This window comes from Rana temporaria, chromosome 2 (assembly GCF_905171775.1).
Source record: "Rana temporaria chromosome 2, aRanTem1.1, whole genome shotgun sequence".
In the NCBI taxonomy this organism is placed as follows: domain Eukaryota; kingdom Metazoa; phylum Chordata; class Amphibia; order Anura; family Ranidae; genus Rana; species Rana temporaria.
Window position 1 is genome coordinate 272,501,482 of NC_053490.1, and position 72,089 is coordinate 272,573,570.

The 72,089-nt window shown below is 46.3% G+C and overlaps 2 protein-coding genes and 1 long non-coding RNA gene across 3 annotated transcripts in view; 1 reads left to right on the forward strand and 2 right to left on the reverse strand.

The window, feature by feature from the left end:
• Positions 1-9,275: 9,275 nt before the first annotated feature.
• On the reverse strand, positions 9,276-16,806 carry AZIN2 (antizyme inhibitor 2). The gene is made up of 10 exons (XM_040337011.1): positions 16,717-16,806; positions 13,873-14,036; positions 12,547-12,720; positions 12,260-12,432; positions 12,020-12,154; positions 11,601-11,766; positions 11,348-11,510; positions 10,968-11,080; positions 10,655-10,869; positions 9,276-9,577 (listed from the first exon to the last, which is right to left on the reverse strand). Exons 2-10 carry the CDS (start codon positions 13,969-13,971, stop codon positions 9,439-9,441), a joined length of 1,377 nt encoding a protein of 458 aa, XP_040192945.1. The 5' UTR covers positions 13,972-14,036; positions 16,717-16,806; the 3' UTR covers positions 9,276-9,438.
• Positions 16,807-16,815: 9 nt separating this feature from the next.
• LOC120926798 lies at positions 16,816-57,361 on the forward strand. Its single transcript, XR_005746991.1, has 3 exons — positions 16,816-16,902; positions 19,340-19,444; positions 57,111-57,361. It is a non-coding gene; the product is annotated as an uncharacterized LOC120926798 (long non-coding RNA).
• Positions 57,362-67,870: 10,509 nt separating this feature from the next.
• The window catches only part of LOC120928278 (lamina-associated polypeptide 2, isoforms alpha/zeta-like), a 5,902-nt gene continuing 1,683 nt past the window's right edge, over positions 67,871-72,089 (reverse strand). The window contains exon 2 of the mRNA XM_040339378.1: positions 67,871-68,634. Coding sequence (XP_040195312.1) covers positions 67,871-68,634 — 764 coding nt within the window. The remainder of the gene's footprint in view (positions 68,635-72,089) is intronic.

Here is a 72,089-nt window from a genome sequence, read left to right on the forward strand (position 1 = left end):
CAGGGCTGCAGAGCATCGCGCCTTTAGCTGCAGAGCATCATACCTTACCTGCAGAGCATCACACCTTTCTGCCAGGACTGCAGAGCATCGCGCCTTTCACTGCAGAGCATCGTACCTTACCTGCAGAGCATCACGCCTTTCTCCCAGGGCTGCAGAGCATTGCGCCTTTCACTGCAAAGCATCGTACCTTATCTGCAGAGCATCACGCCTTTCTCCCAGGGCTGCAGAGCATCGCACTATTTGCTGCAGTGCATCGCGCCTTTCCCTGCAAAACATTGCACCTTTCTCCCAGGGCTGCAGAGCATTGCGCCTTTCGCTGCAGAGCATCGCACTTTTCACTGCAGAGCATCGCGCCTTTCGCTGCAGAGCATCACACCTTACTGCAGAGCATCACACCTTTCTCCCAGGGCTGCAGAGCATCGCACCATTCGCTGCTGAGCATCGTGCCTTTCCCTGCAGAACATCGCATCTTTCTCCCAGGGCTGCAGAGCATTGCGCCTTATGCTGCAGAGCATCGCACCGTTCACTGCAGAGCATCGCGCCTTTCATTGCAGAACATCGCTCCTTTCACCCAGGACTGCAGAGCATCGTACCTTACCTGCAGAGCATCACACCTTTCTCCCAGGGCTGCAGAGCATCACACCTTTTTCCCAGGACTGCAGAGCATCGCACCATTTCTGCAGAGGATCGCATCTTTCCCTGTAGAACATCGCACCTTTCTCCCAGGGCTGCAGAGCATCGCGCTTTTCTCTGCAGAACATCGCTCCTTTCACCCAGGGCTGCAGAGCATTGCGCCTTTAGCTGCAGAGCATCATACCTTACCTGCAGAGTATCACGCCTTTCTTCCAGGACTGCAGAGCATTGCGCCTTTTGCTGCAGAGCATCGTACCTTACCTGTAGAGCATCACGCCTTTCTCCCAGGGTTGCAGAGCATTAAACTATTCGCTGCAGAGCATTGCGCCTTTCCCTGCAGAATATCACAGCTTTCTGCCAGGGGGCAGAGCATTGCACCTTTTGCTGCAGAGCATCGTACCTTACCTGCAGAGCATCACGCCTTTCTCCAAGGGCTGCAGAGCATCGCACCGTTCTCTGCAGAGCATCGCGCCTTTCCCTGCAAAACATTGCACCTTTCTCCCAGGGCTGCAGAGCATCACACCTTTCGCTGCAGAGCATCGCGCCTTTCCCTGCAGAACATCGCTCCTTTCACCCAGGGCTGCAGAGCATCGCGCCTTTCTCCCAGGGCTGCAGAGCATCGCACCGTTCTCTGCAGAGCATCGCGCCTTTCCCTGCAAAACATTGCACCTTTCTCCCAGGGCTGCAGAGCATCGCACCTTTCGCTGCAGAGCATCGCACCTTTCCCTGCAGAACATCGCTCCTTTCACCCAGGGCTGCAGAGCATTGCGCCTTTCGCTGCAGACCATTGCGCCTTTCGCTGCAGAGCATCGCGCCTTTCTCCCAGGGCTGCAGATCATCACACCATTCGCTGCAGTGCATCGCGCCTCGGCTGCAGAACATCGCACCTTTCTCCCAGGGCTGCAGAGCATTGCGTCTTTCACTGCAGAGCATCGCACCATTCGCTGCAGGGCATCACGCCTTACCCTGCAGAACATCGCATCTTTTACCCAGGGCTGCAGAGCATTGCGCCTTTCACTGCAGAGCATTGTACCTTACCTGCCGAGCATCACGCCTTTCTCCCAGGGCTGCAGAGCATCACGCCTTTCTCCCAGGGTTGCAGAGCATCGAACTATTCGCTGCAGAGTATCATGCATTTCCCTGCAGAACATTGCACCTTTCTCCCAGGGGGCAGAGCATCTCATCTTTCACTGCAGAGCATCGCGCCTTTCACTGCAGAGAATCGCGCCTTTCAATGCAGAACATTGCTCATTTCACCCAGGGCTGCAGAGCATCGCGCCTTTTGCTGCAGAGCATCGTACCTTATCTGCAGAGCATCACACCTTTCTCCCAGGGCTGCAGAGCATCACGCCTTTCACTGCAGAGCATCGTACCTTACCTGCAGAGCATCACGCCTTTTTTCAAGGGCTGCAGAGCATCGCACTGTTCTCTGCAGAGCATCGCGCCTTTCCCTGCAAAACATTGCTCCTTTCTCCCAGGGGGCAGAGCATCTCATCTTTCACTGCAGAGCATCGCGCCTTTCACTGCAGAGAATCGCGCCTTTCAATGCAGAACATCGCTCATTTCACCCAGGGCTGCAGAGCATCGCGCCTTTTGCTGCAGAGCATCGTACCTTATCTGCAGAGCATCACACCTTTCTCCCAGGGCTGCAGAGCATCACGCCTTTCACTGCAGAGCATCGTACCTTACCTGCAGAGCATCACGCCTTTTTTCAAGGGCTGCAGAGCATCGCACTGTTCTCTGCAGAGCATCGCGCCTTTCCCTGCAAAACATTGCACCTTTCTCCCAGGGCTGCAGAGCATCGCACCTTTCCCTGCAGAACATTGCTCCTTTCACCCAGGGCTGCAGAGCATTGCGCCTTTTGCTGCAGAGCATCGCACCTTTCCCTGCAGAACATCATTCCTTTTACCCAAGGCTGCAGAGCATCGCACCATTCGCTGCAGTGCATCACGCCTCGGCTGCAGAACATCTCACCTTTCTCCCAGGGCTGCAGAGCATTGCGTCTTTCACTGCAGAGCATCGCACCATTCGCTGCAGAGCATTGTGCCTTTTCCTGCAGAACATCGCACCTTTTACACAGGGCTGCAGAGCATTGCGCCTTTCACTGCAGAGCATCGTACCTTACCTGTAGAGCATCACGCCTTTCTTCCAGGGCTGCAGAGCATCGCGCCTTTCTCCCAGGGCTGAGAGCATTGCACCTTTTGCTGCAGAGCATCGCACCTTTCGCTGCGGAACATCGCTACTTTCACCCAGGGCTGCAGAGCATCGCGCCTTTCACTGCAGAGCATTGTACCTTACCTGCATAGCATCAAGCCTTTTGCTGCAGAGTATCGTACCTTACCTGCAGAGCATCGTGCCTTTTTCCCAGGGCTGCAGAGCATCGCACCATTCGCTGCAGAGCATCGTGCCTTTCCCTGCAGAACATCGCACCTTTCTCCCAGGGCTGCAGAGCACTGCGCTTTTTTCTGCAGAGCATCGCACCTTTTGCTGCAGAGCATCACGCCTTTCCCTGCAGAACATCGCTCCTTTTACCCAGGGCTGCAGAGCATCGCGCCTTTCACTGCAGAGCATCGTACCTTACCTGCAGAACATTGCACCTATCTTATTGGTAAACATATTGTACAGCGATGTTGTCACTGAAGGTGTACCCAGTGCCAGGACAAGGTCATCTAGAGCCCAGGTCGAAGATGCCAAACTGCGCCACCCTCAAGATAAAAATAAAATAAAATTGAACACCAATCTGCCTGCTTACCTCCTAAGCATAAATTCCCCCTCCTCCCAGTGCAAATCTGCCTCCCTGCTGGCATCCCCCCTCCCATAACAAATCTTTGCCCCCCATAACAAATGTCCCTCCCCCAAAAAAGTCATCCCTCCTAGCACAAATCCTCTACCACTCAGATTTCCCTTGTGAGTACACATCCTTTTTCATCTCCTGAATTTTCCCTCATAGCACAAATCCCTCCCCACGCAACAACAATTTCCCCTCCTTACCCCTTCACCATATCAACTCTTCTAGCACAAACTCCCCAAATCCTTCCTCCTGGCACAAATCCTCTTCCCCTATCCCCCTCCCAACACAAATCCCCCTAAATTACCACTCCTAGCAATTATTACCCCTTGTTGCGCCCCCCCCCTCCCAATGAAAATCCCCCCCCCCTTAATCTCCTTGCAGCGCCCCCCCCCCCAGCGTCACATGAAACCACAGTGCCTGGCTGTGTGTTGAGTTATTTTGAGCCAAAAGCAAATTTACACTGTTATACAATCTGTAAACATATGAGATCATCTCTCATTGCCGTTTTACACAGAGACAGCGGTGCTGTCTCTGGAGAGGAGACCGATCTGTGTCCCTTGTACATAGGGACATAGATCGGTCACCCCCCCTCCACCTACAGTTAGAACACAATGCAGGGAATACATTTAACCCCTTCCTCACCCCCTAGTGTTAACCCCTTCCCTGCCAGTCACATTTAAACTGTAATTAGTGCATATTTATAGCACTGATCGCAGTATAAATGTGAATGGCGCCAAAAATGTGTCAAAAGTGTCCGATGTGTCCGCCATAACGTCGCAGTCCCAATAAAAATCACAGATCGCCGCCATTTCTAGTAAAAAAAATAAAAAAATAATAAAAAATAATAATTCTGTCCCCTATTTTGTAGGCGCTATAACTTTTGCACAAACTAGTCGCTTATTGCGATTTTTTTTTACCAAAAATATGTAGAAGAATACGTATCGGCCTAAACTGAGAAAAAAAAATTGTTTTTTTTTTTTAATTGGGATATTTATTATAGCAACAAGTAAAAAATATTGTATTTTTTTCAAAATTGTTTTTTGTTTATAGCGCAAAAAATAAAAACCGCACACCGAAAGAAAACTCTATTTGTGGGGGAAAAAGGACGTAAATTTTGTTTGGGAGCCACGTCGCACGACCGTGCAATTGTTAGTTAAAGCGACTCAGTGCCGGAAGCTGAAATTTCACCTGGGCAGGAGGTACTTGCCCAGTAAGCAAGTGGTTAAACAAGCTTCAACATGCTGAACTCTGCAGGCAGCGTTATTTTTGCCTTGTGGTGGAGCAAGGCAATGCTAACGCTGCAGTGTGTATACCTCCATCCGCTCCCTATTTTAGCAAATTTGAGTGCCATTGATAGATGGTTTGGAAGCAGTAAAAAAAAAACCACACGATTCAAAAGTCTATTTTGAACACCTGTGTGAAAGGTAAATAATCAAAAAACAGTCCTTGAGCTCCGGCCACGGGACTTTTCCTGGACTGACATAATGCCATCAGTCTCCTGCACACAAGATTTCCTTGGTCTCCCCACACCAGTGATCACACTATATTTTTGTAACGCTGTAGAAAGTCGCGAGGAGAGAGGCTGATCTGTGTTACAAAATTTGTGCACACAACCAAGAACTTCACAGGCACCAGGAATTACATGATTGAGCATCTCAGCTTAGGAAGTGGATCCTGACCCTGGATAATGCTTGAACAAGGATGCTTCCGTCCTTCCAGGAAAAACTATGTTTCAAGATGGATGATTATTTCAACTATAAAACCACGTATTTGGGCCTTTACAGTAAGTGTTTATACGATGGTGTAATACAATATTGGGGAAAAACATTAGGAATACTGATTAAAATGCATGGATATGGGAGTGTTTTAGCTATGGTTTAGTGCCAGTGCCTATAGTTTCCATGATTAATCTCAAGTACCTAGATACGTAAAACATGGCAATATTTATTTATACCACTGGGGGTCATTGTTGAACTTGATGTCCTTCGTCCCTATGCCTTTCGCTCGAATCCGGAAGATGGAGCCTCTTATAGAGGTATATGGGTATTTACCTTTGAGCTTGTGATAGACCAATAAGTGTTGAATTGTATGCCCACTGGCCGTATGCGTTAAAAAAAAAAAAAAAAAAAAAAAAAAAAACACTCTGATATGGCATTATTTAGGAACTAGAGTAGGTAAGGGCTAACCATCTAGATAAGTCTGCTCATTGCTTGTTACTTCCTTTGGGTGGTAAGGAGGAGATTTTAGGTGTTTACCTTAACCACTTAAGCCCCGGACCATTATGCAGGTAAAGGACCTGGCCCCTTTTTGCGATTTGTCCAATTGTGTTTTTCCCCACAAATAGAGCTTTCTTTTGGTGGTATTTGATCACCTCTGCGGTTTTTATTTTTTGCGCTATAAACAAAAATAGAGCGACTATTTTGAAAAAAATTCTATATTTTTTACTATAATAAATATCCCAAAAAAAAGATATAAAAAAACGTTTTTTTTTCCTCAGTTTAGGCCGATACGTATTCTTCTACATATTTTTGGTAAAAAAAAAAAAAAACGCAATAAGCGTTTATTGATTGGTTTGCACAAAATGTATAGTGTCTACCAAATAGGGGATAGTTTTATTGCATTTTGAGTAATAATTTTTTTTTTCTAGTAGATTTTTATCGTGACTGCTACATTATGGCGGACACATCGGACACTTTTGACACTATTTTGGGACCATTGTCATTTATACAGCGATCAGTGCTTTAAAAATGCACTGGTTACTGTAAAAATGACACTGGCAGTGAAGGGGTTAACCAGGAGGGGGCGGAGTAGGGGTTAAGTGTGCCCTAAGGGAGTGATTCTTACTGTGGGGGGGCGTGTGACGTCACTGATCATAGTTCCCTCTGACAGGGAACAGACGATCAGTGACAGGCTCACTTGGAAGCACGGGGAGAGGTTTGTTTACACTTACCTCTCCCCGTTCTTCCTCTCTGTGACCCAATCGCAGGACACCGGCAGCGATTGGGTCCGCTGTTCACGCGGGGACGGTCAAGGACCCAAGGCTGGGACGTAAATGTACGCCCTTGTGCCCAGCCATGCCATTTTGCAGATGTATATCGTTGTGCGGCGGTCCTCAAGCAGTTAATACTATTTGATCTGACCAGTTTTTATTCTGATCCAAAATTATTTGAAATACTGGCAATTGTGGCATATTGGCTACCTTGCCAGTCTCCTGTATGGAGGATTAGGATCCACCACCTGAGACTCAGATCAAGGCGTGGTTTCCTTTGTACACTACAGAACACGATGAGTCAGTGCATCGCCCATGCCCCAGGACATCAAATTGTGACGAAACATGTTTCGGGAGGAGTGGCGTGCTGACGCCATGATCCTGAGAGGATAGCCGTTTGCAAGCCGACTTGCTTTTAACTTTCATGCTTTACTATTCACTTCCTATGTAAGCGCAACCTTTTATTTTAATAAACCAGTGTGATATGATTTACACTATGGTGAGCTTTTTTCTTTTTGGGTAATTTGCCTGGTCCATGATCACTGAATAACCGAGGCTTCCTGGTCAATTGGCAGGTGTCCTGCGCTTATCAATAAATGCCCTGGCTGGGTTGATAGCCGTGGTGGCACTCAGTGGGGAGGAGCACTGGCAGGGGTCCCAAAAGAAGAGGATCAGGGCTGCTCTGTGCAAAACCACTGCACAGAGCAGGCAACAGTTTGTTTGTGTTTTTTTTTTTTAAAGCACTTTAAGCTTTAAAAGTCATTTCAGCAAAAAAAAAATGTTTTTCCTTTAGTGACCCTTTAAGTTTATGCATATTTCCCTGGCCAGGAGCCACAGGTCAAAACCTTTTTTATATATATATACACACACACACACAGTATATTACATATATACATACACTGCTCAAACAACCTAAAGGAACACTTTGAAAACATATTAGAAACAGGCAAAAATCTCATGCTGGATATCTATACTGATATGGACTGGGTAATGTGTTAGGAATGAAAAGATGGCACATCATTTGATGGAAATGAAAATGATCCACCTACAGAGGGCTGAATTCAAAGACACCCTGAAAACCAAAGTGAAACAATTATGAAGCAAGCTCAAAATGGTCCTCAGTAGTTTGTATGGCCCCCAAGTGCTTGTATGCATGCCTGACAACATCAGAGCATGCTCCTAATGAGACAACGGATGGGGTCCTGGGGTATTTCCTCCCAGATCTAGACCAGAGCATCACTGAGCTCCTGAACAGACTAAGGTGCAACCTGGCGGCACCAGTGGCCTGCTGGAGAGCATTTTGTAGGGCTCTGGCGGTGCTCATCCTGTTCCTCCTTGCACAAAGGAGCAGATACCGGTCCTGCGGATGGGTTAAGGACCTTCTACGGCTCTGTCCAGTAACTGCCTGTCTCCTGGAATCTCCTCCATGCTCTTGAGACTGTGCTGGGAGACACGGCAAACCTTCTGGCAAATGACACGTATTGATGTGCCATCCTGGAGGAGTTGGACTGCCTGTGCAACCTTTATAGGGTCCAAGTATCGCCTTGTGCTACCAGTAGTGACACTGACCCTAGCCAAATGAAAAAAAGAAAAAAGTCAGAAAATAGGAGTAGGAAAAAAATAAAATAAAGACACCTTCACCTGAAAAAACATTCCTGTTGGAGGTCGTCTCATTGTTGCCCATCTAGTGCAACGGTTATGCATTTCAATTAACAGCAAAGCAGCTGAAACTGATTAACAACCCCCTCTGTATACACCCCTCCCCCTCTGCTACTTAACTGACCAGATCAATATCCTCAGGAGTTCTGATTCAAAAGGGTTACTTTAAATTAATTTTTTTTGAGCAGTATATATATATATATATAAAATAAATAAATGCTGATACTTGCATAATCCAGTTTTACCTTAGCATGCATATACCCACATACAATCATTAATGTCTAGGGGGTGTTTGTTGCTCTCAGGATAAGAAAAATAGTACACTTGAATATTAGGTTGTTCCTCCACAGGCAGCTGTGTGCATGAACCCAAACACTGGATTATTTCACATTGCCACACCTGCATTTAGCTTTTCCAAGTTATCTGGAAAGCATAAACTGTCTCCCAGTTCACCTTTTCCTTTGTGTGGCCCTAAATGGCAGCAGTACCACTTGATGTTCAGCCCTATCCATCTGCCATAGACTTTACCAGGCTGCCTGCGGCGAGGCTGGACCTTTCACTCCCGGGTTGCACAGCAGCTGTACATGTCTTAAAGCGGAGGTAAATATATAACACCCCTGCTTTTCAGAATACAGGCGTTTGTATAGATTCCCGCCCTCTCCCGCGGTCTTCTGGGAAGAACACAGGTCCCAGAAGACAGCAAGGACCCACGCATGCACAGTAGGGAACCGTGCAGTGAAGCAGCAACGTTTCACCAATGGTGGGGGCAGCCGAGAGACTTATTGGCTTTTGACATTGTGAGCACCCTGGACAGGTAAGTGTTCATTTAAACAAAAAAAAAAAAGTCAGCAGCTGCAGTATTTGTAGCTGCTGGCTTTGAATATAAAAAAAAAAGTTGGCGGAACTTGGCTTTAAAAGCAGGTTTAGTTGCATTTACAGTGTCCAATTTGATCCTGGTAGGTACAAAATTCAATTTTTCTTCCAAATGCAGCTACTGTAATGGCTAGGTTCATACTTTTGCAAGTGGTTGTGGGTATTGCACCTGTTCCTGCACCAAAATGCAGTTGTGAGGAATTCTCAGGCTGCAGATGATTGGTCTAGTACAGATGGCAGCTTCCTGGTGGACTCAGGTGTTATTGGATCCAGTCATAACCCACCGGAGCATATTACTACTCCCATTAAGAAATGCATTAAAAAAAATTACAAAATTAAATATTTATTATAAATTAAAAGCAGCACATGGTAACTTGAGAACATGATTTATGTTGCACATTTAAAATCAGAAAGGCTCAACTTTGGACCCACACGCTGGACATTTAAAAACAGAAGACAGCTTTAAAGCACTTGGTGGTTGGAATGTAGCAGCTTAGATGATACTTGGTTGTGCAAAAGCTGGAGTAAAGCAGAGAGAGTCCGAGATCTCCCAGCCACAGGACATCGGAGTGCAGACTTTTTCCTTCTCCTCAATTTTATATAATCCTTGCTTCAGTAGCTGAACTGCCTCCCTAAAAAGAAAAAGACAGATGTGTCACAACCATCAGCCAGGATAATTCTTAAGTAAAACATCCTTCACAAATTCAGGTTTTCAACCACGACATCTGTCAGATTCATAGACATTGAGATTGCATATGCAAAGACTTTTCCTGCCCTTGAGAACTCAATTATTGGAAAATTTCACCCCCCTTCATTATCAGGCCATTTTTTGCAATGAGTTACTGTACCCAAATAAATTGGATGTCCTCCCCTACAAATAGGGCGCTTTTGATCACCTCTGCAGGTTTTTTTTTTGTTTTTTTTAAATCATAAAGCCCTGGTTCACACTGGGCTGCGGGAGTGAAGCCGTGCGAGTTCAGCTGAACTCACACGATTTCACTCCCGATTTCAGCCTGAAATCACAAAAAGTAGTACAGGAACTACTTTTTGAAATCGATGCGGCGTCGCACCGATTAGGACAGCGTCATTGGCAGCAAATGCCGCCAATTTGAGATGCGATTTCACATGTGAAATCGCATCTCAAAATCGAAGGAAATCGTACCCAGTGTGAACCTGGGCAAAAAGTTAAGTCTTCATCAATTTAGGACGGTATGTATGCTGCTACATGTTTTTGGTCAAAGAGAAACAAGACAGTGTTCCTGCTTAGCAGAGAACACAAGATCGCCATCTTCCCCTCGCACACAACGGCAATCTGCTTTGTTTACATAGGCAGAACGGTGGTCTGCCTCTCGGAAATAATCTATGGGTGCCTGCGAACATTAGGTCTGTCGCTGTTTTCAGCAGAACGACCCAGACAAGAAGACAAACAGGCAAGCAATTTGGCGTTGAAGGGCTGCCTTGCTGTAGTAAATGTACGTGGAGCAGTTAGGCAGAGATCAAATAAATACAATCTACTCCTGGAGTAGCCATTTCAGTATAACCCCCAGCTTTTAATAAGCACCTTTGAATTTGCATGCAATACTTGGCCCAACGTGTGTATGCCGTAATTAAATACCAACAATTTAGAAGATAGGGGAACACCACACACCCCTCTGCATAGGGATAAGTAAATGTTAATCTAATTCACATCTCCATGGTGATATTCTTACCAGGAAGCACGAGGCATGGCGTAATGGATATCGGTTTTTTGAAAACCATTGAATGTGGATGAAGATGCCACTGTGTAGGCCCCCATGTTTTCAAATAGCAGCCAATCACCAACGTCTAGCTCAGGCAGCTGAAGACACTCAGCGATTTTATCCATACCATCACATGTTGGTCCCCATAAACTACTTGTGTACACTGGCTGGTCCGGGGAAGGTTTCTGATAGAAAAGAAACAGTGGATATGATTAGTAAAGATTACCAATTCTTTAAATAACACTCAATATGAAGGAAGGGGTTATTTTTATTTAACCTTTACCTTTTGAAGAATGGGTTTAGGATGGGCATGGTCAAAAAAGATGCAGTTGAAGGAACCATAAACACCATCATTAGCATAGTACATGATGTTTTTGTTGGGACCGATTTCTTCATCTAAAAATAAATAAAAAGTCTCGCATTAGGCTAGGTTCGCATTTTTTAGTCCATTTTCTTGCAAAGTATTTTTGGAGTTTGATGCATGCCATTTGAAATCCTATGGGCACAAAAACCACACCATTTTACACCAAGTGCTTGCACCCAAACTACCCCCCCCCATGCTGCATGAAAGGCTCTATAGACATCAATAAGCACCCAACTACACCGAGTCTATTGCAATAACATGTAATGCTGCTTTGTGTGATAACACTTCACTGAACTTACCATCTGATCCACAGTTGTCCAACTGCACCTCCTTCTTGGCGATGATGTTTACAGCCAATGAGAAAGCAGATGCTACATAATATCGTCCTGGCTCAGCGATTATCTCTACGCCAGAACCTTCTGGGAAGTACAAGTCCAGTGCTGGATTTATCACAGCTGCAATCTGTTGTAGAAAGACAAGCTGGTTATTTCCCCTTCCTTTTCAAAAGGATTTCAAATATATGTCAAGTGCTGTGAAAAATCTATTTGTTACCTCTTCGAAGCGAACTTTAACATCATCAGTCCCTGGAAATCCACCACCAATGTCCAACAGCCACAGTTTGTATCCAAATTCAGATGCCATTTCAAAGACTAGTCTAGCATCTGAAATAGACTGCACATATGCCTTGGAATCACAGCATCCACTGCCCACGTGAAAGCTAAAAAATAAAATAAAAAAAATAAGTGTATTATATGACCAAACATCAAAATTGGGTTTAAAAAAAGATATAGATATATCCATCTCTCAGGGAGGGGACCTGTATGTTTGGCAAGATATCTGCCCAATATTCAAGTTCTAACAATAAATAATTTGGTCACCTTTCCTTGATGGCATACCATTAAAATGAATATCAGTTTTACAAAACACACACACACACACACACACACGTAGGTTCCCACAATACAACTTACCTGACACCAATAACATCAACATTGAGGTTCTTGGCCATTTCAAGAAGGCGTCTACATGACTTTAGGGGAGCACCAAACTTTACACTAAGGCGTGTTGAAGACTTGGAGTCATCTGTAGCTATGCGCAATACCATCCTGTTGGTAATAAAATGCATGCATTAGCTTACTGGGTCACTTATTTTCATATAATAATCAAAACAGCAGTGCCAAATTAATTCTAATACCATGGCAAGTACATACTTGGCATTCTGGTGATTACGTGAAACCTTGGACAGCTCCACTTCATTGTCGAAGGTCATCATCTGGACACCGTTTTTAGCAGCATACTTAATTTGGGATATTTGCTTACAAGGATTGGCATAAATAATCTTTTCTGATGTCACACCAATGCTTTGGACTAGCTCAATCTCAGTCTGAAAAAAAAAAAATTAAAAAAAAATATATAAATGAACATTCGTGGCAAACAGTAATGTATCTTTATTGTTTGGTCACAAAAACAATGTAAATAAAAAAAGTCCATAATTTACCTTGCTGGCGCAATCAAATCCAGCACCCAGTTCAGCCAGAGTCTGCACCACACCTTTGCTGCTGTTGCATTTGACAGCGTAAAAAGGTTTTACACGAGGCAGGGCCTTCAGGAAACGGATATGTTTCTTCACTACATCTCCCAGATCTGCGACAAAGAATGCATCTCGGTCCTCCTGCAAATGGATAAATATGAATAAAATAGTAAATATCGAGGAGCAAAGGCCATTGAAATTTATTTGGTTTTCAATAACTTCACTGAATGACAAAATGACACATGTCGATGTGGTGCAATAATGTAAATGGATAGAAAATTATATTTTACACACACACACTCGTTTTAGCAGGGTTACACGGAGATATTTGGGGGGGGGGGGGATTATAACCAACCCCCCCACATATGGTTTGTCCAAATAAAATGCTGCAACTATTAGTTGTAGTTTAAAGCATGCATATTTTTGCAAATTTTTTGGTCCCTGTGGAAGTTGGAAATCACTGTAGCAGATCTTGCCATTACCGTGACCACCACTAGGTTTTGGGTCCCATGCCAAGCGGCCGGCCTGCTGCTTTCTGTACACAGAAGGTTGCTTGCTGGGCATAGGTGTGTACACACACACACAAAATGCAAAGTGTTCCGATTGGATGAAGCGGGGAGGCTAGGCATCACAATCTTTACCCCAGAGAACGCTTTGCAATTAAAAAAATTATACATCTAGGAGGTTATTGGTTTAAATAGGTCACTTAAAGCGGGAGTTCACCCATTTGTAAAAAAAAAAAAAAAAAAAAAAAAAAAAAAAAAAATTCTCCCCTTAGCTTCCTGCTTGTTTTTACTAGGGGAATCGGCTATTTATTTTAAAATATGAGCAGTACTTACCCGTTTTTGAGCTGCATCTTCTTCCGTCGCTTCCGGGTATGGGTCTTCGGGAGCGGGCGTTCCTTCTTGATTGACAGCCTTCCGACAGTCGCATCCATCGCGTCACTCGTAGCCGAAAGAAGCCGAACGTCGGTGCGGCTCTATACTGCGCCTGCGCACCGACGTTCGGCTTCTTTCGGAAAATCGTGACGCGATGGATGCGACCGTCGGAAGCCTGTCAATCAAGAAGGAACGCCCATTCCCGAAGCCCATACCCGGAAGCGACGGAGAGGATGCATCTCGTAAACGGGTAAGTACTGCACTTATTTTAAAATAAATAGCCGATTCCCCTAGTAAAAACGAGCAGGAATCTAAGGGGGAAAAGTGCCCTCTAAGGGTGAACCCCCGCTTTAAGAATGAGTGCAAAAAATAAAATAAAAAATGAAAGCAAGCAAATGCTTTACAGGATACTTACAGTCTGGGAGACCTCATTAATGATTTCCTCCATCAAATCTCTGGCAGCAAACCCTTCCTCCACCATGGTGAAATCGGATTCTTGGATGTGTTGGGCCATTCTGATGCTCAAATGGGAGTCTTACCGAACTCTTCTAAAAAGGTTGTTTGGAAGTATGCAACAGACTGCAAAAGAAGGATATTGCAGGTTAGACAATGCAACTACACCAGAAAAGGGAACTAAAGAGAAAACTAGATCTGGTGTGGACATGGTTGCAAGACCAAAACTGCAGGTCGTCTAGAGAAGAAAGATACTGGGACTGATCAGATACAGTTGCATGCATTACAAAGAAGGAAAAAAAAAAAAAAAAAAAAAAAAAAAACTGAAGTAATAAGTGCTGGAACTACAGCACAGGGGTTTTAATTTGCATTCTAGTATGGCCATACCACTGCCTATAAATGTTTCCCACAAGTTGCCTTGCCTTAGTGGTCAGCACATCTGCTTTGTGGCACTGAGGTCTTTGGTTTCAATCCAGACCAAGACATTATCCGCATGTTCTCCGGGCAGGGGCGGACTGACCATTCGGTGAGTCGGGCACTGCCTGAGGGCCCCGTGGTGGGAGGGTCCGGGCCGGCTCAATCCGCCCCTGGAGGTGCCCGCAGCTTATACACAAAATCAAAGAGAACTGTATCCCCAAGCAAGCAGTGCCATTGAACCATTGGCTGTGGCTGTGTGAGCAGCTCAGAGGTGTGAGCTGGCTGGGATGGATGGCTCAGAGGCGTGAGTTGATGTTCAGTCACAGGCGCTCCGGCCACCTCTCCCCTGGGGAATTCAGCTGAGGGGGCGGGGCCATAAGTCACTGCCATGGTGTACACTGTACAGTCTGAAGGAGCTGGAGCCTCGAGGCAGAGAGCACTGCACAGAGGAGCGGACTGAGACAGCTTGAATTTCCCAACAGAAACCACACTGACCTGCCTTGTGTGTAGCTGCAGGTCAGTGTGATAATGAAAGCACTGCAGTTACTGTGTCTGTTATAAGAGCCATGCCGAGTGTTACTTCCTGGTTCCTTCCTTCTTGCCGTGTGCCCATTTACCAGGTCAGGTGCTATTCACTAGTGCACACTGAATGCCACTCAATGTTTAGATATCAGTGTTACATAGGAATAGCACTTAGCCCTGGTTCACATTGAAACAATTTGCCCATTGAAATGCAGCGGCGCTTTGTGGGTTTATTTATCCCTTTTTTGGACACTAGCAGGGGTTAAAAGCACCCCACTAGTGGCTGAATACCTCCACAAAAATTACGTTGCTATGTCCCTTACATTGGTGATCAGTGGGAAGAATGTTTTAATTCCTATAATAAAAACATTTATATTGAACATTGTGTAGAGAAATTCTTTGAACGCATGCAATGTGGGCAGTGCAATATGTAGGTGGGACTTTGTGTGGATGTAGTTTTAACATGGACGGGGACACAGGGGCGGGGACACAGGGAGCCCCCCATGATCTCCTTTTGGCCGGGGGCCACATGAGCTGTCAGTCCGCCCCTGTCTCCGGGTTCACTCAAACACACTGGTAGGATATTCTACAGAGTCCCAGAGAAAAAAAAAAAAAAAAAAAAAAAAAAAAAAAAAAAGTACTTTGAGAGATCTGTACAGCAGTCCTCATCAATGCACCATTTACTGCTGGCATGTCTGCTATAAAAATAGACACACAAAGCCCAAAACATGATGCAATATGAGGATGCACAAAAACATGCACGCCCCTCCCAACTGCTTACGTGTCAGATTAGGAGCCTGAACCATCCAGCAATGCACCCAACAATTAGGCACAGTACGGTCTTAAAAGAAAAGTCTGGCCAAAGCTCCTTTGCCCCACCCTACTTCACCTGTGGATCATAAGAATGCATTTACCTCTGCACTCCTGTGACCCAGATTCAGCCGATGTCACTTAGCTGGTTCAGACTCTGAAGGGATGGCAACTTTAATGTTAGTATCCACCCATATGCATGACTGGCAGCTGGCTTAGCCCCATTTACACCTAGGCATTTGGAATCCCTGTAGTCCTGGGATTTCAAATTGCTTTACTTCCTAATGGCACCCCAATTGTGGTATGATTTTGCCACAAATCGCAGGATGCGCGTCACCCAAAAGTCCAGCAAGTTTGCTGCGATTTGTCACAGCATTAGGGTTCCATTAAGACATAATGGCATTGCAAACATGTCCCACAATTCCAAACTACTAAGTGTGAAAGGATCCCAAGCAAGCTGCTGGGAAACAGAGCCAGCCTCTCCCAACCACCTCCACAGCCCAGCACTCCAGGGACTGACAATCACAGGTTCACTGAAGACCAAAGGCTGAGCGATCGGGGGTCTTTGATCGCTCATTTCTCTGTCTTAAAAGGAGGGGGAGACAGATCCAGCATTGGACTGATGCTGCATCCTACTAGGGGAGTATAAAGGTTTTATTTTTTAAATCACACACCATCATTTTCATGTTGATTCAATGGAAAATTAAACATGCCGCCCCCCCCAATTTATATTATGGAGGCAAAAATCATATATACCAAGAGCCATCTGAAATCTGACCTTCCAGACATCAGGTCACCTCTGCTGGAAACAGCTCAAGTGTCAGACTAATGGTGGCCAAGATATATGATCGATTGCTTTTCCAATCGATCTCTTCTGATAGGAAGTGGGTTTTGATGAATTGTTATGAAGCAATCAAATCTGTTTCCCAGCATGGCATTTCATAATCTGATTGGACGGGGCTTTAAAAGCATCTATGTGCTGCCGACTGATGATTGGTTAGGACAGTATATTAACTAATATTGATGGAATCAGAGCATGAATTGAACGAAAGTTTACCTTCTATTGGTTGAATGTGAAGTCGCTGACCAGTTAGCGATGTCAGAGGACCCAGGGAGGCTCTGCAATGAATTCGGAAGACTTGAAGGAGCCCGGGCTAGCGATGTCGCCGCAGCTGGCGTCCTGTGTTCTCTGCGGGAAGACAAGGAGATGATCGGTCATTGCGATCAGGATCGGACCATCAATGTAAGCGATCTACCCCACCAGGACCCCCGCTTACCTTAACACGCATTTACACGGCCACTTCCCATGAACGTCGGTATAGATCAGAAGTGTTCTCCGCCTCTAAGCCAAGTCCTCTCTGCAATGTGCGATCAGTGTCTGCTCCTCAGTCCAGCGCATCCTTCTTATACCTCTCACCAGCCGCCATTATACGTCATGTCATGTTGTTTCCAAGCAACCGCCCCATCAAAACAATCCCGCCCCTTTCCCGGCCGTAGCCACACCCCTTCCCAGCCTCCTAACATTCTCGTGCAATCGTGAGATGCTGGGGTGGGCGGGGCATCAGTGGGGATGGGAAATGGGGTGTTTCCGTACAGGGCACGTGATCATGACTCATAGACGGGAATATTTTTGAAAGATCACATGTTGGGTGGGGAAATCATGACGTGTATTTTTATTTATTTTTTGTAATATACATATATATATATTTATGTCCAGAACTGGATCAGCCAGGGGGGTATTTGCTCAAAATGTGGCACTTCACAGGAAGATATGTTTGTTGGTGTCTGATTGGGGCAGACTATGCCCGTGGCCACCAATTGCAGGTATATTAGTAATCTGTTATTGATAATAAAGAGACCAGAAGAGAGTCGCTGATTGCCGCTATTACTAGTAAAAAAAAAATATGTCCCCGGATTTCATTTTAAAAATCTGGTCACCTTAAAGGGGTTGTAAAGGTTTGTTTTTTATTTTCTAAATGGGTTCCTTTAAGCTTGTGCATTGTTGGTTCACTTACCGTATTTATCGGCGTATACGCGCACTTTTTTGCCCTGAAAATCAGGGCAAAATCGTGGGTGCGCGATATACGCCGATACCCGCTTTCTCGCGCCGAGTTTGAATACTGCGCCGACATATACCGAGCACAGTACACTCGTGTATAGTCGGGCAGTCTCGGCTACTCTCGCGCTGACTTCCTGGATGTACAGGACGTCAGCGCGAGAGTAGCCGAGCCTGCACGAGTGTACTGTGCTCGGTATATGTCGGCGCAGTATTCAAACTCAACACGGGAAACGAGCGGGGAGGACGCCGCAGAAAGACGCCGGACCCGACGACGAGGACACCCGAAGCCGCAGACGGACGCCGGACCCGACGAGGTGTCCCGCAAGACACCAAAACTGTAAGTACAAAAAATATTTTTTCCACAGGAATTCGGGAAACTTTAGGGGTGCGTGCTATACGCGGGAGCGCGCTATACCCCAATAAATACGGTACCTTTTCCTTCGATTTCACCTTCTAAATGTTTTTTTTTTTCTTTGTTTGCTTTTGTGTTTAATTGATGGGGTTTAGTTCCACTTTAACCACTTGGGATCCGCGCTATGGACGAAAGACGTCCACAGCGCGGCTCTCAAGTGCCGAGTGGACGTCTTTGGACATCCTGTTGTTGTCATTCCCTGTGCACGCCGATGGGGGCGCGCAGCGGGGAAACACTGTGACCGGCGCATCGCTGGGGAGCCGATGCGTGTGCCTGGCGGCCGCAATGTCCGCCGGGTACCCGCGATCGGCGGTGACAGCAGGGACGTGGAGCTCTGTGTGTAAACACAGAGCTCCACGTCCTGTCAGGGAGAGAGGAGACCGATCTGTGTCTCTTGTACATAGGGACACAGCATCGGTCATCTCCCCCCACACAGTTAGAACACACCCAGGATACACATTTAACCCCTTTCCTCACCCCTAGTGTTAACCCCTTCCCTGCCAGTCACATTTATACAGTAATTAGTGCATTTTTATAGCACTGATCGCTGTATAAATGTGAATGGTCCCAAAATTGTGTCAAAAGTGTCCGATACGTCCGCCGCAATATCGCAGGCCTGACAAAAAAATCGCAGATCGCCGCCATTACTAGTAAAAAAAAAAAAAAAAATCATAAATCTATCCCCTATTTTGTAGGCGCTATAACTTTTGCGCAAACCAATCAATATACGCTTATTGCGATTTTTTTTAACAAAAATATGTAGAAGAATACGTATTGGCCTAAACCGAGGGAAATTCTTTTTTTTTTTTTTAAATTGAGATATTATTATAACAAAAAGTAAAAAATATTGTGTTTTTTTTTCAACAATTTCTGTCTTTTTATGTTTATAGCGCAAAAAATAAAAATCGCAGAGATGATCAAATACCACCAAAAGAAAGCTCTATTTGTGGGAAAAAAATGATAAAAATATAATTTGGTTACAGTGTTGTATGACTGCGCAATTGTCATTCAAAATGCGTCCGCGCTGAAAGCTGAAAATTGGTCTGGGCACGAAGGGGGTTTAAGTGCCCAGTAATGAAGTGGTTAATATCACTGCCATAGTCACATGTACCCCCTAGATAAGCAGCACGTGCAGGGAATTCTTTATGAGGGGACACACTATTCTTGCTGCAAAAAAATCACTTAAAACTGACATTTATTTGGTAACAGGGCTTGCAACACACCCAAGAACCTGCATGAACCGGATTGGAAACGTCCCACCTTCACATAATTATTGGCTGCTAAGAACTTGCTTCAACAGAACGGTGAGAAGAAGTAAGTTTGTGCAGAACAAAATACTGAGTTTGCCATTTTTTTGTATGCATGCATCTTTGTGATGATGATCGGGTAGGATTTTTCCTTTCTTGCACACTAGTGGGACTAAAGCCTAGATTGGGTAGGGTTTCTATTATCACATGCCATTTAGCATGAAGATCAATGAAGTCAAATTAGTCATGTTCCTCCCATCGTGCTCCTCCCAGTGTCAATCCCACAGGTACTGTTATGGCAAAACAGCCAGCCAAAACCAGTATAAGGCTAGGTTTACACTGACGCAGTGCGAACATTATGCAATTTCACAGTGAGATTTCTGTTGTGACAAGTGTGATTCTAATGCGATTTAGCCCTGGTTCACACTGAGCTGCGGGAGTGAAGCCGTGCGAGTTCAGATGAACTTGCACGATTTCACTCCCGCTGGCAGTCCCAATTTCGGCCGCAATTTCAGAGACATCTGTGCAGGTTTCTGCACAGATGTCAATGTAAATCGCGGCCCGAAATCGCAAAAAGTAGTACAGGAACTACTTTTTGAAATTGGTGCAGCGCCGCAGATGCGGCGTCGCACCGATTAGGACGGTGCCATTGCCGACAAATGCCGCCGATTTGAGATGCGATGCGTTTTGTCGCACGTATTTATGCGTTTGCATACAGCGTCGTCTGACGTTTTTGTACTTCAACGTTTTTTGTTTTAGCCAATAGGATAAATTATCATCTTTTCATCACTTGTTGCTATGTTGGTAGATTTTTTTTATCTTCTGCCTGGGTGAAATGTTCTATTGATTAAAGCCTCAAAACGCCCGTAGCAAACGCTCGTTGTCGCGCTAGTCGCTTGAATCGAGCGTTTCCATTACTTTCTATGGGAAATACAAACGCTCAAACACGCCCAAAACGCCCGATTCGTGCGACAAAAAAGGGTCCGGAACTTGTTTGAGCTTCAGGCGTTCGGCGTCAGGCGTTTTGGAGTGGAGATGTGAACCATCTCCATTGAGAATAATGTATTTTTTCCCCTCTAGCGGTTTGGAGCGTCGCGCTTCAGGCGACAAAACGCTCAGGTGTGAATGGGGTCTAAATGCGATTTATTAGGCCCCGTACACACGGTCGGTTCACCTCTGAAGTGGCCGTACGGCCTGATATGTGTACACACCGTCAGTCCAAAATCCGATCGGGTCAGAACGCGGTGACGTCAAACACACGACGTGCTGAATAAAACGAAGTTCAATGCTTCCAAGCATGCGTTGACTTGATTCTGAGCATGCGCGGGTTTTGAACCGATGCTTTTCTGTACTAACCATCGGTTTGGTCCGATCGGGCAGCGGTCCATCGGTTCGGTTTTGAAGCATGTTTTAAAATTTTGGACCGAAGGAAAACAGATCGATGGCCTATACACACGGTCGGTTTGGTCCGATGAAAATGAACTTCGGTTCACTCTCATCGGACCAAACCGACCGTGTGTACGGGGCCTTAGGGGATTTGAAATTAAATTTGAGATGAAATCTGCACCAAACCCCCACTAAACTCACAAAGAAACCTTTTTAGATCAGATCAGAATCGCACCGCATTGACGCGAACAGCTTTCATAGCAAACAATGCTTTTTCAGATGAGATGCAAATCTATGCCTATCGGATTTAAAGCGGGAGTTCACCCATTTAAAAAAAAAAAAAAAATCTCCCCTTAGCTTCCTGCTCGTTCGGTCTAGGGGAATCGGCTATTTATATTAAAATAGGTGCAGTACTTACCCGTTTTCGAGCTGCATCTTCTTCCGTCGCTTCCGGGTATGGGTCTTCGGGAGCGGGCGTTCCTTCTTGATTGACATTCTTCCGAGAGGCTTCCGACGGTCGCATCCATCGCGTCACTCGTAGCCGAAAGAAGCCGAACGTCGGTGCGGCTCTATACTGCGCCTGCGCACCGACGTTCGGCTTCTTTCGGAAAATCGTGACGCGATGGATGCGACCGTCGGAAGCCTCTCGGAAACCTGTCAATCAAGAAGGACCGCCCATTCCCGAAGCCCATACTCGGAAGCGACGGAGAGGATGCGTCTCGTAAACGGGTAAGTACTGCACATATTTTAAAATAAATTGCCGATTCCCCTAGTAATAACGAGCAGGAAGCGAAGGGGGAAAAGTGCCCTCTAAGGGTGAACCCCCGCTTTAATACGCAAAGAAGTCAGTGTGAACCAGGACTAAATGTCCTATTTACAAAGCATATTTAGGCCACTTTCACACTGAGGCACTTTACATGTGTTTTAACGCCTGTAAAGCGCCTCTACTGTCACTTCAGTGTGAAAGCCAGAGTGCTTTCACACTGGGGCGGTGCGCTTGCCAGACGCTAGAAAAAGTCCCGCTAGCCGCATCTTTGGGGTGGTTTAGGAGTGCTAAATACAGCGCTCCTAATCCGCCCTGCCTATTGAAATGAATGGGCAGAGCTGCTGAAGTGCCTGCAAAGCGCTTTCGGCAGCGGCGTTAGCCCCTTCTTCAACCGCTAGCGGGATTTAAAAGCGCCCCGAAAAGGGCAGATAAAGCACCGCTAAATCTAGCGGCACTTTACCGCCGATGCTTTCACTGCCCCAGTGTGAAAGTAGCCTTAGATTTACAGCATTACTAGGAATAGAATAACGAGCACGGTGCAAATGACCGGGGCCGCCATCAGGGGGGTACAGGCAGTACACCTGTAAGGGGCCTGGAGGTCCCCAGGGGCCCGGATGGCAACCCCCTTTTTTTTTTTTTTATTACATTTGTTTTAATATATTTTTTATTTTTATTTATTTTTTTGTTTTTATTAAAGGGCCCAGAGGTCCCCAGGGCCTCAGATGGCAACCCCCCCCCCCCTTGTTATGCAAGACCTCATGGTTTATATATGTTGGTTTATTTTGCAGATTTAACAGATCATATATAAATAGAATAAACTGTAAAGGTGGGTAAACACTATAAGAAAATCTGAAAAAAAAACTCCATACGAGGAACGATTGTTCGATTTTTATATAGTGTGTCTACAACTTACGACATCCGAATCAGACTATCCAAACGAAAATTTCCCAAGGGACAAACTTCAAAAATGTTCTCGTACGTGAACAGAACTAACGATTTTCGTTTAATGTGTAACACTGTTTAAATCGGTATGACGCTGACTTTACGGTGCCGTATTAATTTGAAAAAGTAGTTCCTGCACTACTTTTGGCGATTTCGGGAGCGACTTGCATAGACATCTGTGCATGAAGCCACACAGGTGTCTTCCAAGTCGCACCCGAAGTTGCACTGACATGCAGCTTTGAAGTCGCATGATTTCAGATGAAGTCGCACAATTTCAAATCCGCAGTCAGTGTGAACTAAGGGTTACTGACACAGGTGACAAAGAAAGGAAGAACAGCATGCAGTGGGGTACACGAGCATCCAACACTCATGGAAGTCTCAATTGCTTAGAAGGAGACTGTAGCGTGTCAAGGGAGAAAAGGCAGAAGACACAGGTCATGGAGAGAACAGGTTTTAAGATTTGTTTTTTCTTTTTTGTGGTGGCAACAATGTCAAAGCTATGTAACCTGTAACCTGTAACGTGACTTTACTCAGATCCCGAGAGTCTGCTGCAGGCAAGAAGGAGCATTTCCTGGTGCCTATCCATGACAGCATATTCATGCGTATGCTGCTATGGATAGGCACCAGGAAAAGTATAACATTTTCCATTTTTCAGCTTTACACTATTGTGGGTGTGGGAATGCATGATACACATTCCTACACCTGAAGCAGTGGCGGTGCGTCCATAAGGGGCGCATTGGGCGCAGCCCCCTTTTTCCTGCAACTTCTCTCTCACCATAGATAGATTCATGCATTGCATGACTTCATCTATTCTATCTATTCAGGTGTCTGACCCCTTTTCGGGTGCTGGGCACCTGAATTACAGTGGCGGGGTATTTTTTGGAAGCACCTGATTAGAGTCATAGGCTCTAATAGGCGTCCAAAAAGTTGAACAGCGGGCGCTATGCTGGGCGCTCGCTGTTCACTCAGAGTTGTGAATGAATATTCGCTTTCCTAACACTGAACCGCCTCTCAGCCAATCAGGTGCTCGGGTCTGTTACCTGTCACCTGATTAGCTGAAATGACAGGCGCTGTGATTGGATGCCTATCAGGTGTCCAATCATAGCAGAGGATGGGAAGAGAAGACGGAAGGAGACATGGAGGAGCGTGGAGGACACCGCCGCCGTGACCCGTTGCCCCACCAAGACTGGTAAGTGCCAGACGGGCGGGGGATGCATTTGGTGGGGCACAGTAGTGGCAATTGATGGGCACACTGGCAGCATTTGATGGGGCACAATAGTGGAAATTAATGGGCACACTGGCAGCAATTGATGGGCCCAGTGTCAGCAATTGATGGGCACACTGGCAGCAATTGATGGGCACAGTAGTGGCAACTGATGAGCACACTGGCAGCAATTGATGGGCACAGTAGCGGCAATTGATGAGCACAGTGTCAGCAATTGATGGGCACAGTAGTGGCAATTGATGGGCACAGTGGCAGCAATTGATGGGCACACTGGCAGCAATTGATGGGTACAGTAGCTGTGTTTGATGGCACAGTGGCAGCAATTTATGGGTACAGTGGCTGCGTTTGATGGGCACAGTGGCTGCATTTGATGGCACAGTGTCGGAAATTGACGGTACAGTGGCTGCGTTTGATGGGCACAGTGGCTGTGTTTGATGGAATAGTGGCAAATTTATGGGTACAGTGGCTGTGTTTGATGGCATAGTGGCAAATTTATGGGTACAGTGGCTGCATTTGATGGCACAGTGGCAGCAATTGACGGCACAGTGGTTGCGTTTGATGGGCACAGTGGCTGCGTTTGATGGCACAGTGGCTGCATTTGATGGGCACAATGGCTGCACTTGATGGGCACTGTGGCTGCGTTTGATGGGCACAGTGGCTGCGTTTGATGGAACAGTGGCTGAAATTGATGGGGGTTTTTTTTTTCAGTTTGTTTGTGCCCCCCATATAAATTGAGCACCAGCCGCCATTGACCTGAAGGTACCCAAAAGCCAAAATGTGGTGCAGTTTAGCAGTTGCAAATGGATGCCAATAATTTTTAAAGCAGTATTAAACAATGGCCGCATTTGTTTCTTTCTTTTAGGCTTTCTTTCTTCTATTTTCATCTGGTGATCCAGTCAGGAAGTCTGATGTTTTATTCAACAGAAAAGCTCTCTTGCAGTTAAAGACATGAGACCATTTAACACTGACAGAGGTGCTTACAATGATCAGCTTTTATTTATTTACTTTTTTGTAAAACCTTTATATAAAAAAAAAAAAAAAAACAGTTGTAAATTTATAAAGTATTAGCTGGAGTTCAGCTTCAATTTGATATTGTATTTAATCTGCAAATACTTCTATTACTCCAATCCCCCCCCCCCCCGGACTGACAATGCAGCTGTCAAAATGTGCTCCTTCATCCAGAGTGGGGCACTTTAATACAGGAGGTGTGTTACTGGCCAGATCACCAAGTGTAAAAAGAGGGGAAAAATACATAAAGAAAGGAAACTAACACAGCCACCACATGTAATGATTACTAAGCTGTAATATAAGCAGGTGGCAGGATTGTCAGGGAGGTTCTGTTATGTTTGTGTGAGGTAAGAAAAACATCTAAGTGCCTACACATTATATAATATACATGTGCCCACGCCTGGTCTACTTTAACCAGTTGTATTACAATAGCAGCATGCATGCTTACAGTATGTTGCCCTTACTTATTGTGTGTATTTCTGCCATGGCAGTGTGTAGATCTGTCATTTATTTCTATAGTGTCAGAGTTTTTATGCCAATATTTGGACTCACATGCTACACAAATAAAATGTAAGTCAATGTGGTTGTCCTCCAAGTAGCACGACAAAAAAAGCATAATTTGAAAGATCTGTTATGGACACTGGAAACCAGATTAGGACCAATTTGAACAGTCAAGAAAAGGTTTTGTCAAGACACGAAAGACTATGGTCTGGCCTGACCGGTGTTGTCACTTAACACACCCAGTTTGCCTAGAGACAAGGCAACACATACCATAGATCACTGCTGTCATTTCATACATTTAAACGGCAGGTACTAGAGCCTTGACTTTGGCCAGACCTGAAGGCACATTCCAAGCATCAAAGTTCTTTTTTGTTTTTTAGTACAGGGCTTATGCCGTGTACACACGATCATTTTTCGGCGTTGAAAAAAACGTTGTTTTTAAAAAACGTCATTTAACCACTTAAGCCCCGGACCATTGTGTTGCTAAATGCCCAGGCCAGGTTTTGCGATTCGGCACTGCGTCACTTTAACAGACAATTGCGCGATCGTGCGACGTGGCTCCCAAACAAAATTGGCGTCCTTTTTTCCCCACAAATAGAGCTTTCTTTTGGTGGTATTTGATCACCTCTGCGGTTTTTATTTTTTGCGCTATAAACAAAAATAGAGCGACAATTTTGAAAAAAATTCAATATTTTTTACTTTTTGCTATAATAAATATCCCCCAAAAACATATATACATTTTTTTTTTCCTCAGTTTAGGCCGATACGTATTCTTCTACCTATTTTTGGTAAAAAAAATCGCAATAAGCGTTTATCGATTGGTTTGCGAAAATTTTTTATAGCGTTTACAAAATAGGGGATAGTTTTATTGCATTTTTATTCATTATTTTTTTTTTACTACTAATGGCGGCGATCAGCGTTTTTTTTCGTGACTGCGACATTATGGCGGACACTTCGGACAATTTTGACACATTTTTGGGACCATTGTCATTTTCACAGCAAAAAATGCATTTAAATTGCATTGTTTATTGTGAAAATGACAGTTGCAGTTTGGGAGTTAACCACAGGGGGCGCTGAAGGAGTTATGCTTCACCTAGTGTGTGTTTACAACTGTAGGGGGGTGTGGCTGTAGGACTGACGTCATCGATCGAGTCTCCCTATAAAAGGGATCACTCGATCGATACGCCGCCACAGTGAAGCACGGGGAAGCCGTGTTTACATACGACTCTCCCCGTTCTTCAGCTCCGGGGAGCGATTGCGACGGAGCGGCTATAAACGAATAGCCGCACCGTCGTCCTGGATCACTCCCCACGGGAATCTGACCGCCGCATGTAGTGGGGGGGGGGTTCCCGTTCGGACCCCCGACCCGCGGAAAGGCGGGGACGTACCTGTACGCCCATTTGCCTGTACGTGCCATTCTGTGGACGTACATATACATGCGGCGGTCGGCAAGTGGTTAAAATGATCGTGTGTGAGCTACACATCATTTTTCAGGTTCTGAAAAACGACAAAAAAAAAATTCGAACATGCTGCATTTTTTAACGTCGTTTTAAACGATGTCGTTTTCCGGGTTGTAAAAAATGATCGTGTGTGTGCTAAAATGACGTAAAAAAAACCTGCGCATGCTCAGAAGCAAGTTATGAGACGGGAGCGCTCGTTCTGGTAAAACTACCGTTCATAATGGAGTAAGCACATTCATCACGCTGTAACAGACAAAAAAGCGTGAATCGTCTTTTACTAACACGGAATCAGCTAAAGCAGCCCCAAGGCGAATGGAACTTCCCCTTTATAGTGCTGTCGTACGTGTTGTACGTCACCGCGCTTTGCTAGATCATTTTTCTAAAACAATGGTGTGTGGGCAATTTGATCACCTCTGCGGTTTTTATTTTTTGCGCTATAAACAAAAATAGAGCGACAATTTTGAAAAAAATAAATATTTTTAACTTTTTGCTATAATAAATATCCCCCAAAAATATATAAAAAAAAATATTTTTTCCTCAGTTTAGGCCGATACGTATTCTACATATTTTTCGTAAAAAAAAAATCGCAATAAGCGTTTATTGATTGGTTTGCGCAAAAGTTATAGTGTTTACAAAATAGGGGTATTTTTATTAATATTTTTTTTTTACTAGTAATGGCGTCGATCAGCGATCGCTTCGGACACTTTTGATACATTTTTGGGACCATTGGCATTTTTATAGCGATCAGTGCTATAAAAATGCATTGGATTACTATAAAAATGCCACTGGCAGTGAAGGGGTTAACACTAGGGGGGGCGGGGAAGGGGTTAAGTATGTTCCCTGGGTGTGTTCTAACTGTAGGGGGGGTTGGACTGACATGGGGAAAGTATTTACAACGCTTGACTTTTTCCACATTTTGTTATGTTACAGCCTTAATGGATTAAATTAATAATTTTCCTCAAAATTCTACAAACAATACCCCATAATGAAACAAAAAATGTAGCGCTAAATTACAAACAATGGATGAATATACTACATGAATAGTATATATTATAAATCTGTGGATACATGTGTTGATTAAACATGCAAACACAGTCTATATAAAATAGGTGATAGTCCAAAATAAATGATCAAATGATAATGCCCCGATAATTCAAAACGTGAAAAACCAAGATAAGAAGAAGCCGTCACCAACTGAAAAGAGGCTTACCGGAGAGATTGATCCCTGAGGAACGTATGTTCGAGAGGGTCAGTCTAGCATGATAAGGTGCATGGGACCGACCAATGTTGCAGCTCACAAACAACCTCCAAATCTCCAAATGGTGTACTCAAAGGTGGATGGTTTGATGTATATCAGGGATTTGGAATTAGCGGACCTCCAGATGTTGCCAAACTACAAGTCCCATGAGGCATAGCGAGACTCTGACAGCATCAAGCATGACACCCAGAGGCAGAGGCATGATGGGACTTGTAGTTTGGCAACAGCTGGAGCTCCGCTAATTGCATATCCCTGATGTAAATGTTAAAGTGACCCAATGGTGGTCAAAAGGCAAGGCCATAAAAAGAGTAACCAGAAGAGGAAAAAGAAAAAAAAACACATAGCGTAATACTGTATTACGAACTGTATTTTAATGTAGGTAGGAACACTTACATTATATGATGAAATAAAAGCTGATCAGATAAAAATCGGCAGCAGTGAGGCATCAGACGCGTTTCGCAGCCTCGTGCATCGTCTGGGGTGGGGGTTAGGGTTTCCCATTGAAGAATATGGCTAGGACTCAGGAATAGGAACAGGGACCTCCCCCAGAGGTCAAAGGTCAGAAGGCAGGTTCCCAGAGGTCAAAGGTCACAGGGCGTGGCTGACCCACCCCCACCATAGTGTACCGCCTACCCCAACTAAGTCGGGCAATGAACAAGTCGGGGAATGAACAAGTCGGAGACACCCCAGACGATGCACGAACGCGTCGGGTACCCCACTGCTGCCGCTTTTTATCTGATCAGCTTTTATTTCATCATATAATGTAAGTGTTCCTACCTACAATAAAATACAGTTTGTAATACAGTATTACGCTATGTGCTTTTTTTCTTTTTCCTCTTCTGGATACTCTTTTTATGGCCTTGCCTTTTGACCACCATTGGGTCACTTCAACATATCCACCTTTGAGTACACCATTTGGAGATTTGGAGGTTGTTTGTGAGCTGCAACATTGATTGGTCCCATGCACCTTATCATGCTAGACCAGTGGTCTCAAAGTACCGGCCCGCGGGCCATTTGCGGCCCGCGGACCAGTTATAAATGGCCCGCAGGCAGGGTGGAAGTGAGGGGAGATGAGCTGGCGCAATCTGGTGGTGAGCCGTTGGTATTACAAGTTATTACCACCAGATGTGAGCTGGCGCCATCTGGTGGTGGCCGTTGGTATTACAAGTTAAGCATTACAAGTTAAACAGCAATTCTAATGTCATTTTACACTATTTTCACTGCCATATTCTTCCCTCTAATTAGAACCCCCAAACATTATATATATTTTTTATCCTAATACCCTAGAGAATAAAATAGCGATCGTTGCAATACTTTCTGTTACGCCGTATTTGCGCAGCAGTCTTACAAGCGCACTTTTTTGGGAAAAAATTACACTTTTTTTAATTAAAAAATAAGACAACAGTAAAGTTATCCCCATTTTTTTTAATATTATGAAAGATAATGTTACGCCGAGTAAATTCATACCCAACATGTCACGCTTCAAAATTGTGTCCGCTCGTGGAATGCCGACAAACTTTTTTACCCTTTAAAATCTTCATAGGCGACGTTTAAAAAAATCTACAGGTTGCATGTTTTAAGTTACAGAGGAGCTAGAATTATTGCTCTCACTCTACCAATCGCGGCGATACCTCACATGTGTGGTTTGAACACCGTTTACATATGCGGGCGCTGCTCACATATGTGTTCGCTTCTGCGCGCAAGCTCGTCGGGACGGGGTGCGTTTTCTGGCTCCTAACTTTTTTAGCTGGCTCCTAGATTCCAAGCAAATTTGTCAAACCCTGACTTACACCAGTGCTGGTGGTAATAATGCGCTCGCTGACACCAGTGCTGGTGGTAATAATGCGCTCGCTGACACCAGTGCTGGGGGTTAATAATGTGTTCGCTGAAACCAGTACTGTTGTTTTTGAAGTTTGAAAGTTTGCATGCGGCCCCCCATGGCATATGAAAACTTGTCTTGTGGCCCTCAGGTAATTTGAGTTTGAGACCCCTGTGCTAGACTGACCCTCTCGAACATACCTTCCTCAGGGATCAATCTCTCCGGTAAGCCTCTTTTCAGTTGGTGACGGCTTCTTCTTATCTTGGTTTTTCACGTTTTGAATTATCGGGGCATTATCATTCGATCATTTATTTTGGACTATCACCTATTTTATATAGACTGTGTTTGCACGTTTAATCAACACATGTATCCACAGATTTATAATATATACTATTCATGTAGTATGGTGAAGAAAAAGTGTAGCCCTTTACCCTTATTCATGTAGTATATTCATCCATTGTTTGTAATTTAGCGCTACATTTTTTGTTTCGTATTGTTTTTCATCCACTTGTCTTTGATTTTGTAGCTGCTTACCTTTCATAGACAGCGCGGAATTATCTTGCCTTTTGTTTCTAATACCCCATAATGACAATGTGAAAGAGGTTTGTTTGAAATCTTTCCAAATTTATTAAAAATAAAAGTATTCACAGCCTTTATTCAATACAGTAAAACCTTGGTTTGAGAGTAACTTGGTTTGAGAGCGTTTTGCAAGACAGACAACATTTTTTAATACATTTTGACTAGATATACAAGCGATGTCTTGATATACAAGTAGCATCATGTCATAGCTGAGTATAAAAGAGAAGAGTGGCGCCTCTAAGTGTAGAAATATGGGGCCAAATCCTCAAATTTCCTGCCTAACTTAACTTTTCCCATTTAAGTTACACTGACTTAAAATTTCTACCTAAGTGCCCGATCCACAAAGCACTTACCTAGAAATTTCAGGCCGTGTAACTTAAATGTCTCCGGCGCAAGGCGGTCCTCTTCTGCAGGGGGCGATGACAATTTAAATGAGGCGCGCTCCCGCGCTGGCCGTACTGCGCATGCTCGTGATGTCATTTTCCCGACGGGCAGCGTGCGAAATTACGTTACGTCGGGCTTTGTGGATTGCGACGGGACAATAAAGTTGCGTCGGGTAAAAAAAAATTTACGCGCCGGGAAAAAAAATTCAAAATTTAAAAAAAAACGCGGTGATCGAAAAAAAGATCTGTTTTTACAAGGTGTTACTAGTTTACACTTTTGTAAAAGCAGAACTAATTTTACGTATGCAAACGTAAACTTACGCAGAAAACACAAAGCTGAAAAGCTTTGTGGATCTCCGTAAGTCCTCATTTGCATACGCAAAGCGTCATTTCGACTCGAAATGCCCCCAGCGGCGGATGCGGTACTGCATCCTAAGATCCGACAGTGTAAGTCTCTTACAGATGTCGGATCTTCTGCCTATCTTTGGAAAACTGATTCTGAGGATCAGTTCCAAAGATAGGCACAGGGATACGCAGGCTGAACAGCAGTTCCGCCTGCGTATCCCTTTTGAGGATTTGGCCCATGGTTACATTTAGCAACATATTGCTTTACTTAGAGGCTTCTCTCTTCCCTTTACTACTCTTTACCTCCTGCTGGATTTTGCTTCTAATCCCCTAGTGAAGCCGGCCATTTGTGGATGGACATTTTATGGTTGCACAACTTAGTCACATTGCTATTATCTTTTTATATGGACTATAATCTGAAAGACCTATGAGTAAATGGTTGTGGAATGAATTATGTGAGTTTCCATTATTTTTTATGGGAAATTTGCTTTGATATACAAGTGCTTTGGATTACAAGCATGTTTCTGGAAAAAAATATGCTCACAATCCAAGATTTTACTGTACTTTGTTGAAGCACCTTTGACACCAATTACAGCCTCAAGTATTTTTAAATATGATGCTACAAGCCTGGCACACCTGTTTCTGGGCAGTTTCTCCCATTCTTCTTTACAGGACCTCTGAAGATCCAACAGGTTGGATGGGGAGCGTAGGTGCACAGCCATTTTCACATCTCTCCAGGGATGTTCAATCTGGTTTAAGTCTGGGCTCTGGCTGGGCCACTCGAGGACATTCATAGAGTTGTCCCATAGCCACTCCTTTGTTATCTTGGCTGTGTGATTAGGGTCGTTGTCCTGTTGAGAGATGAACCTTCACCCCAGTCTGAGGTCCAGAACGCTCTGGAGCAGGTTTTCATCAAGGATGTCATTGTACATTTCTGCATTCATCTTTCCCTCGATCCTGACAAGTCTCCCAGTTCCTGCCGCTGAAAAACATCCCCACAGCATGATGGTCAGGTTCAAAATACATGCATCGGTAAGAATAGCCAAGAGACATACCATGATATAAAGTAATGACATGAATGTTCTTAATACAGGTAAAAAGGCTTTTTGATCATGTCTTCTTTGATCCTCCCCTTCTTCCATAGTCCCCAATCTATCTCCTGATAAGACAGACAATGTAACCAGATCACAGTGCCACAGGTCGATGTGCCAACAGTAATCTATAGGACTGCTGCTGTTCTAATTATTGATGGTATCAATAAACAAAATAAATGAATGATAAGTAGAGTAGCGCAGGTCCTTCCCCCCCCCCCCCATGATTTCGCTTTAGGGCCCTTTCACACGTACGGACAAACGGTCCGTTTATTACAAGTCCGTTTACGGACTTGTAATGTATCCCTATGGGATTGCAGACGTTAGCGGATGATGCATCCGCTAACGTCCGCAACCATCCGCATCCGCAAAGATCCGCTTTTGCGGATGGAAGAAAACCCTATTTTTCTTCCGTCTGGCGGAACAGATCGGATGAATACGGACACACGGTCCGTATTCATCCGATTCCCCATAGGGGTGAGAGCGGAGGAGAGACAGGGCGGTCTCTGCACTGTGTGCGGGGACCGCCCTGTCCGTCGACAGCTCAGCGGGGATTTACGGAGGAATCCCCGATGAGCCAAACAGGCTAACGGAGCGGATCAATACGGATCCGCTCCGTGTGAAAGAGCCCTTAGAGTCCTTGGCCAACCCGTCTGTACCATGGAAATACATGACACTGTGTGAAAATGGGGGACTCCCTGACTAAACCAGAAGTCATCCCAGTTGAGAAACCTGCAATGTTGTATTTGAATGTATTGCACTAATTATATGGTATAGGCAATGTAAACATTCTGCAAATATCTGAAGTGCAGATAACAAACTCAAAGGCATGACGTTACATGAAAAAGGGAAGTCATTGAATACAATTCTTTGGCTTGACAGAGACAAAACACTGTTCTTTTTACACATTCTGGTTGTAGCCTGCTTAGAGAAGCTTGCTAAATACAGAGTATATTTACCACTACTCTTCCCACAGCATTGTTCTTCTGTTAGTTATGTACATAAGTTCACGTCACCGGATTTTGGTATTGTACGCAAGATCTACTGTTTCAGGCACTTCCTGTTACAGAAAGTGGATGTGCACATTTGGTATGTGACATCATAATAGCTCTGTTTTGTTCTGGTTCAAACCAGCCGAGAACAAAGAGTACAAGACTGCAAAACCACAGGTCTCTACAAGACCAATAGAAACTATTTTCCAGTCAACAGTCATTAACACAGAACTTTGGAAATCAGTATACAGTAAGTGTGTCACTCATATTGCAAGACTATAGCATTAAAATAGTGATTTTGCATCCTTTTGTACAAAGTAATCCATGTTCAAGGTCACATAAGATGGTGAAAATGGGTATCATTTTTCTAAACTGGCAATAAATACAAATTTAATTACTAGAGCTGTAGCATTTTTCATCTTCCTATAGCGATCCCTTTCAGTCAACTACAGTACTCAGCATAAATGAGTACAACCCCTTTTGAAAAGTATGATTTTGATCAATATCTCAATGAACACAAGAACAGTTTCCAAAATCGAGTTTAATGCTGCGTACACACGACCGTTTTTCGGGTTGTAAAAAATTAGGTGTTTTTTTATGTCATTAAAAACGATCGTGTGTGGGCTCCAGAGCATTTTTCACAACGTAAAAAATGGGCATTAAAAATTCAGAACATGCTCTAATTTTTCACGTTGTTTTTAACGTCGTAAAAAATGGTCGTGTGTGGGCTTTAACGACGTGAAAAAAACGCGCATGCTCAGAAGCAAGTTATGAGACGGGTGCGCTCGTTCTGGTAAAACTAGCGTTCGTAATGGAGATATCACATTCATCACGCTGTAACAGACTGAAAAGCGCAAATCGTCTTTTACTAACACGAAATCAGCAAAAGCAGCCCCAAGGGTGGCGCCATCCGAATGGAACTTCCCCTTATAGTGCCGTCGTACTTGTTGTACATCACCGCGCTTTGCTAGAGCATTTTTTTTTTCACGATCGTGTGTAGGCAAGGCCGGTTTAACAATAATCGGGTTGAAAAAAACATTGTTTTTTCTAGGCCATTAAAAATTTTATTTTTTACATCCCTGAAAAACGTGTGTACGCGGCATTATAGAACATTTGTTTAAAGCAGAGTTCCACCCAAAAGTGGAACTTCCGCTTTAACCACTCCTCGCCCCCTTACATGCCACATTTGGCATGTTATTTTTTTTTGGGGGGGGGGGAGTGGGGGCTTCAGTAGGAGTGGGACTTCCTGTCTCACTTCCTTCTTCCGCCCAGGGACCGCCTTGGCGACTTCTCGTCTCGCCTTGGCGGCCCTTTCCTTTAGGCGATCTCCAGGGACAGGTTCCATGAGATCGCCTGTCCACTCATAGAGCGCAGCGTGACTTGGGCATGCACAGTGAGTGCCCGGCCTTGAAGCCGAAAGCTGTCACGGCCGGGTGCCCACACTATGAATGGAGACGCCAGCTGGAGAGGGGGGAGAGGAGCAGAGCTCCGGGCGGATGCTTCGCTGGACCGTATAGCAGGTAAGTGTCTGTTTATTAAAGGTCAGCAGCTACACTTTTTGTAGCTGCTGAGTTTTAATAAACACTAACAGGCTGGAACTCCCCTTTAAATCATTACATGAAAGGTTAATATTATAAATTAGATTACCAAATATTTGGTTTTACTAAAATTAGTTGATGCAAAAATGCACCCCACAACAAAAACGACTACATCTAGTATTTTGTATGACCTCCATGATTTGGAAGGACAGCACCAAGTCTTTTAGGAATGGAATGAACAAGTTGGAGACGTATTGCAACATCTATCTTTTTCGATTCTTCAAGAAGCCCTCTTTTATAGCCTGGATGCTGAATGGAGAGTGATGCTCAACGTGTCTCTTCAGAATTCCCCATACGTGTCGATTGGGTTCAGATCAGTAGACATACTTGGCCACTGAATCCCTTTTCACCCTGCTCTTCAGAAATGCAACAGTGGCTTTAGATGTGTGTTTTGGATCATTGTCATGTTGGAAAAGGGCACGGAGTGATGGTAGCATATTTTCTTTCGTTATAGAGCAGTACATCTGTGAATTCATGATACTGTCAATGAAAAGCAGCTCCCCAACACCAGCAGCACTCATGCAGCCCCACAGAAGGACACTGCCACCACCATGTTTCACTGTAGGCACCATACATTTTTCTTTGTACACCTCACCTTTGTGATGCCATACAGTTTTAAAGCCATCAGTTCCAGAAACATTTATCTTGGTCTCATTGCTCCAGAGTTCAGAGTCCCAGTAATCGTCTTCTTTTTCAGCATGGGTCCTGGCAAATTCTAGGTGGGATTTTTTGTGCATGGGCTTTAGGAGAGGCTTCCTTCGTGGATGACACCCATGCATGCCATTCCTCTACAGTGTACACCATATTGTGTTACAGGAAACAATCACCCCAGTTTGGCTTTCTACTACTTTTTTTTTTTTTTTTATTAAAGGGCCCAGAGGTCCCAGGGCCCCGGATGGCAACCCCCCTTTTTATTCTTTTTTATAATCTTTTTCTTTCTTTCTTTTTCTTTTTATGAAAGGGCCCAGAGGTTCCAAGGGCCCCAGATGGCTACCCCCCTGTTTTTTATAATTTATTTATATATATATATATATTTTGTAAGGGGCCCAAAGGTCCCGAGGGCAACCCCACTGCTTCTCAATTCACAGCCCCCCTGCTTCTCAATTTTCTTAAGTAGCGGCAGCACCGCCCGCTTCTCAATCTGCGGCAGCCCCCCCCCCCCAGTTCTCTGCTCCAGGGGGCCCATGCCTGAAGCTGTGTAAAGGGGCCCCATAATTCCTGATGGCGGCCCTGGTCTTGGCACAGTGTGTTTGATTGGACTCAGTGTTGGGTAAAAAAAAAGAGGATGGTACTTGTGAGTTGGCGTCTATGTGAGTGTGTTTAGGAACTTCCCTTGATGCAGGAAGAGGGCCCATAGCCTCTCTACAATATGAAGTAGCATAATAATTTCTGACAGTGTGCAAAGAATCCCCACCACCTGGGTTATCTGGCACCAAGGGATAGGAAGATGAATTAGAGCAGAGACTGCGAGCCAGGCCTTCTCTTCAACATCAGTGCCTCACCTCACAAATGCGCTTCTGGAAGAATGGTCAAACATTCCCATAGTCACACTCCTAAAACTTACGGACAGCCTTCCCAGAAGAGTTGAAGCTGTTATAGCTGCAAAGGGTGGGCCAACTCAATATTGAACCCTACAGACAAAGACTGGGATGCCATTAAAATTCATGTGCGTGTAAAGGCAGTTGTCCCAATACTTTTGGTAATATAGTGTATGTGAACAGCTTCAATGGCAACCAATGTTATTCCACATTGTCATGTGAATCTATTCAATCTGTTCGAAACATATCAAATTTTCATATATGTGAAACGGCACCTAAAGCGGCGTTCCACCCAAAAGTGGAACTTCTGCTTTAAGCACTCTAATGCCCCGTACACACCATCACTTTATGTGATGAAAAAAAATTACGTTTTTAAAAACGTCACTTTAAATGACCGTGTGTGGGGGAAAACGTAGTTTTATGTCTTGTAAAAAACGACAAAAAAAAATTGAAGCATGCTTCAATTTTATGTGTCGTTTTTCAAAACGTCATTTTTTACTTCACAGAAATTGACCGTGTGTAGCAAAAAACGTCGTCTAAAACGAAGTTTTTTCACCCACGCATGCCCAGAAGCTACTTATGAAGCAAGCTTCAATGGAAAAACGTGGTGAACGTAACCTCGCTTTGCTAGAACATTGTGAGAAAAACGATGGTGTGTAGGCAACTTCGTCTTAGAAAATTGAAGTTTCAAAAACGTCGTTTTTTACTTCACAGAAAATGTTTTTTTTTTTTCATCACATAAAGTGATGGTGTGTACGGGGCATCAGTCCCCCTTATATGCCACATTTGCATGTCATTTTTTGGGGGGAAGAGTGGGTACCTAGTTTTCATAGGTACTTCCTGTCCCACTTCCTGCTTCCATTGTCTCGCTGCCTAGGTGACTCCTCCTCTCCCCCTAGGCTGCCCCTTCCTCTCTGCAATCTTCTGAGACATGTCACAGGTTCCAGAAGATTGCCTGGCCACTAAGGCCCCGTACACACGAGAGGATCTATCCGCTGGAATTTATCTGCGGATCAGTTCCAGCGGATAGATCCGCTGGTGTGTACAACCCAGCGGATATTTTTCCGCGGATTTTTCTCGGGCTGACCGATTTCCAGCGGATAAAAATTTCTTAGCATGCTAAGAAATCTATCCGCTGGAGTCCGCTCCAGCGGATCGATCCGGTGGTCTGTACAGACTCACCGGATCGATCCGTCCGAAACCATCCCTCGCATGCGCCGTAATGATTTGACGCATGCGTGGAATTCCTTATATGACAGCGTCGCGCACGTCGCCGCGTCATCATCGTGGCGATGTCCACGACTGTCTTAGCTGTCCGTTACTCTCCTCCTGATTGGCTGGAAAAGTTAACCAATCAGGGGGGAAAGGGGGTGGGGTTCTGTGTCTGAATAGACACAGGGAGCTGCAACTCAGCTTGGATGCCCCCATAGAAAGTTGCTTGCTGTGGGGGCACTCGACATGAGGGAGGGGCCAGGAGAGTTGAAGAGGGACCCAAGAAGAGGAGGATCCAGACTGCTCTGTGCAAAACAGAGAAGGTAAGTATAACATGTTTGTTATAAAAAAACAAACAAAAAAAAAACAAGACTTTACAATCACTTTAAGGCTCCGTTCACATCTAGGCGTTGCTATTTTACAGGTGTTTTTCATGCATTCTTGCAGAGTTTTTGCAGAGCTTTTGCACAGGCGTTCTGAAGTTGAAAAGGTGAAAAGCAGTAAAACGCCTGTAATCTGCCAATAAAGAAGCTCAGGTACTTTTTTGAGTGACGGGCATTTTGCTTCACGTGACAGAACACTCAAATGTGAACAGGAGCCATTGAAATGAATGGTATTTGTCTCATTGGGCGTTTTTAGAGCAGAAAATCGCCCAAAAATGCCTAAGTGTGAACAGAGCCTAAGTAAAAACAAGAGTTGTATTAGCAATAACGGTGACCGTCAAAATTTTTTATATGATGACATACTGTAATTGTTAGTACAACTGTGGACAATCCAACTTTAAACTTTAAACTGTGGGTGTTTTTTTTTTTTTTGACTTTTAGTTTAAGAGACTCTCTGGGACTTTCCCAGCCTGGGGATAGGGCTATTTCAAACTACCTGCACTGTAAAATGATCCTTTTAGCCTAGATTCCATTGCCAGTTCCCGCATCATATCTCTCTCATAGGCAGTTCACATTACCCTCTGCAAACCGCTGCGGGTGTCAATACAATGTTAATGACACCCGCAGATCGGTTCACAGATCGCAGTGCATTCTCGGACTTCCTTTCTTTAAGGTAATAAATAATGAAGCTGGTGGTGGCAGGAGGTGATGGGGTCAAGAGGTGATGGATACAGGAGGTGGTGGTGGCAGAAGGTGATGGTTGCAGGAGGTGGTGATAGCAGGAGGTGATGGTGGCAGGAGGTGGTGGGGCAAGAGGTGGAGGGGCAGGAGGTGATGGTGGCAGGAGCTGGTGGTGGCAGGAGGTAGTGGTGGCAGGAACTGGTGGAGGCAGGAGGTGGTGGTTGCAGAAGGTGATGGTGGCAAGAGCTGGTTGGGGCAGGAGGTGATGGTGGCAGGAGCTGGTGGTGGCAGGAAGTGATGGTGGTGGGTGCAGGAGGTGGTGGTGGTGGCAGGAGGTGGTTGGGGCAGGAGGTGATGGTAGTAAGAGCAGGAAGGATCTGGTGGTGGCAGAAGGTGATGGGGGCAGGAGGTGGTGGGGGCAGGAGGTGATGGTTGCAGGAGCTGGTGGTGGCAGAGGGTGATGGTGGCAGGAGGTGGTTGTGGCAGGAGGTGATGGTGGTGGGTGCACTATTTTCCTGCAAATCCAATGTTCAGCTATATAACTGTATGGCTGAACTCGCATTGCACAGACATCGCATGCGATCGACACCACAGTGCAGGTGCGAATCACAAGTGTGAACCTGGGCTCACTGTTTTTATGGGCTGCCCGTAAATCTACGGGCGGTTGGAAACACTGGTCAGATGTTAAGGGGAACCCCCACGCTGAAAAAACTTTGAAATAGCGACTCTGGGGGCTAAAGAGCAGAACATTAAAAGTGTACCCTGAAGAAACATCTAGTTTCAGAATCTCGGACTCCCTGTTTGTAATTTCCAATAAAATACACAAGGGATAAAAGGCCTCCAGCAGGATCATTGCAGCCTTTTTCTCTCAGAGCTTTTTCTCTCAGAGAATAGGTGCAGGAACACAACCATGCCCATCACACACACACACCTGCCAAATGGCATCAAATAGTAGTAGCTCTTCCCTCTGGATACAACCCCTCCCTCCACTGCCCTCATCTTCTCCCCCCTTCTTAAAAGCTTTAACATTTGCCATGTGTCTTACCTTTGTTGCAATATTAGGCTGAAGCACTCATTCGGCTGTAGTACCTCCCAGCTTACTAGACTATACTACAGACACTTAGGGACATCATGCAGTAGGAGCATCAACAAGTGGTCACCAGGGAAAAAATGGAGACCGCAGAGGGTGCAGCATACAATGCACCCCCTGGCTACCGCCCATGACTGCACTGAATGCTGGGCACCTGTTCTGTATCTCCCTTGTCCCTGTCCTGCACTCAGTGGGATCTGCTCAGGAGATCTGACCTGTGGAAGCTGCTGGGAGATAAACTTTCACTTGTAAATGCAGAAGCTGGACCTCTGTGTCACCAAGTGATAGTGGTGAACAGGGAGCAGAAGACCTGAGCCAGAGGTGGTGGAACTGAGTTCCCCCTAGTTCCTGCTGAAAAAAAGCCCTGGACCTCAGAAACCACAACAAATACAAAGGACCATTTTTAGTATTGCTCCTAATGATCTTGAAGGCCACACAACCAGAGGAAGAGGTTTGGCTCCTTTCCACAGCTCTCAAGGATGCATATTCTGTGTCCTGGTAGCTCCCTTCTTTCAGAGATTTTTGCGGTTTGCTGTGGGCCGGCTACATTTCCAATTTGTTTGCCTACCCTTTTGGGCTAACCACATTGCCCAGGGTATTTATAATGGTCTTTCTAGCCCTAGTGGCTTATCTGCGTTCTCAAGAGAACAGGATATACCACTATCTGGACAACATCCTGCTCCTGAATCAGAACAGAAACATGTTGCTTTTGCACAGAGAGATGACAGTCTCAAAGCTGAAAGAGTTTGGTTGGTTAATCAACGAAGAAAAGAGCCATCTCGTGCCAACTCAGACCCTGGAATATCTCAAAAGGTAGGTACGTGGGCAGCAATGGTGGCTCTGCCAGACTCCTGGTTATCCTGAAGACTATAGTGGCTGCACAAGCGAGTACCCATCTATCAGCGGTGGAAAGTGTGTGTCTTCTTGTTATCGTGATATCAACCATTCCAATAGGCAAATTGGCCCAATGGAATTCCTGGCTTTTTCAGATTGGATTACTAGATCAATAGGGGTTGGAAGACCTTGGACAGAGCACACAGATTATACCCCACATGAGAGTGAGCCTATGTTGGTGGTAAAAGAGTCTAAAACTGTGGCAGTCATTCCTTGCTAATGACTCAGTGGCCCAGCGAGGCAGGCTGGGGAACCCTGTGCCAAGGCCAATTGAAAATTGAATGTCAAATACTTACCGCAATTGTCTTTCCTGATGAGCCCCATGGCAGTACAGCTCCCACCCAGCTTGGTAGGACTTGTTACAGAACATGAGGCTGCAGGTGGGCCAAATGTATGAGTTAAAGTTCTGGAAGAATAGGGGGCAGGACCCTGTACCCAGGTGTGGTGCCATGGAGCCCGTCAGGAAAGGAAAATTGTGGCAAGTATTTGATATTTAATTTTCTAATTTTCTGTTTGTCCTTGTGGAAACCTGCATTTTTCTAGTGAACCAAAACACCAGTTCATACACAGCTGTGAGCCAGCCCTTATGCTGCGTACACACGATAGGTTAGTCTGATGAAAACGGTCTGATGGACCGTTTTCATCAGACCAAACCGATCGTGTGTGGGCCCCATCGGTTATTTATCCATAGGTTAAAAAAATAGGAACTTGTTTTAAAATTATCTGATTAACGATCGTCTGTGGGTACGTCCATTGTTTAAAAATCCATGCATGCTCATAATCAAGTCGACGCATGCCTGGAAGCATTGAACTTCATTTTTTTTCAGCACGTCGTCGTGTTTTACGTCACCACGTTCTGACACGATTGTTTTTTTAACTGATGGTGTGTAGGCACGACTGATCATCAGTCAGCTTCATCGGATAACTGATGGAAAAATCCATCAGACCATTTTCATCAGACTAACCTATCGTGTGTACAGGGCCAGGGCTCAAGTCCTGCGGGAACGCGTGGGAACGGAGTTCCTGCACTTTTTTCACAGCAGGAACGCAGTTCCCTTTGCAGGACTAGAGCAGCCGAACCGCCCGAGCCAATCCTTCACTAAGTGGTGATGCCCAGCTCGAGTCACTGTCAGGGGCAGGCGAACCTTAGTAATCCATTATGTTACTGGCTGCTCCCTGTATATGGATTCATCGGGTAGTGTGCGGGTATTCCGTCACTTCCTTCGATGCCGCAATGTCTCCTGGGAGCTTTTGTCATTGTTCCCAGGAGCACACTACCCGATGAATCCATATACAGGAAGCGGCCAGTAACATAAAGGTTTACTAAGGTACAGTGGATCGAAAAAGAAAAAAACATGTGGTTTAGTAATTATGCACATGAGCGTATCGTTTTTTGTTTTTTTTTGGTGGGGGAGTGGATCTTGGGTGGGAGTTCCCACACTTTTTTCCCCAGGACTTGACCCCTGTACAGGGCATTAGGTATACAGAATAATTATCAGCTCTGTCAAGTATAACTAGAAGTTCTGGTTCATGTCCCTGCTAAGCCGGCCTAAGTAGACAAAAATCCTTGCACCATCATGCTGGTGGGGGGCATGGCGTGGCCAGTGCTTAACCCCTATTACACACTATTACATTTTCTGCAGATTTTTGTCTTCTGATTTACTAAAACCATAGAATACAAGGTCAAACCTTAAAGCCTCGTACACACGATCGGATAGCTGATGGAATCTAATCCGATGGATTTCTTTGTTGGATATCCGATGAAGCTGACTTTCGTCAGTCTTGCCTACACAAAAATCCAACTGCCAAAACGCAGTGACGTAAAACACTACAACGCGCTGAGAAAAGTTCAATGCTTCCGAGCATGCGTCGACTTGATTCTGAGCATGCATGGATTTTTGACCGATGGACTTCCACACAGACGGTCGTTTTTTTCTATCGTTTTTTTATCCATAGGAAAATTTTAAAACATGTTCTATTTTTTTTCACCGATGGAAAACAAACTGATGGGGCACACACACACTGTTTTCATCGGACAAACCGATCGTGTGTACAGGGCTTAAGAGTTTCAATTTATATGCAATCAGGCAGGCTCTTGTATAACCTGATTTTGATAAATCTAAACACAAAATCTAAAGCCACGTACACACGACCATTTTTCATGTCATGGAAAAAAACTATGGCCCGGATTCACATACATCGGCGCATATTCATGCGGGCGTAGCGTATCTAATATACGCTACGCCGACGCAGCGCACAGAGGCAAGCACAGTTTTCAGGAAGCCAGTGGTCCCACTCGCTCTCAAATCTACGCTGGGTTTCCTCGGCGTAAGCCAGCGTAGGTGGAAGTGGGCGTGAGCCATGCTAATGAGGCGTGACCCCATGTAAATGATGGGCCAAGCGCCATAGAAGTACTTAAAATGAAAGGCGCATGCACCATCCCGTGGACGCATCCCAGTGCGCATGCTCAGAATCACGTCGGAACTACTCCCTAAGATACGACGGATCACTGCCTACGACGTGAACGTAACCTATGCCCAGCCCTATTCACATACTACGTAAACAACGTAAAATACGACGGCTGTGTTTCATGGTCCATACCTTAGCATGAGTTGCGCCTCCTATATGGGAAATAACTTTACGCCGGATGTACGACTTACGCAAACCGCATATATTATGAGCCGGGCGCAAGTACGTTCGTGAATCGGCGTATCTCCCTCATTTGCATATGCGCATAGAAAATCAATGGGAGCGGCAAATGCGCCCAGCGTAAATATGCGCCCACGATACGACGGCATAGGCAAGTTACGTCGGTTGTAGGAAGCCTATTTTTAGGCGTATCTCAGATTGTGGGCACGGTGCACAGATACGACGGCGCATAGTTACACTTACGCTGCGTATCTCGAGATACGTCGGCGTAAATGCTTTGTGAATCCGGGTGTGACGGTATCGGTATGATATCCCCGTCAACGTTCCCTTCTTCCCATAACGAAAATCACCCCAATATTCCACGAGGAGGGATATCCCTGGAATCGCCCAGAAAGCCACACATGAGACCAGCTTACTGCTTGAACAACACAGAGTTTTAATCGTAAGAAAACAGAGCTTATATGTGGTTACAACTGTTACAATGACAAATCTCCGCCCCCCCTCACACAGTGGGGGGTCTTCAATACAGCTCCTTTGAAATAAAGATATTTATTTGAACTACTCAGTATCTAGCCAGTTCGGCACCGCATATAGAGAGATAATTATCACAAGGAAGCAATCAGCATAATTAACATGAGCCACTTATCTAATCACAGTAACCAGTAAACCCATGGCTAGAACAATTAACATTTGAAACAGGGCTAGCTGCAGAAGAGTAAATACAATTAACAGCCTTAAACAAGCAGGGAGGATTAAACTGAAGCATATAGGTAAAAAGTCCATCACAATGGCCCCCCTTCTTCTCCCTGCTCCGGAAAAGCCGGTTGGACCTTTCCTGGTCCAGTAGGGTTGACGGGTTCAGAGCTTTTAGTCCGAGGTTAACTCCGTTTGGCATGACTGACCTCCCTTGGCAACTGCTTCAGACTCAGGTATGCCACCGGGTCGTCAGATCACACGCCGGTCAGTCCCCAAGTCTTTGTGCGATCTGCAAAGTCACCAGAAGTCAGTGTGAAGACGGCGAATGGGTCTGTGCGCCGCCATCTAGGTGTCCCGCTATGGGAGGGGCAGGTTATGGCTCTGAAGTGACAATCACAGGAGATTTATAAAAAGAAAAAGTTATATTTGTTGAAATGCTGTAGCACTGGTGCTCAGAGTCCGGGGGGGGGGAGAGGGGACTCAGAGCCCCATAAGGTCAGCCACCCCCTGCTCCCTCCGCAGCCGCCGGTTCTCCTCTTTGAGCTTCTCCAGCTCCATCTCCAGTTCATGGAGCCTGGGGGGGTCAGCCCGCTGTGACCTCAGGTGGTTGTTCTCCTCCTCCATGCGGCTTATGCACTCCTCCAGCTCTATGTACTCACGGATCAGATCCTGCTTGCTCATGTCCTGCAGGCTCTCCACATGGTCCTTCATCATCAGGAACTGGGTGGTGGTGTAAGGGGCCACCGGTGGGCCCTTGGCGAACATCTCGGCCCGCATCTGGGGCGCCCGCTGCGATTCCATCTCCTCCAGTCGCTTCTTCTCCTCCCAGGTCCGCTGGTTATATGACTTCCAGGACCTCTTCTTCTTGGAGGGTAGCTGGCGGTGCCTCTTTCTGCCCAGCTCCCTCCAAGGCCCCTCCGGCTCATGGCGGTCGCCCATGACCAGCTGACAATGGTGTTCCCTGTTGTCCGTAATAACAGCTTGTACCATGAGGGCTTCGTAAGGGGTGCCCAATGGTTCTTCCTGACCCAGCTCCTGGGGATCCCAAGCCGAGTCTACACAATGGGCTGCTGCTGGTGGGCGGTACCCAGGTTGAGACCAATTTGACCTGGTGTTGTCATTCATGGGGCAATTCTGCTTGAAGTGACCCAACTGTTTGCACCGGAAGCAGCGTTGTTCGTTGTCCTCCTGGCGTGGGTAGCGAGGGCTAGATGTCATCGGTCTGTTAGGCGGTTGGTATCTAGCGGCTGGTGGGTGTGAGGGCGCCGTTGGTTGTGGAGGTTGTACCCGTGGTGTGACCTGGTTTGTCTTGCGAGTATCCGCATATTCATCCGCCAACTTCGCGGCCTCTGGTAGAGTCATGGGCCTGCGATCTCTCACCCAATCCTTGACGTCCGTCTGGATGTGATTGTAAAATTGCTCCAGGAGTATTAGTTGCAAAATGTCCTCTGCGGTGGTGGCCTGGCTGCTGTTAACCCAGTTAGAGGCCGACAGGGACAGCTGGCATGCCCATTCTGCGTAAGAGTCTTTCGTGGTTTTGCGTGAGTCCCTGAACTTCTGTCGGTGGGACTCTGGGGTTACTGCATAACGAGCCAGGAGCGCTTCTTTAACCCTGGCGTAGCTATGGATATCCTGATCTGGCACGGTCCGGAAAGCATCAGAAGCTTTGCCTGACAGTTTGCCTGACAATATTGCAACCCACTCTCTTCTAGCTATTCGGTGCAGGTTACATTGTCGCTCAAAATCCGCCAGGTAGTTATCAATCTCACAGTCCTTTTCATCAAAAGCTTTAAAAGCGCTAAACAGAATCTTCCTTGCGTCTGCTGTGCTGTACTCACTGTTCGTAGAAGGTGCGGCTGCTTGTTGGACTGCTGCCAGTTTTAACTGTAGCTCTGCGTCCCTTATTTGTTTATCCTTCTGTAGTTCTGCGTCCCTTATTTCTTTAGCCTCCTGTAGCTCTGCGTCTCTTATTTCTTTAGCCTCCTGTAGCTCTGCGTCTCTTATTTGTTTGGCCTCCTCCGCTAACAGGTCCATCACTTTCAGCACCACATCCGGCGTTGGGTTCTGGCCGAACCACGCTAGCTTCTCTCTCATTAGCTTGTTGGCTGGCGATTCCTCCTCCTGAATCACTGGTGTCTCCATCTCTTGTACTGCTGGCGTTGCTGCAATCCCGTCCTCCTGGTCTATCTCCATTGATTCTGCTATGATGACCCGCTTGGTTTTGTTGCTAGCAATCCTTCCACGAACTTCCAGTAGTTCTTCCAGTGTCTGCTTGGAATCCGGGTGTGAAGGAGAGTAGAAGGGAAGATCCCGCTGCTGCCAACCAATTTGTGACGGTATCGGTATGATATCCCCGTCAACGTTCCCTTCTTCCCATAACGAAAATCACCCCAATATTCCACGAGGAGGGATATCCCTGGAATCGCCCAGAAAGCCACACATGAGACCAGCTTACTGCTTGAACAACACAGAGTTTTAATCGTAAGAAAACAGAGCTTATATGTGGTTACAACTGTTACAATGACAAATCTCCGCCCCCCCCTCACACAGTGGGGGGTCTTCAATACAGCTCCTTTGAAATAAAGATATTTCTTTGAACTACTCAGTATCTAGCCAGTTCGGCACCGCATATAGAGAGATAATTATCACAAGGAAGCAATCAGCATAATTAACATGAGCCACTTATCTAATCACAGTAAGCAGTAAACCCATGGCTAGAACAATTAACATTTGAAACAGGGCTAGCTGCAGAAGAGTAAATACAATTAACAGCCTTAAACAAGCAGGGAGGATTAAACTGAAGCATATAGGTAAAAAGTCCATCACACCGGGCCTATGTTTTTCTCAACGTAAATTCTTGTCAAGCCTGCCTTGCATACACACGATCGTAAAAAAAAAATGCTCGAGCAAAGCGCAGTGACGTACAATCCGTACAACGGCACTATAAAGGGGAAGTTCCATTCGAAAGGCGACACCCTTTTGGCTGATTATGCAAATTTCCCTTCTTATAACCTGCTCCTGAGCATGCACGTTTTTTTCCCCATTGTTAAAGCCTGCACACGACCGCTTTTCACAACGTGAAAAATGAAGACGTGAAAAACTACGAGAAAAAATAGAGCAGGTTCTAAATTTTTAATGGTAATTTTTCACCGAGAAAAATGCTCTGGAGCCTACACACATTTTTCTCGTCATGAAAAACGGTTGTGTGTATGTGGCATAAAAGTGTGTATGGGGGTCTTAGACTGGGATGTCATTAAAGTTCATGTGCGTGTACAGGCAGGCCTCCCAATACTTTTGACAATATAGTGGTGTGTGTGTATATAGCACACTCCCATACGTGTGTTTGAGCTTTGGGATGCACACCATACTGCAATAGGCTACCTCTGCACTAAAATAATTTCTGTAAAACCTTTTGGTTGTTTGCGACAATTGCACCATCATGCAAAGGTATAATTGTTACCCAAGTCTGCATCTACATGGACTCCCAACAACCAACTTGGCATGCTTTTCAACACACACCAGCATCCTCCAACTGCAGGATCCAAAAAAAGCCAAACAGTACATACTTTTACTTCAGTCTGGTCTTGCATTGCATTCCTTTGAATTTTATTGATTTTGAGAGAACTTTCACAATAGAGGCTGAACTCTCTTCTGCCTTCATAATCTACGTGATCTTAGCTTTATACAATGAGAAGCAATTTTTACTTTGGTGCAGTGCCACTTTTGGCCACAGGAGGGAGAAGATTTACCACAAATGCAAAGGACTTGATGACCTAATGACACAAATTTGTTTTCACTTCAGTCAGTCATGAAGTTAAATAGGTAGATTCAGAAAGAGTTAGGCCGGCTTATCTACAGATAAGCCGACCTAACTCTGAATCTGCACCGACCTATGTTTAAGTGTATTCTCTAACAGAGATACACTTAAACATATCTAAGATACGACGGCTTGCGCCATCCTATCTTAGATTGCAATGTTGCTGATGGCCGCTAGATGGCGCTTCCATTGCGGCCGGCGTAGATTATGTAAATGAGCTTGTACGCCGATTCACGAACGTGAGCGCGGCCGCCGCAGTCGAATTACGTCTTTTCCGTAAGGCCTTAGGCGGCCTAAAGTTATTCCACCTATGAAGTGGAATAACAATGTTCCCGCCGCGAGGTTCGAATTTTTTACGTCCGCGAATCGAGAGTTACGTCGTTTACGTCCACGTCAAAATCAATAGGCCCGTACGGCGTACTTAGCCGCAATGCGCACTGGGAAATGTAGGCGCCCGGCGCATGCGCAGTAGCAGTATACGTCGAAAAACGTGAGGTCAAGCCTCATTTCCATACAACACGCCCCCCTCCAACCAATTTGAATTAGGCGCCCTTACGCCCGCTCGTTTGAGGCTACGCCGCCGTAGATTAGCAGGTAAGTAGATTGAAAATCACTACTAGCCTAGCTAATTTACGGCGGTGTAGCCTAAACAGGCTAGGCTACGCCGCCCTAAATTTAATCCAATCTCTCTGAATCTACCTAAAAATTTATAGTTTTTTCACTGACCTGTTTTTTAGTATATTGCCTGCAAAGTGCAAACTGTGAAAAAGGACATGTTTAACCGATTGCCGACCGCCGCCTGTACATTTACGTCAGCAGAATGCAATCGTGTCACGGAGCTGCAGAAAGGGGAGATGCCTATGTAAACAAGGCATTTCCCTGTTCAGGATAGTGACTGGATAAGTGATCTACTGCTCCCTGTCATCGGGAGCAGTGATCACTGTCGTGTCACTTGTAGCCTAGCCACCCACACAGTTAGAATCACTCCCTAGGACACACTTAACCCCTTCCTCGCCCCCTAGTGGTTAACCCCTTCCCTGCCAGTGTCATTTACACACTAATCAGTGCATTTTTATAGCACTGATTGCTGTATAAATGACAATGGTCCCAAAATAGCATCAAAAGTGCCCAATGTGTCCGCCATAATGTAGTTGTCACGATAAAAATCACAGATCGCCGCTATTACTAGTAAAAAAAAATAATAACAATAAAAATGCCATAAAACTATCCCCTATTTTGTAGACTCTATAACTTTTGCGCAAATCAATAACTATACGCTTATTGCGATTTATTTTTTTTTTTTTACCAAAAATATGTAAAAGAATACATATCGGCCTAAACTGAGAAAGAAATTCGTTTTTTTATATATTTTTTGGGGATATTTATTATAGCAAACAGTAAAAAATATTGCTTTTTTTTTCAAAATTGTCGCTCTTTTTTTGTTTATAGCGCAAAAACTGCAGAGGTGATCAAATACCACCAAAAGAAAGCTCTATTTGTGTGAAAAAAAGGAAATCAATTTTGTTTGGTTGCCACATCGCACGACTGCGCAATTGTCAGTTAAAGCAATGCAGTGTCGAATCGCAAAATATGCTCTGGTCAGGAAGGGGGTAAATTCTTCCGGGCTGAAGTGGTTAATAATTAGCAAATTACTGGTTCGCCGATCACATTGGTGAATGTCTGTCAGCTGGTTTACAACAGCCACGGAAAATAAAATTTTCCCTCATGCTTTCCAAATCAACTCACATTAGCGGATACTGTTCACCACATACTTGGTTTTCCTCATTTTCAATGGGAAATCCAGATCTCTAATCTTTTATCAAAATTTTGAATTTGGCAATGGTTACAGCCACTGGGCCCAATCAGATTTTGACGTGGCAATTTGGAGAGGGCAAATCACTGATTTTATTAAAGCCAAATTCAAAGTATTACTAAACCCAGAACCCTGCATTCACTATATCTGGTCTCCCGCAGTACACAGAACATGGAAATGCAATCATTTTAGTAAATATAAACCACTAAATACCTTTCCTCATCAGCAGTATATATAGCAGACTTGTGACTTCTATCAGTTCCTGGTAAAGCTTGTAGGAGGAGTTTTCATTCGGAAATTGGCTGTCCTATCAGGATCCAGGACACCTGACTCTCTGTCTGGACAGTGCTCTCTCAAGAAAAAAAAAAAACCCCTCTAGCAATACACATCAAAATGAGCATGTGCAGCCTGACTCCAGTAACTCTGCCTTATCCAGACATGTTTCGGAGTCAGTGGAAGAAGAAAAGGAGGATCTGTGCTTACAGGATCAAACAGCCGTTTGACACAATACAGAGGATTAACCCCTTAGTTTTCACTGTAAGTAGCATACTTTACTGCATATACAGACTGATTTTACTGTTGTGAGTTTAGTAACACATTAAATGCTACAGCTGAGGTGCCCTGACTTCTTTTTCTAATGATAGGTATACTTTTTTAAACCCAGTCCTCAAGCCTTTTCCTATACCACCTCTCGGTCTTACCTTCCCAAACCTGTCATGAAAGAAATTTAGGGCTGTCATTGCCGATCTTTGGCTACAGTTCCCACCATACATATCTTTTTTTCCAGCTCTGTTCTGGACAATTACATGTCCTTCCTCTTACAAAGATGGCAATTTTTTCCCTAAACAAACAATATTATAGAAATATATGTGGTTTTCTTTAGGAAAAGTTGATTCATTCCAATATAAACTGTTAGAAGCCAACAAAAGTTTGAAGTTCTTTTGAAGAACAATTTCACCAGGGACAACAGTGAGTAACTGAAGCAAGTCACATTCTCACCAAACGGGCACGGTGGAGAATCAGGAAACTTCAGGCGGTGATCAAGTCAGGGACCCAACTAATGGAGGTGATGCTTGCAGAGCAGCCTTGTGAGTCAAGCCAGGGACCGAGCTGGTTAGCAGGAGTGAAGCTTGAGAAATATCTGGAGTGCCAAGATAGGGATCCAGCAGGGAAGCGTGGGTGACGCTTGAGGGAGATACCACCTCAAAGCTTTGGGGAGCTCCATTGATTCAGAGTCAGTGAATCAGAGGGTCCAGTGAGAGACCAGGAGCTCAAGGGGCTGAAGAACTACAAGCAGAAGTTGTAGAGAAGGAAAGAGGCCTGTAATGATTAGTTTTAGAAACTGTTAAAGACTGTTGCCATAGGAGACAGAAAACCTGCATGTGCAGATGTGGCGCCTTGCTGGTGGCTTTTCCCTGTACGGCTGTCCTCATATTGAAGTCTCTGTTCTATTTCCACATGAAGGCGAATGAAGGTATAACTGATAATTGATGTGTGACTTTCTACCTTTGTATCCAAGCAGTGGGGCAGACAGGACCGGCAGATGCTCAGGTTAGATGAATCCAGACTCAGACAGGAGGATGAAATCAACGTGGGTTTATTCAATCCAGATAAGGCAATAAACAGTGAGGCAATACTGTTCTGTAGTAGTGGTATCAATGCTGACTTGTTGGTATATGTCCTGAGGCTAGCTGCTGTGGCTGCTGAGCTGCTGCTGGTCAAAAAACTGATGCCTTCTCGAGCCCAAAAAATGTGGAGTGTCTAGTCACACAGCCATGAGGAAAACTGAGATGGCTGCCCCCAGTGAAGAGGCCAGCCCTGCTCTAGTCCACGCCTCCGACACAAAAAAAACTTTACTAACAAGAACAAAGGCGTGTGGCATGCAAATTCTGGCCAGCAGATGGCAGCAGTACAAGAGATGCATGAAAACAACATGGATAAATAAAAATTAATAATGCAATGTACAAATAACTATGAGGAGAACAGCACAGTCTCAGTCTGCCAATTGAAATTGCAACTGCTTAAGGGTGTCCTGGCCCTAACCCTCTTTCCCTCGCAAAATATAAAAAGGGCTGTTAAGAGAAATAAAACCTCTTTTACATCCAAGAAGTGTCTGGCACCCAATAACTTTATCCACCTTGCACCCACTATGCCTCACAACCCTACCACATACAGAAGGATGTCAGCTATCTTTGGCCCTTAAGGTCCTCATTAGACTGGAGGAGGTTAAAGACTTTGCTACATTTGGCACCCAACGTGGGGCCAATGCGTCGTCTTTGCAGCAGTCGACCATAGCAACCGACTTCAGCTCCATCGGGACTTCACCTGGCTCTGTGGGAAGTTGGCAAGTAACATTTACCCTTCTTATAGACTGTGTTGTCGTGTGTACTATCAACGTGGGGAAGAACCAACAGGTCTCATTGCTCGCAGGAAAGAATCAGCCTGGTCTTTTGACACTTCCCACCAGTGCTGTGAGGGTTAATACAGGGCGCCACAGTTTCCAGGAAACATTTGCACCAATCCGTTGGCAGGGGGAGGAGCTCCCACTCTGCAGAGGAGGATAAGGAAATGCTTGTCAGAAACCATGAATCAGACCGAGACAGAAATGCAGTTAAAATCACACTTGTTTAATAATAATAGTAAAAGGTAAATAGAGCAACGTAGTCAAGTCATAGCCAGAGTTCTGTAACCGGAAGGTATAGTCAGACAAGCCAGGACATCAGGGAGCTAGAGATCAGCATACTTCAGGACAGGCCAGGAAATCAGGAAACCGGAGAATCAGCGTAGTGGAACAGCAAGCAGGATCAGGAACCAGAAGGGATGACAGTAAAGCAAGTCTTCAACAGGTACACAGGAGAGAGTCTCTGAATGTGTTGACCAAGGTGAAAGCAGAGAGGGACTGAACTGAACTGGATATTATCATCAGGTGAGTCACTGTGGAAAAGATTGGAGCTGCAATTAACTGACAGCCGAGCGGCCTGGGTCCGGCCCAGCCCTGACAGTTCTGCCACGCGTGTCTGATTGTGGGTTAGGAGATGTATAAAAGAAATGCTACCGGTGCAAAGAAAATAAATAGATCTTTTTTGATTCAGTCTGCTGAAATCAGATGTATGCCACCCTAGAGTGTAATAAATGTAATATAATCAGTTGTGGATTGCGCTGACTACTAAGTCCAATTTAAATAAAAAAAAATTATCGTGCCAAAAAAAGGATATTTACACACATATGCATATACGTTTTTTGGCACCAAAAAAAACCCTAATATTTAAATCGTACTTAATAGTGAAGGAGATGGCAGTTCATGAGTGAGATGGTGGATTGGGGAAAGTACGCTCCGTACGTTTGCTTTGGACCGAGTGGCGAAAAAAGTGTTCTGGCCTGACTACGCAGCAGTGACAAAACTAAACGAAAAGTACAGCACATTTTCGTCAACTGACCAACTTCCATTTTTTTACGGAACTCCGCCTACTTCTGCAATACGCGCCCAGCCAGCACCGTGCCACTGTGACGACTCCGAGTCCAAAAGTGCCAGTCTGCCAGATAGTGAGAGTAAGAGGCGAGCGGCACTGTGTGCATTACAGGCCTGAGCCTCCTGAGTCCCGACTCCTCCTGAGTTCTGATGCCGTGCCTGTGCAACAGTGCAAGTGCAACTGTGCGGGCCTCCTCTGACAGGCTCGGCCTGGCAGTGGCATTCAGGCCTCTGTCGGATTATAGGCCATCCCTCAGACCACCATCCAGGCTCCACCACTGTGTGTGCTGCATGCCATTTATTTCCAAATTTTTCTGACCTACTCTACTCAGACCACTGTCAAGAGCACCGTGCACTGTAGCATACAGGCTTCCAGTTCCTCCCCACCGTCCGTCCACAACACAAAACTATACCTAAAATGTCGGCTTCTGTGACTGCCACTGGTAGAAAGAGAAGAGATGATCTATGGATGTATTTTACATTTTATGTTAAGGACAAGACTCTTTGCAAACTATGTGAAGCAACACTCGCTGGTAAAAATACAACAAACTTGAAGCATCATTTGCAGTCTTATATGTACATTGGCATTGCAGGGATTTCTTGTTACAAACTTTCTTGCAGATTTCATACCTTTTGTTATTCTGAACTGAAGTAAAAGCTGTTTGTCTGTCTATGTTGTGTTGTGCACTTTAGTCACTGAGGGCCAAATCCTCAAAAGAGATACGACGGAGTAACTGCTGTTACTCCGTCGTATCCCTGGTCCTAACTATGGAACTGATCCACAGAATCAGTTTCCCATAGTTAGGACGAAGATCCGACATGTGTAATTGAATTACACTGTCGGATCTTAGGATGCAGTACCGCATCCGCCGCTGGGGGCATTTTGCGTCGAAATGCCGCCTCGGGTATGCAAATTAGGACTTACGGAGATCCACAAAGCTTTTCAGCTTCGTTTTTTCTCCGTAAGTTTTATTTTGCAAACGCAAAATTAGGGCTGCTTTTACAAGGTGTAAACTGTTTACACCTTGTAAAAACAGACCTTTCTTGCTAGCGACGCGATTTTTTTTTAATTAAAAATTTTTTTTTGGGCGCCGTATCTTTTTTTTTACCCGACGCAACTTTATTGTCCCGTCGCGATCCACAAAGCCCGACGTAACGTAATTTCGCACTATGCACGTTGGGAAATGACATCACGAGCATGCGCAGTACGGCCGGCGCGGGAGCGCGCCTCATTTAAATGGGAATCGCCCCCTGGAGAAGAGGAACGCCTTGCGCCGGCCGGATTTAAGTTACACCGCTCAAAATTTCTAGGTAAGTGCTTTGTGGATCGGGCACTTAGGTAGAAATTTTGCGGCGGTGTAACTTAAATAGGAAAAATTACGTTGCGCCGCTTCTTTGTGGATTACCCCCTGAATTTTAATGGGAGCGAGTGATTTGATTTCATAATATCTATCAGCTGCTGTTTTCCCCAAATTTAAAGTGGAGGTTCCCCTAAAAAGAAACTTTTAAGATTAAATTCATGCTCATTTTGTCTAGGGGAATCAGCTAGTTTTTTTAAAAAACGAAGCAGTACTTACCGTTTTAGAGAGCGATCTTCTCCGCCGCTTCCGGGTATGGGCTGCGGGACTGGGCGTTCCTTCTTGATTGACAGGCTTCCGACGGTCGCATCTATCCCGTCACGAGTAGCCAAAAAAAGCCGAAGGTCGGTGCGGCTCTATACGGCGCCTGCGCACCGACGTTCGGCTACTTTCGGAAAATAGTGACGCGATAGATGCGACCGACGGAAGCCTGTCGGAAGCCTGTCAATCAAGAAGGAACGCCCAGACCCGAAGACCATACCCGGAAGCGGCGGAGAAGATCGCTCTCTAAAACGGTAAGTACTGCTTTGTTTTTTAAAAAAACTAGCCGATTCCCCTAGACAAATTGAGCATGAATCTAATCTTAAAAGTTTCTTTTTAGGGAAACCTCCACTTTAAGTATCTCACCAAAATATATGTAGAAGGATGTGGTGGTCAGTGGTCACTGGGAGGGGCTAAGACACTGTCAATTTTGGCACAGCACAGGCACCTTAAGGCCTCTGGCCGGCCCTGGGAAGGGCTATATGTGTAGTATATTATAGAGAGACAACTTTGAGCTAACTGTGTGGGGTGAGAGAGAATGTAAAATCAGAATAACTTAATTTTTTTCCCCCTAATTCAACCCCACAGGTACAAAAAAACTCAAATGATGGGCCAAGTCAAGCCAGTGGCAGTGCACAACCACAGCAAACTACTGTATTTGCACTGCTCCTTTAGGTGCTTCAAAATACAAAATTGACTCTAAGGAACAACATGCCAGGGAGGAGGCCATAGCAAGATGGATTGGGCACGGCGGATTACCAGTCAGAACGATTGAAGATGAGGACTTTGTTAGCGTGATGAATACAGTAGAGAGAAAGCTGACTGTTCAAAAGCAAACTAAAACAAGCAATCTGATTGTCAAACAGTATGAAGATGAAAAACAAAAATTAAAAAAGAGAGTGGCTGCTGCTCGGAGAGTATCTATTTGCACTGATTTGTGGACCAAAAAAGGACTCTCTGCTTCATTTATTGCCATAAGTGCATACTACTTTTGTGTTGAACAGCATAAACTGAACACATCGTTGGCCCTTGAACAAGTTGCCCACCCACACACTGCATGGTCAATCAAATTATGTGTGGACAAATGCTTGCATAAGTGGGACATACCAAAGAGGAAGATCCTTACAGTGATAACAGACAATGGGAGCAATATGGAGGGAGCATTTAACCACTTAAGCCCCAGACCAAAATGCTGCCTAAAGACCCAAGGGGTTTTTACAGTTCGGGACTGCGTCGCTTTAACAGACAATTGCGCGGTCGTGTGACGTGGCTCCCAAACAAAATTGGCGTCTTTTTTTCCCCACAAATAGAGCTTTCTTTTGGTGGTATTTGATCACCTCTGCGGTTTTTATTTTTTGCGCTATAAACAAAAATAGACCGACAATTTTGAAAAAAATGCAATATTTTTTACTTTTTGCTATAATAAATATCCCCCAAAAACATATATAACATTTTTTTTTTCCTCAGTTTAGGCCGATACGTATTCTTCTACCTATTTTTGGTAAAAAAAATCGCAATAATCGTTTATCGGTTGGTTTGCGCAAAATTTATAGTGTTTACAAAATAGGGGATAGTTTTTTTGCATTTTTATTTATTTATTTATTTTTACTACTAATGGCGGCGATCAGCGTTTTTTTTCGTGACTGCGACATTATGGTGGACACTTCGGACAATTTTGACACATTTTTGGGACAATTGTCATTTTCACAGCAAAAAATGCATTTAAATTGCATTGTTTATTGTGAAAATGACAGTTGCAGTTTGGGAGTTAAACACAGGGGGCGCTGTAACATTTAGGGATCACTGTGTATGTGTTTACTAGTGTAGGGGGGTGTGGCTGTAGGAATGACGTCATCGATCGTGTCTTCCCTATAAATAGGATGACGCGATCGATGCGCCGACACAGTGAAGCACGGGGAAGCCGTGTTTACACACGCCTCTCCCCGTTCTTCAGCTCCGGGGAGCGATCGCGACGGAGCGGCTATAAACAAATAGCCGCGCCGTCGTCCCGGATCGCTCCTGAAGCCACGGGGACCGCCGCATGTACGGGGGGGGGTCCCGATCGGACCCCCGACCCACGTCAAGCAGGGCACGTATATATACGTTGATGTGCCTGCCTGTGCCATTCTGCTGACGTATATGTACATGAGGCGGTCCTTAAGTGGTTAAACAAACCACAGAAGCAGCAGAAAAACCACCCAGCTCTAGTGAGGAAGACTCCCCCATGACAGAAAGTGACTCTGAGGCTGAGACTGAAATTGATGATCTGCGGGGAGCCATTTTTATTATTCTTTTACATGATGACATGGTTGACACCAGTCAATTGTCACATGGCTATGAGATGATTGATATGGAGGCGCTATCTTCTCTATGGAGTGCATTTGTTATTTTTCCACTTTATTTGTAGTCTTGTGTACTGTAAAAGTATTCCCATAAGATGTTAAGTGTTAAAATAATATAATGGAACAGAAACCTTTTCTATACTTTATGCTTATTTGGCTGTGTGTTCCACTTGTTAGGTACCAACAGACCGACGTGGTGCAAAAGGAGGCAAGTGTGAAGAGAATACTGGATCAAGCAAGATCAATAGTGAACCTCTTCTGCAAGTCTTCAATTGCAACACAGAAGCTATTGGAACATTGTGGCCTTATTCTTTTAAATGACATGCTGGTCAAGTACATTCAACATGATCGCAAGACTCCTCAAACTGAAATGCCGCGTACACACGATCGGAAATTCCGACAAGAAAAGTCCGATGTGAGCTTTTGGTCAGAAATTCCGACCGTGTGTAGGCTCCAACGGAATTTTTCTGTCGGAATTTCCACGAAGAAAAATTTGAGAGCTGGTTCTTAAATTTTACGATGGGAAAAGTTCTTGTTGGAAATTCCAATCGTCTGTATGCAATTCCAACGGAGAAAAATCCTACGCATGCTCGGAATCAAGTCAATGCATGCTCGGAAGCATTGAACTTCATTTTTCTCGCCTCGTCGTATTGTTGTACGTCACAGCGTTCTTGACAGTCGGAATTAGGTGTGACCGTGTGTATGCAAGACAAGTTTGAGCCAAATTTCCATCGGAAAAAAATCCACGGTTTTCTTGTCGGAATTTCCGATCGTGTGTACGCGGCAAAAGAGTCAGTTTGCCAAATCGCAATAATCATGGGATGAGACATCTTGCGCCCTAGTGAATGGCAAAAACTCACATCATTGCATGACCTACTGCTGCCTTTTGCAGAACATACTAAAACCCTTCAGAGTGACACCATGTCCATGTCCCTGGCTGTACCTGCTCAGCCATCTTGAGGACTTTAAACAGAACACTAGCTACCAAGACCTTGCCACAATTGCACAGAAAATTAAAGGGAGTGTGAACTAGTGTTTTGCTTCATTTATAGTCTGAAAAGGGGTTTATTCAGACACTGTGTACAACTGGTTTCATCACTAAAAGGACTTCTTCCTTGCCCCGGAAAAAGTCCTTTTAGTGACGAAACTGGTCAGGCGATGAGACGCTATTTAGCCACCACAAGGTTTTAAGCTTCCAGCTAAAAAATGTTATGCTTTGATGCACCGTGTATCCTATGTTGTACACAGTGTCTGAATAAACGCCTTATAAATTATGTTTATTTAGCGCAATTAATTTTGTATTTCATATTTGTTCGTGTGTATTTTTCTCTCATTCTTTGTTGCTGCTTATTTGTTTGCACTTTATACACAAGTGCTGTATTTTTGTTGTTAATTTACCTGAAGATATTTCTGCAAGGAGACCTGTGTCCTGAAGTGTGGTGCCTTGCGTCTTGGCATGACTGCCTGTTGCTTGAGATGCAGTCATGTCCTTTAGTTCCAGAAGTTGCCTTTGAAGAAGAAAGGGAACTGCTGGGAATGTGGTCCATTGGAGTAAAGTCAATGGGCTGTAACATGTCATGGACATGGAGTGTGTAGATAGTTAGGATAGGATGTGATAAAGAAACGATTGCCTAATTTCTTCAAATATTGGACTCATGTGCATATATCAGGACTGTTACTGATTTAACCACTACTGAAGTTCTCTACTCATTAAAGAAAGGGGTGGCATTCTCAAAGGTAATGGGACTTTGATGTTCAAAGTCATATGACAAGTCGCACAAATGTGAACAAAGCCTAAAGTTTTTTGTGCCTGGAGTTCAACTTTTAGAGCTGAAAGAGACCACACCTGATGAAACAGAGGTAGCTGTGTAACTTATCTGCAGCAAAGTAAGAGGCCCTCCATTGTAAGAGCTGGCGTGTGGGCAGCCAGCAGGGGAGGGCTGACAGCCTTAAGCCTGGGGGGCAAGTCCAGTTGAGTGGCCCATTGTACCACCGAATCAGCTCACCATCCATGCCCACCAGGTTTTATAACATGTATTGATGTTATGAAGCAAGACAAATATGACACAGCAATGACAGCATGACCCCAATCTTGGTAAAGAGCCGATGACACTGCTCTTTACCCATGTGATTGGCTATGACCAAATTACAGCCAATCACATGTAAATGACAGCGGCATCTCCTCATAGTGGAGACTGTACAGAGCTGTGCTCTGTAAGACGAAACACACTCTCAGCCCTGTGACAGGTGCAGCTAATATCTCTGTCACAGGACACAGTGAAGCCATGTTAACCCCTCCTGCCGGAGCTGCCCGAGCAGTAGCACTTGGCCGGGTCTGAAAACTGCACATGTGCAGTTCTGAGCTGGCCGCACAGCAGCCCTTTTACAGGGAATCAGAGCAGCCCAGGGGGAAATCTCCACTGCCGGGCAGATGTCTAAGTGTCATGAACAATTCCGGCCACTAGATGGCAGTAGCAGCACTTCGGCGCGCGCACTAGCAATCGTGGCACAATCGCGGCGCAATCGCGGCACCGTAATGCGCGGCGGCGGCGCGCGTGCACGTGAGGACCCTGTTTTGCGCCAAACTTGGATTCAAAAGGATCCTGATCCCTGCACTTCTTGCTGACCAGTCTACAGCGCTTCCTGTGATCCTTGTACCCTTGTTCCTGTTGCACCTGTTCCTGATCTCCCGGCTTGTACCTGTTTCCCCTTGCCTGCCGCCTGCCCTGACTACGGATCGTTTGACCATTCTCCTGCCTGACCCACTGTACCTTCTGCTGCCCGCCTGTTGCCGACTCTGCCTGGACTTGACTCTGCTTTGCCTACCGCACCTATACAGCATCCAATACCTGTCAGTGGATCCTTCTGCTGGGACTTGTCTCCACTGGACTACAATACACCTTCCCCGCTGTTGCTGTCTCGTCTGCTTCCAGCACCTCCACCTGCCTATTGGGTCCGTCAGCTTGCACCTGCTTCCCTACGCAGTCTAGGACCTCTGGAGCTCCTCTCAGCCCAGCACCAGCGCTGCAACCGGCACTCGTGCGACTCTGTACCCCCGAGCTGTCTGCTCTACCAGGGGTCTCGTGGTCAGAGGAGCAAGGGCAGCCACTCCTTGCACGTCGGGCTCGTCAACCAGGTACGTGACAGTACTGGTCAGCCATGTCCGAGCCCGCGCAGGGAGTGGACCCCATGCAGGAACTCTGCCGTCACCTTGAGGGACTAACCCAGGCGGTCCGGACCCTGCAAGAGGGTTATACAAGATTGGAGAACCGCGTCCAGGCCTTATCAGCTCCAGCTCCCGCTGCCGCAGCCGCGGGTAATGCCGCCTCACCCTCTGTGATCATGTTGCCACCAGAGCCCAAGGTCCCTACACCGGAGAGGTTCTCAGGGGAACGGAGCAAATACCGGGCCTTCCGGAACCTTTTCCTTGGAGGCCACCAAGGTGGGATTCGTGATCTCACTTCTATCCGGAGAACCACAGGCTTGGGCCCATCGCCTTCTGGAACAAAAAGACACTTCCCTGGATACCCTAACCACCTTCTTTCAAGCTATGTATTTGCTATACGAGGATCCACATCAAGCTGCCACCGCGGAGGCCGCCCTACATGCCCTCCAACAGGGTCGCAGACCAGCAGAGGACTATGTGTCTGAGTTTCGGAGGTGGAGCTCAGACACCAGCTGGAATGATTCGGCCCTTTGCTACCAGTTCCGCCTTGGCCTCTCAGATTCACTTAAGGACGAGTTGGCTCGGGTAGGTGTCCCTGGGACTTTAGACGCCTTAATTAATTTGACAATCCAGATTGACAGACGCCTGAGAGAACGCCGGTCTGAACGAGCCACCGGTCCGTCACGCCCAGTCTGGATGTTGCCGCGAGTACCCTCCTTCGCCAACTCGCCTCCACCGGTCCCAATGACCTCTTTACCACCTGACACTTCGGAACCCATGCAGCTGGGGCTCCTTCGTCCATCTCTTACCCCAGAGGAGCGCCAACGTCGAAGAAGCAATAATCTGTGCCTGTACTGCGGGGAATCCGGACATTTCGTGAGATCCTGCCTGGCGAAGCTTCGTAAGTCCCTCTTTTTGTCGTCTGTCCGTATACCCGCCTTCCCCAAAAATTGCTCAACTCATCTGGCTGTTTCCGTTGTCTTTCAGCTCCCCGGAAGGAATATTCCGGTCCTCGCTATAATTGATTCCGGAGCGTGCAGTGGTTTCTTGGATCAGTCCTTCGCCACCAGACACCGTATTCCTCTGCGTTCTAAGACTATTGGACTTTCTGTACATCTTGCAGACGGATCTGCCTTAAAATCCGGGCCGGTTGTCCAAGAGACTTTGCCTCTGGCTACAACAATTGCTGACATCCACCACGAACTTTTGTGCCTAGATGTTATCGAGTCACCCATATTTCCTGTTATCCTAGGCATGCCGTGGCTACAAGCCCACAATCCACAAATCAACTGGATCTCTGGGGAAATTATTCTCGACTCTCCTTACTGTCGTCAACATTGCCTTCAAGTCTCACCCTCCTCGTCTCCCCTGCTCTGCATGGACTCTGACCCTGAAAGTCGCCAAGTTGTCCCTAGTGCATACCACGACTTCCTGGACGTGTTCAGTAAGAAGGGAGCTGAGACCCTTCCTCCGCATAGGGCCTACAATTGCCCGATAGAGCTCCTCCCAGGAGCTGAAATTCCCTTTGGGAGAATTTTCCCCTTGACAGGACTTGAGCTTGAGAACCTAAAAACTTACATTGATGAGAATCTCAGGAAGGGGTTCATTCGCCCGTCCACCTCTCCGGCAGGGGCTGGGATCTTTTTTGTAGAGAAGAAAGACCACTCCCTCCGCCCCTGTGTGGATTACAGGGAATTGAACAAAGTGACTATTAAGAATCGGTACCCGCTACCCTTGGTACCTGAGTTATTCCAACGCTTGGGGGCGGCAGTCATCTTCACAAAATTGGATCTCCGCGGGGCGTACAACCTGGTACGTATTCGTGACGGAGACGAGTGGAAGACGGCCTTCCGTACCCGCTTCGGACATTTTGAATATCTGGTCATGCCCTTCGGGCTCTGTAACGCCCCTGCCACATTTCAACATTTTGTGAACGACATCTTCAGAGACTACCTCGACCTTTTTGTTATTGTGTACCTGGACGACATCCTCATCTTCTCCCCTTCTCTAAGTAAACATCGGGAGCATGTGAGGTGTGTGCTCGGCCGCCTGCGGTTGCATGGACTTTATGCAAAACCCGAGAAGTGTGAGTTCGAGCGCCAGAGCATACAGTTCCTGGGTCTCATAATTTCAGTGGAAGGTGGATTTCAGTGGATCCTCAAAAGGTCTCTGCAATCCTTGATTGGCCGGCACCCAAGGACAAGAAGGGTGTCCAACGTTTTGTTGGCTTCGCAAATTTTTATAGAAAGTTTATCTGAGGGTTCTCCAGTATCATTGCCCCGATAACCAGCCTAACCAAACAAGCCAGTCGATTCCAATGGTCCCCAGAGGCCCAGTCGGCTTTTGAGAAGCTCAAGGACTTGTTCGTATCAGCATCCATCCTCAGACATCCTGATGCTAGCCTGCCCTACATCCTAGAGGTGGATGCTTCAGAAACCGCTGTCGGGGCGATCCTCTCCCAAAGACAGGGCCCCAAGGCTCTCTTACACCCTGTTGCGTTTTTTTCCCGCAAGTTGTCTGAACCTGAAAGGAACTATGGTGTGGGGGACCGGGAACTGCTGGCAATCAAGGCCGCCCTGGAAGAGTGGCGGTACCTTCTGGAAGGCGCAGCTCATCCGATCCTGATATATACTGACCACAAGAATCTTGAGTATCTCAAATCTGCTAAAAGACTAAAACCACGTCAGGCCAGGTGGGCATTATTCTTCACAAGATTTGTGTTCCACATAACGTACAGACCTGGGTCAAAAAATTCCAAGCCCGATGCCCTTTCCCGTATGTATGGTGACTCAGAAATCTCTACTCCTCCGGACACCATCTTGTCATCCAAAAACTTCATGCTTCTTCAAGAAGACCTGCTATCGCAAATCAAGCAAGCCTCATCCAGCCTTCCTCCCTTACCTAGTTCGGATCTTCAGCTGAAGGATGGGTTGTTGTGGCATCAAGACAAAATTTTTGTACCTGAAGGTGTACGGGTCACCGTCCTAAAGTCTTGTCACGATCACAAGCTGGCCGGTCATTTCGGGGTGCACAAAACGTCAGAGTTGTTACAGCGTACGTTCTGGTGGCCCCAACTTTTAACAGACTGCAGGAAATACGTGGAGTCCTGTGTCACTTGTATACGGAACAAGGGAAGTAAGTCTAGAGCCTGGGGATTACTGAAGCCACTGTCGGTACCAGAAAGACCTTGGAAGATGATCTCCATGGATTTCATCATCGAACTTCCCCGGTCAGAGGGCTTTACCACCATCTTTGTGGTGGTGGATAGACTCTCCAAAATGGCTCACTTCTTGCCCATGAGGGGCACTCCCTCTGCTTCTGAGACAGCGAGGATGTTCATCAAAGAAATTGTGAGACTCCACGGGGTTCCTGCAAATATTGTATCCGACCGGGGGGTACAATTTACGTCCAGGTTTTGGAGAGCACTCTGCGAAGCCCTCAATATCGGCCTGTCGTTCTCCTCAGCGTACCACCCGCAGTCGAACAGTCAGACGGAGAGAACTAATCAGACTGTTGAACAATACCTACGCTGTTTCTCTTCCTTTTCCCAAGAAGATTGGGCTTCCTTGCTGCCCTTAGCCGAGTTTGCGTATAATAACTCTGTTCACTCCGCCACAAGACAATCTCCGTTCTATGCAAACTACGGCTTCCACCCATTGTTCATGTCTAACTCTGTCCCTGAAAGTACGGTACCCGCGGTCCAGGAGACTTTGAACTTTTTCAGCACCAACAATAGGATTCTGCAGGAAACCATGACCAAGACGCAGGAGTATAACAAAGAGGTGTTTGACAGGAAAAGGAGGGGGGAGCTTAACCTAGAACCAGGGGACCAGGTGTGGCTATCCACCCAAAACCTGAAACTGGCCTGTCCATCAAAGAAATTGGGTCCTAAATTTTTGGGTCCCTTTCCCGTCAAGAGGAAAATCAATAACGTGGCGTATGAATTGGAACTGCCAGAATCCTTTCGCATCCATCCAGTGTTCCACGTTACTCTTCTCAAACCTGACGTCCCTGATCCTTTCCCTAAGAGGGACACCGGGCCTCCCGAACCAGTTCTAGTCGACGGTGAGGAAGAGTATGAGGTGGAATCCATCCTGGACTATAGAAAGAGAGGCAACCAGATCCAGTTCTTAGTAAAATGGAAGGGCTATGGACCCGAAGATAATTCATGGGAACCAGAATGTAACATCCATGCGGAAAGATTGGTCCAGTCCTTTAAAGATGCTCATCCTCTCAAGTTTTCTCAGTTGGGCATCCGGAGGCTGCCCATTGGAGGGGGGCAATGTCATGAACAATTCTGGCCACTAGATGGCAGTAGCGGCACTTCGGCGCGCACTAGCAATCGCGGCACAATCGCCCATGCGAATTTGAAAAAGTGACAGCTAGTATGGGGAACTTCTCCCCGTACAGCTGTAATGGGGGGGGGGGGGAAGTTAGTGGCTGCAGCATTGGTAACATTTTGCATGGTCCACCCTAAAAATAGGTGTAACATGTTCCTAAAGGTGAACTTATGCTTTATAAACAGCAGGAAAAAAAAATACCAGTTACACTTACGGTAGCTGTTTTTCTGTAAGTCTTACAGGACGGCACCTTGAGAGTAGACTGGCTCCACCTGACAGGAAACACAATCAGAAAGAGGTTTAAAAGCCCCGCCCCTCCCCGTGCACCTCAGTTAGTGATAAAGTAACCACCATAAGAGCACGGGAACCAGTATATAAAAATACAAACCATATAAATTCCTCAGGGTGGGAAATAGGCCTGCCGTCCTGTAAGACTTACAGAAAAACAGCTACCGTAAGTGTAACTGGTATTTTCTCAAGTCGTCTTCCAGGACGGCACCTTGAGAGATAAGCAAGTAACCCTCAGGCCTACCTTAGGGCGGGACAACTGCCTGCAGGATTCTTCTGCCAAACGTCAAGTCTTGGGGTGACAGAAGTTCCACTCGGTAGTGTTTGAGAAAGGTGTTCTGGCTTGACCACGTTGCTGATCTACAGATTTGTTCCACTGAAACTCCTGCTCTCTCTGCCCAGGAGGTTGCTATAGATCTCGTGGAATGTGCCTTGACTTTAGGTACTGTTTTGCCAGCTTTAATGTATGCTAATGAAATTGCCTGTCTTATCCACCTAGATATAGAGGCTCTAGATGCTTGGCAACCCTTTTTCTGTCCTGAAAAATTAATTAGCAAGTGAGATGAGCGTCTGAACTCGCTCACCCTTTCCAAATAACTTAACAAACAGCGTCTTACATCCAAACAGTGGAAGGTCTCTTCCCTTTCGTTCTGTGGATTTGCGCAAAATGAAGGAAGAATAATTTCTTGTGACCTATGAAATTTCGTTGCCACCTTAGGTAGGTACATGGGATCCTGACTTAGGACTACCCTGTCTTCAAAAAGACGAAAATAAGGCTCTTTGATTGAGAGCGCCTGCATGTCTCCTATTCTTTTGGCCGTAGTAATAGCCAGAAGAAAGGAGAATTTAAATGTCAACAGCCTAACCGGAATGCTGTCTATCGGTTCAAACGGAGGTTTGGATAGATGGTCTAGAACCAAGGTGAGGTCCCAGGGGGGAACCCTGGAGATTTGAATAGGGGATAACCTATCCCTAGCCGACAGGAATCGCTTGATCAGCGGATCCAGGGCCAGCCTCTTGTCTAAAAAGTAGGACAAGGCGGCTACCTGTACTCTTAAGGTTCTTGTGGCTAGTCCTAGATCAACTCCTTCCTGGAGAAATTCCAGGATGACAGATATTTCAGGTAGTGGGGCTTGCCTGGCTGCACACCAGCGTGAAAAAAACCCCCAGGTCTTAGCATAGATTTTCCTAGTGACCTCCTTATGACTAGCCAAAAGGGTATTTATTACCTTCTCCGAACAACCTCTCCGCTGCAGGTTCCACCTCTCAAGTACCAGGCCGTCAGACTGAAAAAGTCGGGCTCTGGGTGAAAGATCGGTCCCTGCCGCAGAAGGTCCACTCGGACCGGGAGAGGAAGGGGAGGAAGAACTGACCAACGTTCTAACATTGGGAACCAAGCTCTTTTGGGCCACTGGGGAGCGATCAGGATCAGCTTCCCCCGTGAGCGACTCAGTTTCTGTAGGACCCTTGGGATCAGACTCAGGGGAGGGAAAGCATAGGCCAGCTGAAATGTCCAGGCCTGGGCCAACGCATCCACACCCTCCGATCCCTGATCCCGGGAGAGGGAGAAGAACCTTTCTACCTTCCTGTTCTTCCTGTTCGCGAAGAGGTCTATCTCTGGGTTGCCGAAACGATGTCGAACCCAGTCGAAGACTTCTCGATTTAATTCCCACTCCCCCTGGAGGATGGGTTGGCGGCTTAGAAAGTCCGCTTCTAAGTTTAGGACTCCCCTGATGTGGATTGCTGAAAGGGAGAGGACTCTCTGTTCTGCCCAACTCAGAATTTCTAAGGACAGCCTTAGGAGGGAACGGGACCTGGTGCCTCCCTGGTGATTTATGAACGCCACCGTGGTTGCGTTGTCGGAGAGAATCTGTATTTCTTGGTTTATGACTCTCTCCTCGAACGCCTCCAAGGCCTTCCCGACCGCTAATAATTCGCGGAAGTTGGAAGAGGACCTGCTCTGTTGTCGATCCCAGCACCCCTGGGCCTGGAGACCCGACATGTGGGCTCCCCACCCCCAGGAGCTGGCATCCGTGGTTATCCTGAGAGGATTTGTCTGGTTCCATGGGAGGCCTTCCTCCAAATTCTGAGGAATGAGCCACCACCCCAGTGTGCATTTTACTGACTCCGGGATGCTGACCCTGGAGTCTAGGGATGAGTCCTTCCCGTCCCAGGAGGAGAGCAGGAAGGCCTGCAGGGATCTGTAATGAAGCTGGGCCCATGGGACCGCTGGGATGCATGAGGTCATCAGTCCCAGTAACCTCATGATCTGTCTGAGGGAATTTTCTATTGACCCCATGACGGACCTGACCACTGACCCGAGTCTCTGGATCTTGTCCTCTGGAAGAACCAGCTTTTTCTCTATGGAATCTATCAGGAATCCCAGATACATTTTTCTCTGTTCTGGGAGGAGAGAAGATTTTTCTCTGTTTACAATCCATCCCAAAGATTCCAGAGTAGTCAGGACGGTGGCCAGATCCGAGAGAAGGAGTTCTCGGCTGGGGTTGAAAAGCAGTAGGTCGTCCAGGTAGGGGACAAGGGAGATCCCTTTCAGATGTAGAAAGGCGACCACCTCTGCCAGGACCTTCGTGAAAACCCTTGGGCTGGAGGCCAGACCAAAGGGGAGTGCGGTGAACTGCCAGTGCTGAATCCCCTGAGGGGAGGCAATGGCAAATCGGAGGAACCTTTGATGGTCCCTGAAGACTGGGACATGGAGGTAGGCGTCCCTCAAGTCTATGGTTACCATAAAGACTCCTTCTAACAACAGTCCCTTGAGACTGTAAATGTTTTCCATGCGGAATTTCTTGTAGAGGAGAAAGGTATTTAAAAGTTTTAAATTTATGATCAATCGGAATTTCCCCGAAGGTTTGGGCACCATGAAAATATGTGAGTACACCCCCTGACCCTGTTGTCCTGGCGGAACTGGGATTATGACTGCCTGCTGAGCTAGATCTGTGACACTTCCCAGAAGGGCAGCTGCCTTGAGGGGATCTTGGGGTAGATGAGTGAGGAGAAATATTGGGGGGGGAAGTTGTCGGAATTCCAATCTGTAACCCTCCCTCACTATTTGCAGAATGTGAGGACTCCGTGTTATACTCTCCCAGGCTGGAAAAAATTGGGAGAGTCTTCCCCCGACTCTTAAGTCACTTGGAGTCCTTACCTGCGGGTTTGGGATCGGGGAAAAGGATACCCCCTTTTGGCTTATCCTTTCCCGCGATCCAACGCTTATTAAAGGCCGATCTTCGGTCAGAAGGTCGGTTTTTATTCTGGGGGCCTCGAAAAAATCTTCTCCTGTTAGGTCTAGGTTTTGGGGGGAACCGTTTCCCCTTTTCTGAGGCCCTAGTTAGAGCTTGATCAAGTCCTGCCCCAAAGAGAAGAGTACCTTCAAAGGGCAGGGCACATAGACGGGTCTTGGAAGCAAGATCACCTTCCCACGTCTTCAGCCATACCGCCCTTCTGGCGGCGTTGACGAGAGCACCCGTCTTAGCAGAGGATCGGACTGTTTCAATCGATGCGTCTGCAAGATAGGCAACCGCACTGCCTATGACTGTAAGAGAATCTCTAATTTCTTTAAACTTGGAGGTCTGAGGTACATGCTCCAGAAGTCTGGTTAACCAGGTATCTGCATTCCTAGCGATGCAGGAAGAGGCTAAAGCGGGTCCAAGGGCGGCCGTATTAGCCTCCCAGGCCCTGCGAAGGGAGGTGTCTGCCCGCCTGTCTAAGGAATCCTTTAAGTTTCCTGCATCTTCAAACGAGAGGTCAGACTGCCTGGAGAGTTGGGCTAGAGATGCATCTAGTTTAGGAGTTTTAAACAAAGTATTTTCTAACTCCTCCTTAAAGGGACAGCGCCTCTTCCAGGTCTTGTACCTTAGTAGTTTCTTTTCAGGCTCAGCCCATTCCCTCAGAACTATGGGCCATATTCTCGTAGATCGGCGCATATTTACTCAGGTGTAGCGCATCATAGTTGCGCTACGCCGGCTTAACTTGGAGAGAGCTCTCCCATATTCCCGTACCACATGCGTCCTACGTTGCGCTCGCGGAGCTGAAATGTGTCGGCGTAAGTAGGCGCAAGTGACGGTAGGAGGGATGTAGGCGTGAAGAATGCTAATGAACCGTGACCCCATGCAAATGATGTCCAGACCGAACGGAGCATGCGCCGGACGTGCCCCGCCCTCTGCGCATGCGCAAAACAACAGTAGGCGTAAATCCCTGCTGAGTTGGGCCGGCCCAGTGTATAAATGCGTCACCACATGCGCCCAACGAGTGCAAAGTGACTCCATTGATTCTGTTGGTGGAGATTTTTCTCTTTAGCTTTGCAATGCCTGGACCCAGGAAGGAAAGGAGAAAAAAGAATTTCAGCCAAGATGAGAGGGCCATCGTAGTCTCTGCCATGGAGAGATACGATTCAAGACTCCATGGTGCTGACAGTGGCAGCACAAGTAAAACCAAAAAGGAGGAGATCCTTAGGAAAGTGACTGCCCAGGTCAATGCCTTAGGCCATGAGGCAAGGACCCCCCAGGAAATTCAGAAAAAAATTAATGACCTGCGTGGTGTGGTCAGGAACAAGATGGCCATCATTGCAAAGCATGCCAGGGGCACAGGAGGGGGGCCACCCTGTTCTACCCGGCTCACTCAAGAGGAGGAAGTGATTGCCCGCTGCCTTCGGAGGGAGCAGGTGGAGGGCCTGGAGGGCCATGACTCAAGTGAGCCACCCATGAGGACAGGTAAGTGTGTTTTATCTTCTGGTGTGTTGCATGTGTGGTGGGGGTGGTGGGTTATGTGACAAGTGTGTTGGTCCACCAACATGTGACTGTTTTGTGTCATCCACAGGTGAGCAGGATGAAGCGGGGCCATCCAATGCTGCCAGTGGCCGTCACAGACCATCATCCACTGAGCAGTCTGCTTCTGTGACTGACCTCCTGGGAAGCCAACAGGCCTTGGTGGAGGGGAGTGGTCAGTCCTCCGCGCAGGAGGTTGTTGAGGAGGAGGTCCATGAAGAGGAGGTCCAGGAAGAGGAGGTCCAGGAAGAGGAGGTCCAGGAAGAGGTGGTCCAGGAAGAGGTGGTCCACAGCGAGCAGGAGGTCTTCCTTTTTTTGGAGGAGTCGCATGTGGTGGCAGGACCATCACAAAGCCCCCGCATATCCAGCCCCTCAGGGTCCTCCAACACCCTCTCCAGTCCCTCCCGTCCCATCCCCCTCATCTCCAGCCCCTCCAGGTCCTCACTCTATGCAAGGGGCCCAGCCACTCCTGTCCCCAGGAGGGCTACCCACAGGACAAGGGGTGCGGCAGAAATGCTTCATGAGAATCTGGCCAGGCAGCAGGACCAGCAAACCCGTCATATGGGTGAAATCTTGGTGGAGTTGAGGCGCCTGTCCGACAGCTTGGCCTCCTCGGGAGCAGTACCAGATGCTCTGCAAGATGTGGCTGGAAACTGCGCAGCCACAATCACCAGCCTGGGTGAGCTGCAGACTACAACTGCCGAACTTGTGGGGGAGGTCAGGTGCCTGCGAAGGGCTGTTCAGGCCCAGACAGCTACCCAGGAGTCATTGCTCACCCGCATAGCACTAGCTTTGGAGGGCAGACAGGCAGGCAGGGAGGCACCTGGGAATGTTCCTCCACCTGGAGATGTTCCTCCACCTGATGCCCCAGCTCCCCCCAGGCAAGTGAGGGCCAGGAACCTGGGCACCAGGCGTAGCCCGCGCCGGGGCAAGTGATTATTTATTGTTCATTTGCTCTGGTTAAGAGCTTATTTTATTATTTGCTCTGGTTAAGAGCTTATTTTATTATTTGCTCTGGTTAAGAGCTTATTTTATTATTTGCTCTGGTTAAGAGCTTATTTTATTATTTGCTCTGGTTAAGAGCTTTTTTTTTTAGTTTGGGTGCTGAACACAGGCAGTGTTGCAGAGTACAGTGTGAATGGTGTGTGAATGTGGGGTGGTGACATTCCTGCCAGTAAGGGGTGTCACCCTCGGGCGCTGGTGATAAGTTCTCCCCAGGTCCGTATGAATGACGTATGAATGGACAGCAACATCATTGGGGCCTTGACGCGGCGTTGCTGCTCCTTAGTACCGTGCGGTGTACTTCGGTCTAATCCAATGTTCTGTGCATGTGGGGTGTGTGTTAGGGACCACAGTGGTGTGCATGCGTGCATTTTCTGTGTGCCATGTTTAATGTTTGTGTTTAACGTTCAAAGATTCGCTCCACGAGACATCTCCTGACTGCTGTACCATCAGCAGACGGGGTAGCCTCGGTTAGGGGGGGACATGGTGGTTGGGGGGTCAGGTCATCACGTAGGTCAATCTGCAGGCCCTTTCTCACTGCGAAGTTGTGCAGCACGCAACATGCAGCGATGATTTGGCACACGAAGTTGGGGGAATACAGCAGGGTACCCCCAGTCTTATCCAGGCATCGAAATCGTGACTTAAGGAGGCCAAATGTTCGCTCAACCACTGCACGGGTGCGTGCGTGTGCTTCGTTATATCTTCTCTCTCCTGGTGTTTGCGGATTGCGGAATGGAGTCATGAGATGAGGTCCCAGGGCATAGGCAGAGTCACCTGGAAGGGAAAAGACAGGAGGATGTTAGTCATGCATGTGCCCCTCGTGATGTCTGCATCATGGGGGGGGACAGTCATACCTGACACCCATGTCACTCACCAACCAGCCAACTGTCCCCATACACATTCTGCTCAAATTGTCTTGGGATGTCACTTTGCCTGAATATAAAGCTGTCATGGCTGGATCCGGGGTGTTTTGCACGGACGTGCCATATGAGGCCATGTGCATCCACGATCACTTGGACATTGATAGAATGCCAATGTTTTCTGTTGCGGTATATGTGCTCGGTCTCGTGGGGGGGCTGTATTGCCACATGGGTACAATCAATTGCACCCACAGTGCGTGGGAAACCATCAATTAGGCAGAAATCTGTCATTGCCTTCAGCCGCATGTCCTCCTGGGTGGGTCTGATTATGTGGTGCGACATGCGTCGGAGTATTGCGGGGACAACTTGGTGCACGCATCTACTCATGCTGGTTTGGGATATCCCAACCACGTCTCCACTGGTTCTTTGAAAAGAGCCTGTGGCAAGAAAATGCAATGTTGCCAGGACCTTCACCAGTGGCTGCACTGCATGGGATCGTTGTGTTGGGCTGCTGATGTCATTCTTCAGGGCTCTGGTAATTTCAAGTATGGCATCAGGGCTGAATCTATAACGGTGAAACACATCCACATCAGCCATGCCAAAGAGGCTAATGCGCTGTGGGTAGATCCTCTCACGTGCCCTCCTCCGTGCCCTCCTCCTTCTAAGTGCCTCTTCCTCCTCACACACTAGCAGTGCTAAGACCACGCCTGCCCCTGGCATGT

Coding starts and splice junctions, on each gene's coding strand:
- AZIN2 (XM_040337011.1), bottom strand. CDS start 13,971: ATGGCCCAACACATCCAAGAATCCGATTTCACCATGGTGGAGGAAGGG. Junction 12,721..13,872: donor TTAATGAGGTCTCCCAGACT/GTAAGTATCCTG, acceptor ATCCATTTGCAG/GAGGACCGAGATGCATTCTT. Junction 12,433..12,546: donor GATTTGATTGCGCCAGCAAG/GTAAATTATGGA, acceptor TTTTTTTTTCAG/ACTGAGATTGAGCTAGTCCA.